This window comes from Impatiens glandulifera, chromosome 5, assembly GCF_907164915.1.
Source record: "Impatiens glandulifera chromosome 5, dImpGla2.1, whole genome shotgun sequence".
Taxonomy (NCBI): Eukaryota; Viridiplantae; Streptophyta; class Magnoliopsida; order Ericales; family Balsaminaceae; genus Impatiens; species Impatiens glandulifera.
Window position 1 is genome coordinate 41,213,680 of NC_061866.1, and position 72,089 is coordinate 41,285,768.

The 72,089-nt window shown below is 30.1% G+C and overlaps 8 protein-coding genes across 10 annotated transcripts in view; 2 read left to right on the plus strand and 6 right to left on the minus strand.

The window, feature by feature from the left end:
* Positions 1-6,439: 6,439 nt before the first annotated feature.
* On the minus strand, positions 6,440-8,453 carry LOC124938240 (GATA transcription factor 1-like). The gene is made up of 2 exons (XM_047478649.1): positions 8,182-8,453; positions 6,440-7,421 (listed from the first exon to the last, which is right to left on the minus strand). Exons 1-2 carry the CDS (start codon positions 8,335-8,337, stop codon positions 6,837-6,839), a joined length of 741 nt encoding a protein of 246 aa, XP_047334605.1. The 5' UTR covers positions 8,338-8,453; the 3' UTR covers positions 6,440-6,836.
* Positions 8,454-16,450: 7,997 nt separating this feature from the next.
* On the plus strand, positions 16,451-17,702 carry LOC124938239 (hydroxyethylthiazole kinase). The gene is made up of 2 exons (XM_047478648.1): positions 16,451-16,960; positions 17,284-17,702. Exons 1-2 carry the CDS (start codon positions 16,466-16,468, stop codon positions 17,674-17,676), a joined length of 888 nt encoding a protein of 295 aa, XP_047334604.1. The 5' UTR covers positions 16,451-16,465; the 3' UTR covers positions 17,677-17,702.
* Positions 17,703-19,027: 1,325 nt separating this feature from the next.
* Positions 19,028-23,759, minus strand: LOC124938131 (chaperonin CPN60-2, mitochondrial). Its single transcript, XM_047478507.1, has 17 exons — positions 23,553-23,759; positions 23,408-23,432; positions 23,163-23,294; positions 22,409-22,568; positions 22,127-22,302; positions 21,924-22,019; positions 21,476-21,580; positions 21,299-21,385; positions 21,108-21,197; positions 20,787-20,867; positions 20,631-20,699; positions 20,385-20,558; positions 20,209-20,308; positions 19,909-20,012; positions 19,683-19,788; positions 19,492-19,570; positions 19,028-19,384 (listed from the first exon to the last, which is right to left on the minus strand). Exons 1-17 carry the CDS (start codon positions 23,588-23,590, stop codon positions 19,279-19,281), a joined length of 1,728 nt encoding a protein of 575 aa, XP_047334463.1. The 5' UTR covers positions 23,591-23,759; the 3' UTR covers positions 19,028-19,278.
* An 8,193-nt stretch (positions 23,760-31,952) lies between these two features.
* Positions 31,953-33,698, plus strand: LOC124938373 (NADH dehydrogenase [ubiquinone] 1 alpha subcomplex subunit 13-B). The gene is made up of 3 exons (XM_047478797.1): positions 31,953-32,242; positions 33,108-33,179; positions 33,265-33,698. Exons 1-3 carry the CDS (start codon positions 32,028-32,030, stop codon positions 33,407-33,409), a joined length of 432 nt encoding a protein of 143 aa, XP_047334753.1. The 5' UTR covers positions 31,953-32,027; the 3' UTR covers positions 33,410-33,698.
* A 302-nt stretch (positions 33,699-34,000) lies between these two features.
* Positions 34,001-36,931, minus strand: LOC124937510. 2 transcript variants are annotated; one of them, XM_047477777.1, is made up of 3 exons: positions 36,691-36,928; positions 35,569-36,450; positions 34,001-34,765 (listed from the first exon to the last, which is right to left on the minus strand). In XM_047477777.1, the coding sequence occupies exons 2-3, from the start codon at positions 36,265-36,267 to the stop codon at positions 34,067-34,069; spliced, it is 1,398 nt and encodes a 465-aa protein (XP_047333733.1). In that variant the 5' UTR covers positions 36,268-36,450; positions 36,691-36,928; the 3' UTR covers positions 34,001-34,066. The 2 variants fall into 2 exon arrangements, with proteins under 2 accessions (XP_047333733.1, XP_047333732.1); XM_047477776.1 differs by having other exon boundaries at positions 35,569-36,931.
* A 5,717-nt stretch (positions 36,932-42,648) lies between these two features.
* LOC124939363 (probable indole-3-pyruvate monooxygenase YUCCA7) lies at positions 42,649-44,039 on the minus strand. Its single transcript, XM_047479843.1, has 3 exons — positions 43,371-44,039; positions 42,915-43,292; positions 42,649-42,840 (listed from the first exon to the last, which is right to left on the minus strand). The coding sequence occupies exons 1-3, from the start codon at positions 44,037-44,039 to the stop codon at positions 42,649-42,651; spliced, it is 1,239 nt and encodes a 412-aa protein (XP_047335799.1).
* An 11,815-nt stretch (positions 44,040-55,854) lies between these two features.
* On the minus strand, positions 55,855-57,410 carry LOC124939365 (probable indole-3-pyruvate monooxygenase YUCCA7). Its single transcript, XM_047479844.1, has 3 exons — positions 56,742-57,410; positions 56,285-56,662; positions 55,855-56,215 (listed from the first exon to the last, which is right to left on the minus strand). The coding sequence occupies exons 1-3, from the start codon at positions 57,408-57,410 to the stop codon at positions 56,003-56,005; spliced, it is 1,260 nt and encodes a 419-aa protein (XP_047335800.1). The 3' UTR covers positions 55,855-56,002.
* Positions 57,411-65,607: 8,197 nt separating this feature from the next.
* LOC124940659 overlaps positions 65,608-72,089 on the minus strand; it is a 13,990-nt gene continuing 7,508 nt past the window's right edge. Inside the window, exons 8-18 of one of the 2 annotated variants that reach the window (XM_047481190.1) lie at positions 70,179-71,171; positions 69,965-70,027; positions 69,821-69,867; positions 69,457-69,502; positions 69,282-69,361; positions 68,281-68,397; positions 67,446-67,527; positions 66,612-66,737; positions 66,370-66,450; positions 65,969-66,094; positions 65,608-65,865 (exon numbers count right to left, since the gene is read on the minus strand). In XM_047481190.1, the coding sequence (XP_047337146.1) occupies positions 65,791-65,865; positions 65,969-66,094; positions 66,370-66,450; positions 66,612-66,737; positions 67,446-67,527; positions 68,281-68,397; positions 69,282-69,361; positions 69,457-69,502; positions 69,821-69,867; positions 69,965-70,027; positions 70,179-71,171 (1,836 nt within the window). In that variant the 3' untranslated portion in view covers positions 65,608-65,790. Of the gene's footprint in view, positions 65,866-65,968; positions 66,095-66,369; positions 66,451-66,611; positions 66,738-67,445; positions 67,528-68,280; positions 68,398-69,281; positions 69,362-69,456; positions 69,503-69,820; positions 69,868-69,964; positions 70,032-70,178; positions 71,172-72,089 lie in introns of both variants that reach the window. The other variant, XM_047481191.1, reaches the window with a different exon arrangement.

A 72,089-nucleotide genomic window follows, 5' to 3' on the forward strand; every position in this document is an offset into this window, starting at 1 on the left:
TTAAAGAAAAGAGCCTGCGCCGCATTTCACGACATAAATGAACGTGTTCAATTAATCTATAAAACATTTTAGTCATGTCATATGAACACATGAAAACTCAAATCCATCTTCCTTTTAACGCATGCACAATTCACGAGTAATGAGTGAGTTTTCTTCATTTTTCTAATCAAAGTCACAATTTTATTGTTAGAAAAATATTCAAACTTCAGAAAAAAAATGTATTTGTTTAATATGTCATAATGTCATCTCTAACAATATTGGTACAATATTGAAATTAAGAAACCCAAAATGCACATAGTTTATCCATTAAAAACTAAGGATATAAGAAAAGTTTATATAAAATTATTTGGGTTTAAAAGAAGATAAAATAAAGTAGATCTAGCTATATGATGATGAGTTTTCATCTTGCTTAAGAAATGGTAGAAGATTAAGCAATTTCACATATATACAAGTTATATAACCAAACTTGAAATTTAAGAAAGGATTAGTGTTCTATTCCGTGCATGCCCTTGACAATTAATTATGTACTACCACATGCCCAATATTGCTTCACAAAAAATTAAAGTAAGAACAATTTTTTTTTTAATTTTTTTTAAATATGATCCAATATAAACTATCTAGTTTAAAGAAAGACAATAGGACATGCACAATGCATATTCACATTATTAATGGTAAAAAAAATCAAATTTTAGTTATCTAATCGTGGCACATCATCGTGTTAGCGTGGAAAAAATGGTATTATTTAACTGTATTTCAAAATCGGAACTCATCTGTATTATTCATGAGTTTTTTATATATATGATTCAATTATATAATGAAGTTGAGTTTATTTGAAAAAAGAAGCCGACCATGCATGTTCTAATATTGCCACCTCTATATCTCTCAGTCACTCAAAGTGCTCCCAATTAACTTTATGTTTCCATTCAAGAAAGTGGAAACACTTCATCATTTAATTTATTCTCTTCAAATGCAACCATTGGAAATGTTCTAACTGTCTTTTATAATTATTTTATATTAAAATAGCTAGAATAAATAACTGAATGATAGAAAGAAATATTTCTTTTTGATGAGCTTCACTGCAATTTAATTTTGGCCTAATTACTATTTGGGATTTGGATTCGGTTCGCTTTTATAATATATGAGTTCAAATTTTAAATTATATTAATTTTGTTCAAACATTAATATTTTGTAGTTATTTTTAACTTTTCTCATAAATGAACATCCAGTGTTAAGAAGAGAAAAAAAATAGATTAATAAAATATCCAGTATTAAATAACGACGTAACAAAAAAAATACCAAGTCGGAGTCTAGAGACCGATGCCCCATAGGGAAAAAAATCTTCAAACAATCGTAAAGGTTAAAGTTGAGTTTTACATATTGCGAGATTCGAAATTCAAACTCAATATAATAAACATTTTTTTCTTCTAAAACTGTTAAAATTCGAGTTTTAAATAATAATTGGATTGGTTAGGAAGAAAACTCAGAGACCAACTTAGACATAAACAATCAAGCTTAGAGAAATTAAATATATTTTGCTATTGTACTCAATATGTCAAAGGGTAGATGAAGAAAATAAAAGATCTATATCAACAAATATTTTCTTTTAAGGGAACACATACAATCTAATTTGCAATTAATTTATAATTTATATATGGCAAGAAATGGATGGATAATATGTAGAAGTAAGCCATGAAATAATTTGGGCCTCATAATTCGCTACAAGCCCAGTCTTAATTAAAATAATATGAAAATACCAGTCCAACCCAACATTAAGTAAACCATGAAAAAACTCGGGCCTCATAATTCGCTACAAGCCCAGTCTTAATTAAACAAAAATTAATTTTTACAATTTTAAATATACATTAATAAGATTTTACGAAAATATTATTTATTTAAATAAATGAATTAATATAACTAATTTGGTAAATATCATTTTTTATAATATCATTTACTTATAATTCTTTTTTAAATAGTTTTATACTTAATTATATATATATATATATATAATTAAGTATAAATTAAATAGTTTTTATAAAAATTCTTATTAATAATAATAATAATATATAACTAATATTATTATTATTATTTTAAGTAAATTCTTGATTTTAGAGTAACAATTTTAAATGAATTTTCGATTTTAAATTCTTTGGTTTAAGGACTATTATTATGATTACACTCGCTTAGATTAACTTCTGGTCCAATCTAACAAGTATAAAAGATTATTCAAACTAGGAGAATCTCCGTGCGATACACAGGTAAAAATATATTGTTACAACGTTCCGCGTTCATCAAATTTGAATTTAAAATATAAAATGTTATTAGCCTAGTTGGTTAAAGAGTTGTATTTGTTTTGTTAGGTTGCGAGTTCGAACCATACCTATAGCATTTTTAATTTTATTTTTAACCGTTTTAAGTTTATGGGTGGGTCAACCCACAATCCGACCCAAGTATCCATTTACTTTCACATAGTATCCAAATTAACCACAGCTCTCGACCCAGCAATCCGGACACTTTCAAAATTAAGCATCATTATATATATATAGATTTTCAAGAAGCATGCTCAATTTCAAGATGAATCAGAGGCTATATTGCAACGCAAATTGCATGATTTAAAACTAAATAAGGAATGCATATGGATCTATAAACAAATAGATGACCTAAAGGCAGCTTAGTGACTAAAGATATCATTGAAAAACAAATTTTGGGATTAACTTTCACGATAATTTTTCGTATGTTACTAAGACTGTTACGATTTAAGGTATTAATTTCACTCATTGTAGCAATGTAGCAAGTACAGCATGTTATGTAAAAAAACATTCTTACATGACAATTTAGATGATAATTTTACATGAATCCACTGCAGTAATGCAATGAGACTTCTAAAGTTTATGAATTCAAGCAAGAATGACATACATATATAATAGTGTTTTCAAAACAAAATTCTTTTTGGATAAAAGAAAACTTTATTAAAAAAACCTAAAAAAAGTACATCTTAGAATTGATATAGACAGAACTGGTCCCGAGGTTTTGGCTGCCCTAATCTCGGTAGAAAAAAGTTCGATATACTTTTTGCTGCCTTAAGTCTAGTTTTAAAATTTGATAAAAAAAAAAAATCGTTTTTAGTGAGATTTGAACTCATAACCACAATAAAATTTTAAATGCATATCTTGAACCACCAAGTTACAACCATTTATTTTTACAATTACAATAAATATAACTAAATATTTTAATATTTGTAACAAATGGGTTGCCCTGGGAAGTGGGTTGCCCTGGGAAGTGGGTTGCCCTAGCCCGAGGGATTGTCGGGCTTACTCCAGGCCCGGACCTGGATATAAATAAAAGTACGATAGATGTCAATCCAATAAAATACAAGTGGAACATTAGTATTGAGAAAAAAAAATCGACAAATCTACAAATTAGATAGATTCATAAACTTGTATAGTGACGTAACTATAATTGTCTACAAATCAGAGAAATTCATAAACTTTTATAGTGACGTTAACTATAATTGTTGTAGGTAAAAGTCAAAACATGCAAATGAAGCTACTAAGAAAGTAACTAAGGTTCATGTTGACTTCATTTCTTTGGAGTTCTGAGGCACATTCTTTGACTCCTTTTGATTCTTTTTCTTAGGTCTCTTTCAATAAGGCGAGTTAAGAGTATTTTTTGGATTTTTTTTAGTTTTGTTTATTGTCGTATTAATGGGAGGTCTCTCCACATCTTTTCTTTCATTAAGTTGTAACATTTTGCTAATACATCCACATACTTTTTTCATTAAGTGACACCATTATACATCCACCTTTTCAAAACATTCATAAAGAATTTGGCCTAATTTCGCTAATTAACAACAAATTTTGAAAGACAAAATTTTACTAATTTAGAAAGCTAGCAGATGAATTAAGCCTTTTAAGGAAAAATTGAACTCGTGTTATTTTACATAATTTCAAAATCTACTACAAAAGATTAATATGAAAAACTTGTATCTCAAATAATAGTTGTTTAATGACCTAATTCATTATTAACATGTTTTGGTATGAGTCCGATACTTTTCTTCAATTAACTATAGATACCTAATAACATGAGAAATTTAACATTGTCCAAAGAAAATTAATACCATTAGTCATTAAAAATAAATCTATATTTGGTACTTAATATCCTAATTAACAACAAATTTTCAAAGACTAAATTTTACTAATTTAGAAAGCTAGCAAATGACTATCACTTCAAATTAGGCGTTTTAAAGGAGAATTGAACCCGACGTATCATTTTGCATAATTTCAAAATATACTTCAAAATATTGATATGAAAACCGTGTATCTCAAATAACAAATGTTCAATGACCTAATTCATTATTAACATTATTTTGGTATTAATCCGTTACTTTTCTTCAATTAACTATACATATTAACACGAAAATTTTAACATTGTCAAAGGAAAATTAATAGCATTAGTCAATGAAATAAATCTATATTTGTTTACAATTATTTTACAAATTTGAGGTTCAACTTGGAATGAATAAGATATAATGAGGTTGATTTCTTCCACAATTGACCTAGTTTCTCTTTCTTTATAAGCTAAGTCAAATATTACAAAAATAACCTAATCAATTCTTAATTTGAATTTCTAATTAAGAACATGATTAAGATTGCATACTAATCACTTTTATTAGTGATCAGTCCACGACATTGCAGGCTGTTCATTATTAATAATATCATTCAAACTAATCTCATTTAAATAAATATTTCAAAGCAAATCTCATTTAAATAAATAGGGTTAGAGAAAGACAAATCTCATGAGGTGCACATGGCAGGCTCCAATTGTCAAATACAAGTTGAAAAAATTAGTATTTTAATTTTGAAATAATAATTAAATAATAGTATATTTTGGATCATAATAATTTTAATATGGTTAACAATTGTCTATCTTTATATTCAGGGCTTTATATTAAATACCAGATCTGAGAATTCGGGTTGGGTGGGCTTAAAAAAAGTTTAGGTTTGACTTAAAAAAAATAACGAAAAAATTATAAATAGAACGAATGGATAAGTTTTACCCATTTTTTATGATTAGATAGAAAAATAGTAAATTAAATTGAAAAAAATTATGAGTTATTTCACATTTTTACCGTAAAAATTATTTCTAGGTGGACTTCAGCCCGTGACCAAAGATTCGTCGTGTTTATATTAGTAACGCTTTAAACAAAGTATGGGGTTAATTAAATAATAAAGTATTTTTAAAATAATTATGGGAATCATATAATATGAGACAACTAAAAGAATCACAAGAATCTTAACCTTTTCTACTACCTAACATTGATCTCTATCTTCACATGTTACCCTTGATCTTTATCTTTATATTTTAGAGGTCCAAAAATGCAACATTCAATGTTTTATATAACTATTTTAATAATGCATAAATATTATGATAAAATATTAAAAAGTTAAAATTAAAACAATTTTTGTTTATCAATATTTACAAAATCCTATTCTTTTGTTGAATATGGTAAATTTTAATGCAATCTTATCCTAAGAATCTTAACTAAATTGTGTATATCTAACTTAAATATTTTAAATACTTTAACATATATTTGATTTTAATTAAAAATATAAACAATTAATTATATCCATCAATATTTCAAAATTGACTTTGTATTTGTTAATTTTTTTTTTCACACATATAGTAATGATAAACAAGATTTGTTAACATAATTATAATATAATATAATAAAAATGAAGGAAACTAGAAATATTTATAAAACATAACTTAATTTAATGAGTATAAATAATCAATTGTACTTACAATTTATTTATTTTAAATAGTATTAAAAATAATACTAATAAAATAAATCGAATTAATGTAAAATAAAAATCATTATTATTTATAGTTTTCAAACATTAAGGTTAATTCAATAGTTGAAAAACTTAAATATTAAGAATTATTATACGTTTTAGCTCGAGGTGCAACTAAATTATGTCTTCTTTTATATTTTAACCATGATTAGTCAATCGGCTTAGCGGATTCGACAGCCATTAAACCGATCAACAAAATAGTTTGTTTTAAAATCCGTTTGTCGATTATCTTACATCCTTAATGTATACAACTTAGGAGCAATTTGATGTCAACATGATCTATAATAATAATAATACTGTCCATCCATTTGTACAGTCCAAAATGCCCTTCAATTTGTAACTTCCTTACAAATTGAAATAGATGTCAAAATTGGAGTATTATACTCCCAAAATCTGAAACAATTCTCCTAGCACAAACTTAGAATATGAGAATGAAATTCCTTCCAAAATGCTACACAAAAAGATCGAAAAGCAAGCACCAAAGAAACCGAGTTGTGCCCGGTTAATAAGACATATTTTCGATGGCCCTAATCAAATTTCAAAAGCCTACTAATACCAGCCAACCATCAACAACTTTGCAACTCAAAACATACAAAACAATTGTTCATAAGTCATTCATTATATAACAAGATTCAATACTACAACCAAACTGACCAAAGTTAGATTTAAACATCAACAAGACAAGACAAGTCAAATGAAACAATTAGCACCTCAAAGGTTCCAACTAAGACATGGTTTTCTATCCATTACCATAAAATTAACCAAGAACACAACACTAAACTCAAAATTTTTGTCCTTTTTAGTTTTTTTGTTTTTGGATTCAGAAAAGAAATAAGGTTCACTAACACCTATCTAAGCAAAGATACAAGAAACCCCTTCATTCCCTAGTCTCTGAAGACATAACTAAAAAAAATAAACTTAAAAAAAAGGAGAAATTTGTTTTTAAAAAAAATATATATGAAAAAAAAAAGAAAAAAATACCTAATCCTACATTCCTATATCCACAACCACCTGCTTCTGCCTTCTCATTTCCACTATCTTCCTATGAGAATTCGAGTGCAACGACGCCGAATAACTCGGGCTGCTAGCTGGCCTATACTCGGGCACCAACCTACCTGACTTGAACCTAACCCCACAAGCATTGCACAGAGTTTTCGGACCCATCGGACCTGCTCTCCATTGAGGGGTTTTCTCCGCACCACAATGCTGGCAACTCCGACCAATGCCCGAAGAACCCGACCTGGGCTGCTGAACCAGTTTCTCCACCTTAATAGGAGCCGCAATTTTGGTGCCAAAACAATACTGGGATGGTATTTCTGGAAATCCACGTCTATGTCTCCTACGCCTCTTACTACGAGCCTTAACTGGATACTGGACAGGAACAAACACAAACGGGCTCACATAACAACCCCCGCCACTTTGACTTTGGCTATGGCTAACAACCGTATTGCTGCTGTTCTCGAGTACCGAAATCGGGCTTTCGTGATTGTTGGAAGTGAAGTTGAAAAACGTATCAACCGAAGGAAAGGCATCCTTATTCGATATCCATTCAAGTTCTTCCTCCACACATTCCTGATCAACAACAAAATTTTAAATCTAAGTGTTTGAATATTTAATAATGAATTAATTCAAATTAATTCAAATTAATCAAATTAATATAACAAATTAAACCCCACCCACCACTATAAGATATTTGCTTAATTATTTTAAAATAACAAGATTGGATTCTAAATTTGAATAATGGAGACATTATGTCAACATTTTTCTATATACAAATGTGGGCAACTAAGTAATGCAATTACTTATATATCCTTCCATGATTGCAATATTCCAAATTACAATAGGGGTAAATAGGTAAATTCATTATGGATAGGGACCCATTCACCCACCCACCCATGCGTAGAGATTAATCAACAAACAAAAAAAAATAAAAAAATAATTAAAAAATAATTAAAAAACCGTCCCCCACAACATTTATTAATATTTTTCGAACCCAATAATTCAAAAATAGGAAAGTAAGCCAGCCAGCCACCAAAGTAGGAAAAAGGAAAAGTCAAAAGTACCCCCGAGCATATTCGGCCAACTTACATTAAAAAAAAATGAAAGGGTCCAAGGCCCATGGGCCAGGGGTAAAATGGTCATTTCAATCTTTTTCATTTTGTGAAAATGTCGAAACGCTTAGATAATGTCGCCAACCGAGACAAACCCATTTTGGTATCTGAGTCAACAAAACTCGTTTAAACTCGCGGAGGTTTTAGGTCAGGGGAGACCGAGTCAGGCATAAACTCGGGCGAGTTAAGGGAAAAAGCAACGGAAATAGGTAAAAACATACCGGAAAAGAGAGGCTTCGGTCGTCGGAAGGCTCGGAAGAAGAAGCGGAAAAGGGTTTCTGGGTCTTGTCTTCATCGATTTCATCGTCGACCTCGCCGGCGTCCAAAGTGAAGTCGAGAAGATCGTCTACCATAAAACGGGCGGCACCATCATCCATGGTAAAGAAGAGAGAGTGAAAGGTCAAAGGGTTTTTGAGAAGTGAGAGAAAATTTATCAGTTTTTGTTTTTAGAGAGAAGATGGAGGCTGTTTCCTCCCACTTTCTTTTTGGCTGCCTATAATATCGTCAACATTCTCAAAGGGTTTTTTTTGGGTGGCGAAGAAGGCATGTCTGATATTTCCATTTTTTTATCTTTCACATTTAGTCCCTTTTTTTTACATTTCTTCATTATTAGTCCCTATTTTTTATTTTCTATTTCATACCCACCACACAAAAAAAATAAAAATAAAAACTTCATCCTTAAGCATCAACAATTATACACCATGATTGGTGGGAAATAGGTGGGAAAACATTGGACATAATATTTGATTTTTATTTTTATATTGTATTTATAAGAAAATTCATTACAACTATCGTATAAATCATTCTGAAGAATAAAAAAGTTATATAATTGGCAATCATATACGTCATGTGTATGAATAAATCAAATATTAACACGTATAGAAGGTTAGAATACATCGAATCGGTTGCTATTTGAGATAAGACCGACCCACTAATGAATAATAGTATTTATTTTAATTATTCATAATATTTGACGTCTATAACTCATGTCATAGTATGTTATTAATTTTATTTTTATTTTAACAATGTTATCAATTTGGTTTTAACTTCCATTTTTTGGATCCATGTCCAATCAATAACTTAACTTGACCCGATTCGTTCATAGTTTTAGACAAGTTTCCTTTGTTGTCTCGTTTATACTTGTAATATGTTATAAGATAGTCTAATTGTTCAAAGACTTCTAACTAAAGATAGACATTTAGTATGTTTTGATCTTACTTTTCTCACGAAGGTATTTTAAGCAAGAGATTATAGTATTTATGAACAAGTGTGAAATGTAGTGATTTTGATCATCAAAATTGGAGATATGAGGAGGTTGTCTGAATTAGTCACTGTTAGTGAATGTTATTCATCACATATTCATTGATCCCATCAATCATCTTGACTTTGTTCAACCTAGTTTAAGGATGAAAATATGTCAACTATGTAGTAGGGTTTCTTCCTACTTTGATAAAAATATGTGTATCGAGACTTATTTTGTCAACGTGTTCTTCGATTAGCTCTCGGAGGTGGTTTTCGAATAAGCATTGTCTATAATTTTAAATAATTTTTTTTAATGAAATTTTACTTTTACATGTTTGATTTCTCTTAACTTCAAAAGGATGTTATTTTAAAAAAATAGTAATAATAAAAGCTATCTTCCACTCATCTACCATGAGTCATGAACAAGGGCAAGGTGCAACAATCACTTATTTTCCTTTGTGGGCCTACTACCATGTGCAAGCAAGCAATGCCAATACAATTTTAATAATTCTATTTTATTATTAAAATATAATTTTAAAATATACATTCATTCTTCAATAACAAATTTGAAAATTTTCCTTAAATTTGAATATTCACAAAAATAGTATATATTAAAGATCATCATTAATTTTAATATACTAAGATTTGATTAAGAAAATTATTTTGTGCATTTAAATTTAAATTACTATAATAAACTATTTGATTTTTTTCTAAATTGTAAAAATTTCCTTGTAATTTGTGGAGGACATAGTACATATATTATTTGCTAAGAATGAGAAAAGGGTATGACCGTAAATAAGAAGAAATATAGGGGCATTTTTGTACACAGGGGAAACGGACGGGATCTACCCGGTTCTTACAAAGCACTAATTGACACGTCATTGAACCAATTGGATAGTGACACGCTAGCAGCCCTTGTCGTTTTGCTTTTTATTTTTTTCTTACTGTATTTACTATTTACTACAAAGCTTTTTACTTTCTTACCACATTTGTTTTAGGATAAGCAGTGATTTTTTTACTTTTTTTTTTAATTTTTTTTAAATTTTTTTTTTTTTAAATTTATAGATTTACAAAATCTTAAGAAAAATAATCTTTCCCAACCAGCTTTTATTCTACACTAATCCTTGGAGTTACCTTGCAATTTAAAATAAGTTTAAGAAATTAAATTTGAGATTAATTTTAATTAGGGATTTTTGACATTTTTTTTCTTTGTTATAGTTAAGGCTAAAAAAGTGATTTACATTCCCAAACAATTTTTTTTTTAATCAAATTAAATATTTTTTTAAAAAATATAATTTAAAACTTTCTCTAAGATTTATTCACTTTTTACTTAAAAAAAAAAAAGTCATTTAATGCAATTACACATTTTATACAAAATGCAAATAAAAATAACTTTCACTTTTACTTTTTGCTTTAATAATTATAAAAAATAATTATAATATTGATAAAATACTCATTTTTAAAAAGTTTGATATTCATTATCTACCAATTGAAATATTAAATTTTATTTTGATAAAAATTTCACTTTTTTTTTAAATGTGTAAGTCAAAGTAACATTGAAGTTCAATGAATGTAACCAACTATCTAACTATAATGTATATACCCATTTTTAAAATAAATATTATAATTGAGATATTAAAATTAAAATCTCATAAATATTCAAACCAATTTAAACATAATCTAGAAAAATATTTTATAAAAAAAAAAAACATTAAAATAAACTACTAGATTGGTGTCTCATTCTTACATTGTTTATTTCAAAACTAAGTAGGAATGAATAAACAATTATTTTCTTAAAAATAATTACTTTAACCATTAAGTTACTATATTAATAAATTATGACTTGCTAATATTATATTTAAATGTTACAACTTTATAACATTATTTTGCCAATAGATATTTAAGGGTTCTTTCTTTACTCCATATTTTTTTTTATTGTTAACATCTAGAAATTTATTTTCTCCAATTTGCCATGAAATTATGAATATCTTTTGATTTATAATTTTCCATAATTTGAATTATGCTTATCTAATAGGATAATTACAATTTTCTTTTTGGGATGTGTTTAATTTTTTTTTTGAAACGTTTCTTGTTTGACCATCCTATCTTTTGTTGTAGATATGTTAAAAATAAATAAAATGAGATGTTATGAATAAATAAGGTTTGTTGAGCAATTAATTTTTCTGCAACTGCAAATATGCCAAATAATTAATAATAGTTTGTTTTTCTTTGCCTTTAAATGTGATATAATTAATATTCATGGTATTAAACAATTTGTTTGATCATAGTTTATTTGGAGTGACTAATATTATTTATTTAAACAATACGATTTGAACTTTAAACGATAAATTTTTACCATTTAAATTACCTAACTTGATTATATTTTGCTTTTATATATTTTTAAGGTCGAGAAGATACTTATAAATAACCGATAAAAAATTTGTATAATCATTCTAATTATAATTACTTTTAAAAATTATTAAATAAAAATCATTATTTTTTGACATTTTTTATAAAAATAAATCTAATTAAAATAGATTAAATTTATTTTATATTAACTTTTAGCAAAAATATTTTTTTATCAAATTTTGTTTTGATCATTTTGCATTGCATATTTTTATTTTTTATTTGATTGTATCAATACAAATTAATAACAAATTATTATTATTATTTAAAGTAATTGTAAATATGTAACAATGAAAGTTTAATAAATAAAATTATCAAACCAAGTTTCAGATAAATTAGAAAGATAATATCATTGGATCAAAATCAATTAACATGAGTTATTAATAGCTCTGTTGACATTGTAGCATTCACATTTTAGTTTTAAATCATATATATTAAAGATATCATTTGATTATATTATTGTATTTGATTTCTTTTTTAAATTTATCGTTATCATAGATGGTTAAATATATTATTCTCTTTTTTTATCCATCAAATTTATTCTTACTAAATTGTGTAGATTTAATAACGCAGTCGCTATTTTTTTAAATTGAACATTCATAACATCACCACTTAAATGTTTTTCGCTTGTTTTTCTATATTCCAAAATCTGCTCGATACAGTTCTTAGAAAATAATGTGTCTTGTTAAATGTTTTATCGTGAATTAATCTTAGAACTTTCCTAAATTATATAAGTATAAATAGTTAATTTTCATATTTACTTATTTTGAGTTAACTTATTATAATATAACTTTTTTAAAATTCAAAATTTATTATTTTAAAAAAATATTAGTACCATTTTTACAATTAGGATCCTCTACATACATTCAAAGCAAATAATATTAATCAACAAACATTTAAATATATTTTATAAATTAATAATTTTAATAAAATTATAAGTTCAAAAATAAAAATAATAAATTAGAGGGATTGAGAGGTTAATTAGGGAAGTGAGTATTTTGAACATTGATTTTTTTTTTATTTTTTTTCATTTAGTCTTATAAATACTTGGTTGAGGAGAATTAAAAAATGTGATATTTTTTTTTTTGTATGAAAACATTTGGTCAAATATAATTTATTTTTTTAATAATCTATCAAATATCTTAAATTCAAATAAGGAGTTATATATAGAAAATTATATTGCAAAATAAAATCAATAAAATAAAATAACTAAATAAAAAAATCTAGATGTTAAATAATATGACAAGTTTACTATAATTAAAATTTTAATGAAGAAACTTCAACAATTTTATAATTTTTTAAGGTGACTTCAATGAACTGTAATGATGAGTGATGAAATAAAGCAAGTCGAACAAAAAAAAATAGTGTCGAAAAAAATCTCTACCAAATATTTTGAACGACAGTGAAAATTGTCATGTTGGTAAACATATCTCCGACTATGGAAAAAAATATTACAAAATCAGTAAATTTATCCTAATTTGCTATTAAGAAAATGACATATACAAATTCAAGATTGGTGTATATTTGATCAACAAACCATCCTAAACACTTACAATATTATTGAGATTATAAAAATTAAGAATAATACGACTAAGGCTAAAACAAATAGCGAAAAAAAAAATATAATACCAACTCAAATCTAAATTGTAAAAATAAAATAGTTAAAAACAATAAATATAGAAAAAAAAAAAACTGTTCAACTTTTTCATAATTATTTATATATATATATATTATTATTATTATTATTATTTTTTTTTTTTTGTAAGAAAAAGAAAACTTAATCTCATTTTTCATTTCATATATATTTTAATGTATTTTATTTTATGTTATAATCATGCTTTGTTATTGCATTTAAATTATTTTTATTATTTTTGAATAGAGATAGACCATTTTAAAATAAATAAAAATATTATTCTTAATTTCTGTATAATTATATTATGTGTACAAAAGTATGAATTTCTGTAATTATACAAATTATTGACAACGATGTCATAATAAAAAAACAGACCATTAGTAAAATATACATCATCTCAATACATAAATCCTACAATGGATCTTTACCGTCGCTAAAAAATGTATACAGTGCCTTGTTATTAACTACGGTTGATGAATTCGTCGCTAAAATTATACACGGGACCTTTAACAATTTCTCATGATAAGACTGTTTATTCTATAAAAAAAATCAGTAATCGACATAGTTTTAATAGTAAAAAATGGTATTTCCTATATTTATCATTTTTTTTATTATCGTTAGTTTGGAAAGTAAATATTAAGTTTATCATTTATTTTAATAAAATCTCATTTTGTACACGTGAACAAATTCATACCCTCTTAAAGTTAAAATTTAGTTTGAACGGATTTAAAATCAATTTTAAAGTTCGAGCCCATCCTAAATGAATTAGTCAATTGTATTGTTAAGAAATTCTTAGACGTTTTTAATAAATAAATAAAAAAGAGACAATCAGATTGATCTTACGTTGCAAATTCTCATTTTATTATGTTACGAAAATAATCGAGATAAATATGACTATTTTCTTGAATTCTTTTATTTTAAATGATTCAAATATGAAGACTCAAACCCATGATAAAAACAAAAAATTATATGTTCCTACTAAACCCTAAACCGATTTTAGCACATATATAAAAGTTTTTCCCAACATTTTAATAAACTTTTGATGTCCCTTAAAAAAGACATTTGCGACACATTCTAATGTTTGATCGAGTTATATAACTTTAAAGTTGCAATTTTAAATTACAAAAAAAAAATGATGTTACAACTCAAATAAATATACTAGTTGCCAAACAAATATCAATTATAAACATTTGTAATCTCACAACTTTATCAAATTTCGTCACACATTAGTAATATTGTCAGCACTAATATCTTATGTTCACTACACTCTTAAACATGTATCATATTGTTTTTTTATTAACTTATGATATTTAGTGTCTATTTAATTGAACCTCTTTTGGATGTTTCTCTTTGTTCATTAGTAGGCTAATAAAAATGTTTCTCTTTTAAAAAAAATAAATTATCTATCACAATGTATCTGTTTTCCAGAACTCATATATGACCGTTGTAATTGTTAAATAGGATGTCAAAACTATTTATCAAAACAAAAAAAAAATTAATAATAAAAATCTAACCATACAAATTCCAGCACAAAAAATTAAAGAAAAATTATTTTTAAAAAAATGAAATATTCAAATTACAGTAACATTTCAAGTCTATTACCAACAAATTTCATCACTTTCTTATAACTTCTCATTTTATTTTATTTTTCTCATAATATAATTTCTCATTCACCAGAAAATTATATTACTAAAATTATACAAAATGAACTGAACCCAACACAAAGTTTAAGAAACAAACGAAGATTTTATAGAAGTTGAGGGAGTAATATGATAATTTTTTTATGTTGTGGAGCAATTAAGGATGACAAGGGACCGGTTTCGGGTGGGTTCAATTTATTTATATATATATATTTTATTTTTTTTATAGTATAAATGTGATATATCCTAATTTTTTACTAATTTTAATTTAATATTTTTTTCTAATTAAAAAAAAAAAAAGGATAAAATTACATTTATCTTTTATTTATAATTTTCTCGTTATTTTTTCAAGTTTACCTCAAACTTTTTTCAAGCCCACCCCAACTCGTATTCCTAAATGAGACGGATCGGGGCGGAATGTTTTTACCATCTCGCCCCATTCTACTTTGTGAATCTTTTTTACTGTTATTCCCGCTCCCTTCAGTTTCGGGTAATTCTTGTGTGACGCTGTTATACAATATTATCTAAAAAAAAACTTTCATAAAATTATATAAACGGATATTTGAAAATTATATATATTAAAAATTTATATTATTATAAAAAAATTAATTTTTTTATAACATCTGAAAAATAAATAAATATATTAATTATTTTTATAATTGTTCGAATCGATATGAAATCGAGACAAGGGCATTGTTTTAAAATACGCGGTCGAACCGGTCCGATCGCGAATCGGTTAGATGAACGATTCGATTTCTAACTTTAATACCATTACCTTACGAATCGATCAAAATCCGGTTTGATCAGACTGTTCGATTCAAAATCTGAACCGAAATTTTTCGGTTCAAAAGGTTATCTCCGACATATACGTTTCTCTTTCTCTCCTCGATAATTGACCGTTTGTCGCTCCGATTGGTTCCAAACAAGGAAATTATTCTCCCCCATGCTCGTTTGCAACGCCGATCCAATTATTCCAAATAGTCGGCCATTCTTCTTGATGAGTGTGACCTTTTACGGCGCTGGTTCGAATGGTTCCAAACAGGCGGCTGTTCTTCCTGAAGAGTGTGACCGTTTATAGTTCCAATCGACGATCTTGGATTATATTAGTATAGATAATGAGAGAAAAGAAGTGAAATATATAAATAAGAAAAATATTAAAGATTTTGAAATAAAAAAATATTAATTATAAATAATAATAATAATAACTGTCAATATGTAAATATGCTAAGGAGAAAATGTATTTAGTGTATTGTCAATTGACAATAACTTTCTTTTATTCATGATTTTTTCTAATTTAAGTAATTAATTACTTAATACATATAAAATAAAAAATTACATTTTCTTTTTTAATTGGTTGAACTGGTGAAACCGGAATACCCAAAATTTTGAGTTATAACTGGAACGATTTTCAAAACATTATCAAAATACCATCCCACCCATGACCCATTTCATTCGATTTTGGAGAAAAATTGTAGTAACGGGCAGTTCGGGTAAAAATCCGCTATATCCGACCCGTTTGCGATGTCTACTACGGATCCCTATCCAGGTTCCTATTGGATGATTACTCTCGTCTAGGACTTTGTAATGTCAGTCCAAGAAGAGGGAGAGAAACGGTGGGAAGAGATGTCCAACGACAACAATAATGGCGGCGCCGGCCACCCAATCGACTGGGCTGCGACAGCTTGGACCCATCTATCCACACTCCGGCAAAGAGCCCCCCTTATCCAATGCATCACCAATTTCGTCTCCATGGACCTCATGGCCAACACCCTTCTCGCTGCTGGCGCATCGCCGGCGATGATTCATTCACTGGAAGAGATCCCCGATTTCACCCCATGCACTGATGCCCTCTGTATCAATATCGGAACCCTAACACCCAGCTGGCTTCCTGCAATGAAAGCCGCGGCGGAGGCGGCGAATCGATCACAACGCCCATGGGTTCTCGACCCAGTAGCAATCGGAGCTTCCGGTTTTCGAATGAGGGCCTGTCTTGATCTTTTAGGACTCCGTCCTACTGTGATTAGGGGTAACGCGTCCGAGATTATTGCCCTTTCTGGGTATTCTATTGGACCCACAAAGGTATTTGCTTTCATTTCATTTCTCTAGCTTCCATTGAAGAAGAATTAGTTGTTTGTAGTCTTGTAGATAGTCCACCTTGTTTAGACTAAGGGACTGGCTTATCACTTGAGATTATATGATCATGACTCTCATTGAGAGGATGGAAAAGGGTTTGTTTATGATTTGTGTCTAAGTTTGATGATTGGTATTGAAAGCAATTAGATTGAATCTAGAATAATTAGAATTTCATTCTGATCAACACCCAGATAAGATTGAACTTAATGATAGTGATATGGGTATCTTTGTAACAAGTGAGAGCTTAATATATGTTTAATTTCCAAAAGGGTGCAGATAGTGTTCACAAGTCTACTGATGCAGTAGAGGCAGCTCAGTCATTGGCTCGAGCAAGTGGTTCTATAATTGCGGTTTCTGGAGCTGTTGATATCATAACAGATGGAAAGCGTGTTGTTGGTGCGGGAAATGGGGTTCCTTTGATGCAGAAAATCACAGCCACGGGTTGCTCGGTCACTGCTCTTGTGGCTGCATTCGTTGCGGTTGATCCTGAACATGCATTTGAAGCTACAGCTTCTGCATTATCGATATTTGGAGTTTCTGGAGAGATTGGTATGGATGTGGCCAAAGGTCCAGCTTCGTTGAGGACGAATTTGATAGATACACTACATGGGCTTGATCAAGAAACTGTTCTTAAACGAGTTAATATTTATAACTTCCCCTAATGCATGGTATGTGATTTTGTTATTAACTTTGTGCTAACCGTCTTCTAAATTATTAAGGTGTGCTTAGTAAAAGTTAAACTAGTTAAAGAATCAATACATTTTTTGTCATTTTTTTTACAAGTCTTCTAAATTATTAAGGTGTGCTTAGTAAAAGTTAAACTAGTTAAAGAATCAATACATTTTTTGTCATTTTTTTTACAAGTCTTCTAAATTATTAAGGTGTGCTTAGTAAAAGTTAAACTAGTTAAAGAATCAATACATTTTTTGTCATTTTTTTTACAAGGAGAGACTGATATTAGGGATGACAATGTGCGGATAATCCAGCTCCATTACTTCGAGAATTTTTAATATCATCCCTGATCTGTTCCAAAAAATACCCCCTTACACCGTTCTATCATATTTTCTTGAAAAATATTTATATATATTTTTAAAATTTGATAAAGTTTTATAAATGAATTTTTTTAATGTTATATATTGAAAATTTATATTATTATAAAAAAATAATTTAAAAATCTTATAAAGAATAAATAAATATATTAATAATGTTATATATTTAAATGTATTTATTAGTGTTTCAGATAATTCGAAATTAGAGATAGAAATTGGACACGAACTTTTGCTCTATCGAGTTCAACTTTGCACTACTATTTTGAACTTTTGGTCTATCAAGTCCAACATTGCACTACTATTTTGAACTTTGGTCTATCGAGTGAAACTTTGCTCTATGAAAAGCACATGTTGATGACACTTTTATTTATGTCTATTTATGTCTTTTATGAAAGAATGAAAGAAAAATAGGATTTACATAAAAAACATAAATAAAAGTATTTGTAAAAATTAATGATCATTAACATTAAATAGTTATAATTATTATTATTATTATATATATTAAATAGTTATAATAATAATTATTATTATATATATATATATATATATATATATATATATATATATATATATATATATATATATATATATATATATATGAGACATTAACCTTTTAATATGATTAGATATTATACTTTTTCTTTTAAAAAAAATAAGATTAATATAAAATTTGAACAAAATTAATATATATATATAGAAAATGATAAAATTAATGTAAAATTTGAAAAAATTATTATTATACATAGAGAGAATTCTTATGTATCCATAACTACATCTTCAATTTAACTACCAGTCAAACTAGAAAAAAATCATCTTTCGGAAGAAAAACAGAGTCAGACAAGGAAATCTAATCAACATTCATCCTTAAGGGCATCAAAAGCAATAACCATTAACCTTGGACTGATACTGAAATTCAAGATGGCCTAGCCACCAATAATGCAAATCCAATGCAACAAGAAGCAAATTAAAACAAAACTATAGCCTCCATCGGTTAAAATATAACTCAGCAGAAATGTTTCTGCCTATGAAAAATCGAATCCCAAAACAACAATGAAAGAGACATGCTGCTTGCGGGTTGGTTCTATAATAATATCCTACACATGCTATCTGAACTTAATAACTCACAATGATTACAAATTCGGAGATTGATTTATTGATTTCGATACCAAAATTATTGTCGAGAGATGAGTCAGAACCACGAAAAACTATATATTATCAGTAGTCCATGCCCATACCACCACCACCCATTGGTGAACCTTCCTTGTCATCCTTTGGAAGTTCAACCACTATTGCTTCTGTGGTTGTCATTAGCGATGTCACACTGCAAATCATTCAAGTTGGCAAACTTTATTATTATCAAATCATAAAAGAAATATAGAAACTATTCCATTTCATTTAAGAGTGATAGATCTTCTTCAGCTAACTTACCTAGCAGCATCAACCAAAGCTGTTCTGATAACCTTCAATGGATCTATGATTCCAGCTTTAACCATATCAACATATTCACCTAGTAGTAGTTAATTGACAATTAAATCAGATAACAAGTTTTAAAAGATTCAATGGTGTAGTTTTAAGGTAAATGAAGTCAACACAAAAAAAGGAGAATTTTTTTTACTGACCTTTGGCTGCATCATAACCAAGATCAGGGTTGTCTTGTTCTAGTAGTTTACCAACAATGACAGCACCCTCAACTCCAGCATTACAAGCTATTGTGTAAACTGGTGTCTGCGTATTTTTCCAGTTCAAACATCATTATGAGTATGTGTTGCAACTTTGCAAATTAGGCAAAACACTAGCATGTGAAATCAAATGTATTTTGGTTGTTAATTTTAAGCACCAACCTACCTTTAAAGCATTCTGAATAATTTGAACACCAATCTTCTGATCAAAGTTTGCTGTTGGCAGTTTGTCCAATTCTTTCGATGCATATAGAAGAGCAACACCACCACCTGAATATTAAAAAGTTGATCATTCTCCTCTTCTGTTTATTTTTTTTCTAACTTTTGAATTTCTTCTCAAAGAATAATCATAAAAACATCTGAAACCATGGCCTCTTTGTATGACTTAGGCGATATCTCGTCTAGATCCAGATTCATATAAAGAATCTGACAAAAAGCAATAAAATGTTTACAAAATGGGCCCTACCTGGCACAATTCCTTCTTCTACGGCTGCCTTTGTAGCATTAAGAGCATCTGTGACTCTATCTTTCTTTTCACCAACTTCAGCTTCACTAGCACCACCGATCTGCATGACAATAAGCAAGTTTTATAATACATATTATAAGGAGGCACACATGATTATGAGAGTGAGCCAGACCGACCTTCAGTACAGCAACCCCTCCAGAAAGCTTTGCTAATCGCTCTTGCAATTTCTCTTTGTCGTAATCAGATGTGCTTAATTCAATTGCCGATCTTATCTGTTCAGATCTTTCTTCTATGGCTTTCTTGTCACCAGCACCATCAAGAATAATTGTATCATCCTTAGATACAGTGATCTGAAAAAACAATCTAAAATTTTAATAAAATTTTCTCAAAGAAACACAATGGTGATTTAGAAACACTCTTACCTTTTTGCATGCACCAAGTGAAGTCAACTCCACATTCTCCAGGTTCATACCAAGTTCTTCAGTTATTACCTAGAACCGCAAACATAAGATGAATTAGCAAACTATTCTATTACTCTTAACGTCAAATGTAACAACACAATAAGTGAATGAACCTACTTCACCCCCTGTGAGAGTGGCAAGATCTTGCAGGCAAGACTTTCTGTTCTCCCCAAAGCCAGGGGCCTTGATGGCACAAACCTACAAAATGAAAACTTAGCATGAGAAAAATTTACAACTTTCAAACAAGGACTTACTTCATCAATCAAAAATCATCAACTAAAATATCCTTACTTTATTTTTATAATATCCAATTAAGTCATTTAACCCAAAAAATCCAATTTTCATCAAACAAAGCTTTTTCGCAGAAAAAAATATTTTTTTTCTTTTCAAAAATTTCATTAGACAAGCTCTAGAGTGACTATATTTAATAACACAAACCTTAATCCCAGCGCGTAATTTATTCAAAATAAGAGTTGCCAAGGCTTCACTCTCAACATCTTCCGCGATAATCAGCAATGGCCTTTGTCTCTGAGGAAACAAAACAATTGACTTGTCAGCAACACAACCCTTGGGAAAGTAATAATATATAGCTATAACAAGCATTAGATTGTAAGGAGAGATCAACAAACCTTCAAAGCTAACTCAAGAACTTTGACAACAGCATTCAAATTTGATATTTTCTTCTCATGGATAAGAATCAAAGGATCTTCTAATTCCTGTCAAAAGAAATTAAGCGTGAGATTTGAGGCAAAAGAAAAGACATTTTCATCTCAAATTTCTCAGGGGCAGCAGAAGAATATCCTTACACATTTCTGATTCTTCTGGTTTGTGATGAAATATGGGGATATGTAACCTCTATCAAGTTTCATCCCCTCGACAACTTCCAATTCATTAAACAATGTTTTTCCATCCTACAAGATTAAAACAGAAACATAAAATTAGTAATTTGGCTAAATTGTCAAGAAGAATGTAAATAAGAGCATAGAGGTGCTGAACACAATCTTTGTATCATTATCAGATTATTTTTTGGATAATAGTGTGATTTTAATTGCTTCATTTGCTATACAAATCAATTTTTATATCATGAACCAAATTGTACTGTAATTTTTTGCTTCAGTTGGTATAGAGATTTTTGCATTACTTTTTAGATCAATGATTTTTTACGAACACAACATATGTAGATTTTTTCTGAATTTGATCATGAAAAAAATTTATACCAAAACAGACCATTCACAAGTTGAAAACAAGACATGCCTGAATGGTGATCACACCCTCCTTGCCAACTTTCTCCATAGCCTTAGCTATCAGCTCACCAATTTCCCTTTCACCATTAGCAGATATGGTTCCAACCTATAGAGGTCAATCAAAGATGAATAATTTCTTACAAACACATTATTACTAGATATTTCCATCTCATTCTTCGACATTAGTTCATGTTATAGATATTTTCAACAGACCTGTGCTATTTCTTCAGAAGTAGCAATCATCCTTGCTCTGCTCTTCAAGTTTGTTACAACAGAATCAACAGCCATGGAAATACCCCGTCTTAGGTCCATGGCGTTCATACCAGCTGCAACAGATTTGCAGCCTTCTGCGAATATCGCGCGGGTAAGTACTGTAGCACAAGTGGTTCCTGCAAGGATATTGAGAATTATCATATATGGGTTAACACAGGCAAGTGAAGGGGGAAATGGCCATAAAGAATTACATCCACATCATTCAAAGTGAAAGAGTCTTACCATCACCAGCGGCATCATTTGTCGCATTGGCAACCTGTTTCACTAAACTTGCACCAATATTCATGACTTTGTCGCTGAACTCAATACTCTTTGCAACCGTTACACCATCTTTTGTCACTTTGGGAGCACCATAACTCTGCTCAATCACCACGTTGCGACCCTGCAATTTAACAAAAGCAAACAAATATGCTCAAAGACCTTATCGAGGAACACCCAAGCCTTGTTTGATGTGGATTATTAGAAACTATTTTTTTTTAAAAACACTATCCAATCAACCACACTTCTACAGTCTCAAATCATCAACCAAAATACTCTCCATTTTATAAACTCTATTTATTACTCGTTACTTGTTTGGTCATCATAAAAGTAAAGGTAGAATGGTGTCATTTAACTTAAAACACAGATTGATGCATCAAACGGTATTATTTGTATGTAACATAGATCATTCAAACAATCCATTACTAAACAAGACCCCCAGACTCCACCATAATCCTGCCCTAAAAAATTAAAACAATTCCTTTACCTCTACATCTAAGCAGCTACATACTCAACAATGATAAGAAGGCAATAGGATTCTTTTCAACAGGAAAATGGACAACTGCTGGTAAATATAAGTTATGTGTGTTTGACATTCATACAGTAGAATAAGTAACATACTCAATATAACAAATTCATCATCAAACACGTAAAAGTGCATCTCAACTTAATACAATCCCTGAAACAAACAACTAAAACAAAAACATTTAAGAATTACCTTTGGTCCCATGGTAACTTGAACGGCATTAGCAAGCTCCTCAACACCTTTTAACATCAAAGCACGAGCTTCAACTCCAAACTTAATTTCTTTTGCTGCATAGTTTCTGCTGCAATTCAATCTCCCACTGATCTGCATTTCCCAACAAGAAGACACCATATATACTTATAACGACGGAAAGAGGAGTAAATTAAGCTTGAAAATACAATACATCAAAAAGGAAGAAAGGGTCTAGAGATATTCACCTGCTGATTGAAGTTCCTGGCGATCCTGTATTTGGAACCCAAAAGAAAAAACTGCTTGTTAGAAATATGAAGGCGGAAGATTAACAACTAGAGCAAGAAATGATGATAGTTTCACCATTGTAAGATACAGATTGTTGAAACTTACCGGGCCTTGGAGGCAAGGTTTGAGGCAAAGCGGTACATGATGTTAGAAAACTAAAAGAAAGAAAGAAAGACTGTTTCTTGGAGGAAGAGAGAGAACAAAATGGAGAAGAAACTGGTCTGAGAGAAATGGGTTATAAGAAGTAGAGAGAAGGGTCTAGAAGAAGAAGAAAGCTCTAGGGTTTTAACCAAGAGTGGGTTTAACGGCTGGGTTTTGTCAAAGCCGCCCTATTTCTCTCTAGGGTTTTAGATCCATTAACCCATTTTCTTCAACCCCTCCATAATCCCTATTCATTTATTTTCATGCAATCATGCAAATGAATGTGAAAAAATAAATTGTATCTCAAATGATTTAAAAGTTATTTTATTTTATTTAGTAATGGAATTTAAATTGATATTGTGTTTTTTCTTCTGTTTAATTGGATCAACAATTTTATAATACTAATAACATTAGAAATTATTGGTGGGTCGTTTATCGTTTATTTTTATAATTTATACAATTCGATTGTCTGGTCGATTTTCGACGATAGACCCACTCATGAGGACAAAAGGGAAATCCTTTTTTGAAAGAAAAAAATAGAGCTCGAACAGTACAAAAATCCACTAACCCGCGGGAAAGTGGAGGAAAAACCCATCCAATTGGATGGGGACGCCTCGGTCATTCGGACAGTTAAGGCCCCCTTCGATTGGATCTGCTTTCTGGTTTAGTCTAGTGCTTTAGTTCCTTAATGTAGCGGGAGGGCTTATTGGCTTTACATAGTCCAAAAAGTGCGTGCTAAAAATATAGAAATTAATTATACTATCGTCGGGACAAAACAAGAAGTGAGGTGAGGCAAGACTTTTTAAGTAGACTAATTGAATGTCCGGAAACCTTTAAGAAGATAAAGATAAGATAACTAGTCAAATTACACTAAGACCTTACAACTATTATATCTTTTCTTGTCTTTGATTCTTTCTAGATTGTTTATTCTTATTCATTATACGCCACGAGAAAGCCAAAACGAATCCGTGTTTACACCATCCTTAACAGCAAACTAGATATGTTTAACATATCTGAAATTGTTTTTTAATTTTCTAATATAATGAGTCACTAAAATAGATATTTGAAATTAGGGAATGAGACCTTCTTATATGTATATCTTAATATTTTGTGAGTTTCTTAAATTTGTATTATATATATATATATATATATATATATATATATATATATATATATATTATCTATTAGTCAAACACTTTACACCTATTAAGTCTTGTGACGAGCTTTTATAAAATTTTGACAAAATTTTTAATTAATAAGCTAAAAGTTGTTTTGTCAGAACTCATTTCTCCTAACTAGATGACGTTCGTACAAGATAGACAGATTACCGACGTTTCTCTCATTGTAAATGAGTGCATTGACTCTATTATTAGAAAAAGAGGACGAGATGTTTTTGTAAACTTGATATCGAAAAAGCATTTGATCACGTTAGTTGAAATCTTCTATTTTCTCTCATTGAGAAGATGAGTTTTGGAGTGAAATGAAGGAGGTGGATTAAAACTTGTGTTATTGAATCTAAGTTCTCAATTCTTATCAATGATACGGTATGTGAGTTTTTTCAAAAACTTGAGAGGGCTTAGACAAAGGGATCATTTATCACCTCATTTTAATTGTAGTTATGGATAGTTTTACAAACTATTCGAGAGCGCCATCTACGCTAGTTTTTTCATGGGAATTAATATAGGAAAGACGAGAAGACTCAACTACATATTTCACTTACTTTTTGCTGATTACACTATTTGTCTTACTAAACCTACAACATAAAACTTTCATTCTCTTCGAAAAATTCTTATTATTTTTTAGACATGCTCGGAGTTGAAGATTAATAAAGAAAAGCCTGAACTTTTTTTCATCGGTAACGTTCATAACATCAGTCATTGGCCAAAATTATGGAGTTTAGAATTGGTTATCTCCCATAAAAATATCTCGACTTCCCTCTCAGCGTCAAATTCAGTTGCAATAATATTTGGAATTCTATCATCGAGAAAATGGGAAACAGGTTGACTCTTTGGAAGAGCAAACTTCTCTATAAAGGCAACATGTTGGTCTTCATTAAGAACTCCCTCGCCACAATCCTAACATTCACTATGTCACTCTTCTCTAGGGATGTTCATCTGTTCAGTTTTTAGGTTATTCGAGTTCCTCGGTTCATTTTATTTTTGGAATAAATGAGAATTAGAATAACTCAAAATTCAGTTGCAATAATATTTGGAATTCTATCATCGAAAAAATGAGAAACAAGTTGACTCTTTGGAAGAGCAAACTTCTCTATAAAGGTAACATGTTGGTCTTCATTAAGAACTCCCTCGCCACAATCATAACATTCACTATGTCACTCTTCTTTAGGGATGTTCATCTGTTCAGTTTTCGGGTTATTCGAGTTCCTCGAAACATTTTATTTTTGGAATAAATGAGAATTAGAATAACTCAAAATAAATTGCACTAGTTGGGAATTGAACCCGAGTCTGTACCGTGGCAAGGTACTATTCTACAACTAAACCACTTGTGCTTTTCTTTCTTTTTTCTTTTATTATTAAATCTTGAATTCAAAATATTCTAATTTGATTATTTTGAACTTTTTCTTAAGCTAAGTTTAGAAGAATAAATAACAAAAAATGAATTCGGTTTTCAGTTTGGTTTTCGAGTTGAAATCCAAACTCGAAACCAATTCGAAAACCGTATTTGAATTCGAATTGGTTTGAAATTTAATTCGAAAACCGAAAATGAAATTCGAATTCGGTTTATTCGAATTCGGCGAATTCAATTTTGGTCGGATATTCGGTTCAGACCAAATATTGAACACCCCTACTCTTCTCTATCTCTGCATCGATGGCTAGTAGAATGTACACAATCATTAAGAATTTCTTTTGGGGCAAATCCAACTCATCTAAAATTACTCAAATGGTGAGATAGAACACAACGAAGCTTAACGTTGTTGATGGCAGACTCGAAATTAAGGACTTCACCCTTTTCAACACTTCGCTCCTTTATAAATGGTGGTAAAGATTTCTCAATGAAAATAATCATCGTCAAGTATGGACTTCGAGATAACAAATGGATGCCTCTTTTTGGAGAAAGTTTATGGGTAAAAGCATACGGGGTTGTATTGATGGAAATTCACTACAACGGTAAATAACAACATGCGAAATTTAACCTTCGTTTGACAATACTTTCCCAAACTGTTTAAACCTGCGAGGAAGCTAACAAATAGGTATGCACAAATGCAATCAACACAACCCTTAAAACAGTGAGTAACTCACCAAGCAAACACACACACAAACAACACAACATTTTTAGCGTGGAAAATCCCTCAATATGTCAAAAACCATGGGACACCTAGTGCCACTTAAAATCCACTACCACCGGTAAGAGAGCAGAAATACAAAGCTTTTTCTAGACAATACTAGAGGAATACAAATTCATCATACCCTTAGAAACATGCACATCAATAAATATGGAAATAATCAAAGAACAAGAAAGGAATAATATCACCAAAATAATTACTACTGTTCCGGCAATGAAACCCCGACCTTCAGGACTTCATAATTCGATCTCCACTGTCCAGAATGTTGGCTCAGAAGTTGTGAAACTACTGTCCAAAAATTAGAAAGATCCAACGGTGCAAACTCCAGCCATCATCAAAACACTAAGACTGGTTCGAAATGAACAGTACCTCCAAACCTTGAAAATTTTCTTTCTTTTCTTTCTTGCTTTTCTCTCTCTTTCTCTTGCTAAAATTTTTGAACACTCTACTCACATATTGCTCCCAAATTATAAGAAGGGTCCAAGATGGGCCTATTTCCTGGGCTTTTCCTCATGGGCTAAGGAAAAAAACTCAACAAATCTTCCCCTTTTTCTGACTATGAGGATGAGTTCGCCATCTCAGCGATCGAACAACACACCTTCAACTTTTCTCTTCCCAATGCCTTTGTCAATATATGTTTCGTTCTCTTATGAAACATGAAATTCTTAGCAAGGTGTATTGCACTTTGATTATCACAAAGAACCACATAGCGTTGTTTCTTGAAGCCAAGCTTCTTCATAAATCTTTTCAACCACAATAGTTCTTTGCAAGCTTTCGTTGTTGTCATATACTCAGCCTCTGTTGTCGATAAGGCCACACACTTTTGTAATCTTGATTGCCTTGAGCTAAATCCGGCCTTGTACACATCATAACATACATCAAGCTACCAACCACTGAGGCATATGGAACTTTATCCATATCTTCAATGTCCTCTTTTGAAGTAGGACAAACTTTATCTGTTAGCTTAAAGTTGGTAGTAAGAGGAAAACTAATCACTTTAGCTTTGTCCATGTTGAACCTACAAAGCACCTTCTCAATATATCGCTCCTGTGATATGTGCAACTTCTTGGCAGCTCTATCTCGAGTGATCTGTACCCCAAGAATCTATTTCGTTGGCCTCAAATCTTTCATTGCAAAAAACTTGCTCAACTGTTGTTTCAACTTAGTAATTCTTCTTGCATTCTTGCCAACAATAAGTATGTCATCAACATAAAGAAATAAGATGATGAGATCATCATCACTAAACCTCTAAAAGAAAACACAATTATCTAAAGTAGTCTTTCGGTAGCCTTGCTCCCCCATAACACACTCAAACTTCTTATACCACTGTCTCGGTGCCTGCTTCAGCCCATATAGACTTTTCTGAAGTCTACACACATAGTCTTCTTTACCTTTCATCTGAAACCCTTCAAACTTCTCCATGTAGATTTCCTTATCCAATTCACCGTGATGGAAAGCAATCTTGACATCCATTTGCTCAACCTCAAGATCAAGACTGACCGCTAAACCAAGAACCACCCGAATAGAACCCATCTTCACGACTAGAGAGAAAATTTCATCGAAATCAATACCCTTTTATGGCTGAATCCTTTGACCACCAATCTAACTTTGTTATCTAGGCTGTGAGGTGAACTCATCGGTCTTCACCTTATAACCCCACTTGTTCTTCAATGCTCTCTTGCCTTTAGGAAATTTTACCAACTCGTAAATATTATTCTTATACAAGGAATCCATCTCATCTTGCATAGCTTCAGCCCATTTTTTCTTGTGCTCATCTTCTATAACTTCTGCATAACACTCAGGCTCCCCCTCATCAGTGAGAAAAATATACTCATTTGTAGAATAGCATACAGAAGGATGACGATCTCTTGTAGTCCGTCTGAGTGGAACACACGGTGGCATGTCTGGAACTGGTAACTCTAAATGAACAACTTCATCTACATCTTGCTCTTGAGCATCAACATCATCAGCACCATGATCATCAATAGGAACATCATCTCCAACCTGTGTGTTAACATGTTGTAGAGGAAATAGATCCAGATCAATAAGATCATCACTATGTTGAGGAATTGTCTTTGTATTCTCAACATCCTTCAAAATCTGATCTTGAATAAAAACAACATCCCGACTTCGAATAAACTTCTTCTAAACTGGATCATAAAGCCTATACCCAAACTCATCATCGCCATAACCGAGGAACGCACAAAGCTTAGACTTCACATCAAGTTTTGACCTTTCATCTTTGGAAATATGCACAAATGTCTTGCATCCAAAGACTCGCAAGTGAATGTAATAAACATCTTTGTCGCTCCAAACCCTGTTAGGAACATCAAACTACAAAGGAACACAATGGGTTAGATTAATAACATGTACCGTCGTGTTCAATGCTTCACCCCAAAAGGAACGCGACAACCCTGCATGTGAAAGTAAACATCTTACTCTTTCAACCAATGTTCTGTTCATCCGCTCTACTAATCCATTCAACTGCGATGTCTTTGGAGGAGTCTTTTGATGTCAAATACCATGCTCTCTACAGTAAGCATCAAATGGCCCAATGTATTCACCTCCATTATCTACCCGAATACACTTGTACTTTTTCCAGTCTCTCTCTCATCTGGGGCATGAAACTGCTTAAACATATCTAAAACTTGATCTTTAGACTTCAAAGTATATAAAACCATACCTTCCGGGAGTGATCATCAATGAATGTGACAAAATATGAGCAACCACAAAGTGTTTTTGTCATCATAGGACCATAAACATCGGAATGAACAAAATCAAGTATGTTCTCTCTTCTATAGGGAGGATGAATCTTGAAGGAAACTCTGTTTTGTTTACTTGCAAGACAATGAGAACACCTCTTCAACTGGACATTATTTACACCTGATAACACTTCCTTCTTTGACAACAAAACTATGCATTTTCCACTCATATGGCCAAGTCTCTTATGTCATATCTCAGTCATGTCAGCATTCTCCACATCATTAACAATGCTATTGGAGATCTTTGGTTGTGCCTCATACAACTTTAAGCACCTTTTATCTCTTGCCACGATCAATGAACCACGAGTGAGTTTCCACAAACCATTACCAAAGTAGCTGTTGTACCCATCATCATCAAGTAAACTTATAGAAATCAAATTTAATATAATATCCGGGACATGTTTTACATTTTATAAAACCAACTCCATCCCAGTATCAAATTTCAAACAAACTTCTCCAATACCAACAACCTTTGATAGCCCACTATTACCCATCTTGACATCCCCAAAATTACCTAGAGTGTAAGATGAATAAAAATATCTTTGTGATGTAACATGACACAAAGCTCCACTGTCAATAACCCAACTCGCCATATCATGTGAAAAGTTCACCAAATCATCATCACAACAAACTAAGAAATCATTAGTGATAGTATTCACTTCAACCTTGTCACCGCTACCATCATCTTTCCTTTGATTTTTGTTTTGGTTGTTGTAGTTTTTCTTATTTTTTCTTTCTTTGTCTGTAGAACTTTTGTGTGTGTCCTTTTTCACCACAATTGTAACACTCAACATTAGCATACTTCCCTTTACCAGAGTTGCTAGTACCACGCTGATTTCTTCTATTATCCAGACCTCTACTTTGACTTCACTCCCGCCTTTCAAAGACCAAGACATCTAATTGTGAAGAGAAACCCTGTGACTTTCTTTTCATCTCTTCATTCATAACACTTCCTTTAGCCAATTCCATGGTGATAATACCATCCGGTGTAGAGTTGGACAAGGATGCCCTAAAAGTTTCCCAAGAGTCTGGTAATGTACCAAGTAGCCATAGACCTTGAATTTCATCATCAAACTTGATACCCATTCCTGAAAGCTGATTCACAATGCTCTGAAATGCATTTAAGTGATTTGTAACAGGAGTGTCATCTCTGTACTGTAACTTGATTAATTTCTTAATCAAGAACAACTTATTGTTCACAGTCTTCCGAGCATACAACTGTTCAAGCTTGTTCCACAAAGTAAGAGCATGTGTCTCCCCAACAATATGATTCAGCACATTATCCTCCACCCATTTCCGAATATATCCACAAACATGTCTATGCAAAATAGTCCATTCTGCATCAGTTTTATTCTCATGTTTATCAGTAGCAAAAATAGGTAAGTAATAATCTTTCACATATAGGATAATCTTCTATTTTTGCCTTCCAAACATGATAATTAGAACCATTCAAATTAATCATTCTACTTGTATTATTAGTTTCTATCGTTCAAAAAAATCAATTCACAAATAAGCAACCAAGACTCTGATACCACTTTGAAGGAAATTCACCACAATGGTATACAATGAAATGCAGAAAAAAAATTCACCTTGATTATTATTTTTAGATCTTATTTACGTTTAAAATTCTTATTATTTTCTTATTTATTATTTTTTTTTTTTTTTTTTTTTCCTTTTGTAACGTTTGAACATATGCATGAATGACAATTATGAATATCTAAAATCTCACCCTAAAGAAATTATAAAATTGTTGGATCTTTATCACTATAATTTCATTTATGATAAATTTATCTTGTTATTTAATACCTAAATTTTCATTTAATTGTTTTGATTTTATCAATATTATTTTGTAATTTTTTTTTATAATGTACCTCATTATTTATTTAAATGAATGATAATTAATTATTTTTGAATTTTGATTTAAGTGTAGAAATTTTTATATAATAATTTTAAGTGCAAACTCGTCACATTTGTGAAAATTTTACTTCATTTATAGTTTATAAAAATATGAATATACCTATCATATTAGTTTAATTACAAAATTTATTTTATTTAATAAAATTACTAAAAAATAATTTTATATAATTACAAACCAATACAAAAATAAATAAATTAAAATATTATCTTATAAAACTTGTAACCAGTTATTTAAATTTGCAGCTTTTATTTGAAATAATAATTTAGAAAATATGACCTTAATAGTATAAGAGTTTAAGGTAATATTTACTATAAAACATAGGTTAATACAAGAGCAATAAACTAAAATAACAGTCCTGTGACCTAGAAAAGCGTGACGGCATCTCTTTGATCCAACCTCGCTAAAACTGATTCATCAGAAAGGCGGAAGAGAGAGATTGATCGAGGAGAGAGAAGATGACGGAAGCCGCGATAAGGAAGAAGCCTGGTATGGTGAGCGTCAAGGATATGCCGCTCCTTCAGGACGGACCGCCGCCGGGAGGTTTTGCTCCTGTGCGATTCGCTCGCCGGATCCCTAACAAGGGACCGAGCGCCGTCGCCATGTTTCTAGCTGTCGCCGGTAGTTTTTCGTGGGGAATGTATCAGGTTGGACAGGGAAATGCTATCCGAAGGTCATCATCTCATCAAATTAACATTTCTGAATGCGTTTTGTTGATTAAATGTGTGTATTGAATGTATTCGTGTTTAGATTGACCTAAATTGACTTTGTTTTTTATAGATTAGGATAATTTATAGTTATTGATCTTTAGATGTTCATTATATGATTGATTAGGGTTTGAAGTGATTGTACTTAAGGCGAGATCTAATTGGTTGATTCTGTTCTAAACCTGGTCCTGATTGTTGTTACTGTTAACAAGTATGATATGTATGTGATATCATTCTTCTTACATTTTCTACACAAACTTAAACCTTAACCAATACTATCAAGCTTCTTAGGATTTATGCAGCTCAGTCAAGGGATGTCATATCATTTGAATGGCACAAACGTGCTAAAATGTAATCAAAATGAATCTGGAAGTATTGAGTGTATGACATGAAGATAATGCTGATTCCTTCGGTTCATTCTATTGATGTGTTGCAAATAGGCATTGTTATTCTGAGCTATGTGCCGATAAATTTGCAGTGAGGATCAAGAGGGATTTACTAGTGTAGCGAAAGGTTTGTAATTTCATTTCCATATGGTTGATCCTGTGATCTGCTGCAAACTGCCTTGAGTGCCATTGTAGAGAGATTCAAGATAATGCTACTGTTTTAACTGTTTTGTGCTTCCTAGTTTTTGTTGGAGATGTAGATTTGTTAATTTTACGTTTTGCTGCTATACCCTTGTATGCAATTTTAACATATAAAGAAAAGATTGAACTAGGATGCCAGATCTGAATCTTCATCTAAAATCTGAATGAGATCTGTACTGTAATAATCATGTTTCCGTGTGTGATCATTGTTGTTATGACATGCTAATATTGTGAGATTATGTAGGGGACTTAAAGAAGAGAAGTATAATGCTCGAAAAGCTATAATTCCTATGCTTCAGGCCGAAGAGGACGAAAGGTAATAAGTTGTCTTTATATATACCAACTGGACAGAAAAAGAAAAGTGGTAAAAGGTGGGTTTTTTTGTTTATTGAAACTTGCAGATATGTGAAGGAGTGGAAGAGCTATTTGGAATATGAGGCTAGAATAATGAAAGATGTGCCTGGCTGGAAAGTGGGTGAGAATGTTTATAACTCTGGACGATGGATGCCTCCAGCAACTGGGGAACTCCGACCTGATGTCTGGTAAAGAATCGGGCCTCAAAAGAAAAGTGGTGTAGTTGTTGGCAGCTTGCTTGCTTGATGCATTTTTTCTGGGATTATTATCGATAGTCTTTTTACGTTTTTGTGGGAACTTGTTCAAGGCAAATAAAATTACATTTAAAAAGGAATGTGGATGTGCATTTGCTTCATAAGTTTGGAAACTGTCTTCTTATATTGCCAATGACTCTGTTCACTTTGTGTAAGTGTTTATGGATATATTTTTATTTATGAGCACAAATATATCTCATCTTTAATGAAATTTGTGTTCAGTTTGATTGATAATGAGCTTATTTTGTAAATTGGTATTGTCGGGTTATGATTGTTAAAGTTAAAAAACTCGATTTGCACTTTCATTAAACAAAATTAAAGTTCAACATATAAGCGATTTGCACTTTCATTAAACAAAATTAAAGTTCAACATATAAGATAGAACAAGCACGAAGAAAATATCAGATTTCTAAAGTGGCTGAAAAGATGCACGTTCAAACTTTTGATGTTTGGATTTTCTAAATCTCGAACAACTAAACGATTTCATTCTGTTTGACCGATTTTTGGTCGTAGCAAATGAAACATTTCATTAGAAGTAACTAATGCTACAATGTTTAGGGTTAAAAGGTATTAAGAAATACAACTACAAATGTTGTCAAAGTTCATCATCTTCATCTTCTTCCCTATCTAAACCATCATCAATATTATCATCATCGTCTTCATCATCGAAGTCCAATTTCTTCATTTCCATAACCACATCCTGCACACCCAAAACCAAAGCATCTTTCGCGGTTTTCACAGCATCCATCACTTGAACAATAACTCCGCTCTCCTCTTTCCTCTTGAAACATGATTTTTTCGAAAACTTATCAGCCGCTCTTCTCTTAGCTTCCCTTTGATGTAACTTATCAATATACTTCTCATGCAATGCCTTATTCTTAACCTGCTTAAGAACCGGAGGACTCACAAGACTTGCTGCTGAATCTCCTCCCAAAGGCGAAACATATTCATCAAAAGCAAGTGTTTGAGGAATCAGCTCATCAACGCAATCCTGCTTTAGAGATTTAGCGACGGCTGAGCCTTCAAGGACAGAGAATAAGTCCGTCTCATTCTTTTGATCCTCAAGGCGATGCTGCTGTAGTAGTTTTCTAACCTCTTTCTGTGCGTTATTTTTCTTTATTATACTCTTTCTTGGCTTTTTTCCTACTGGGCTCAGAAAACTTGAAGTCGTAATTGGGAGAGACGGCGTTTTGGCTGGGTTTATTATTCTCAACTGCCTCTTGGGACGGGGAAGGGGAGTAAAATGGTCAGCCTGGACTTTGTCAAAACAGTCTTGAGCGGACTTACCAACCACCTGCAACATTCGGAATATTGTTTAGAGATCGAATTCAAAATAAATCCCTTTGAAAGTTGTATGATTTAAGCAATTAAGTTCACACATTTAGTTTTCCATGAACCGGAAATTGGATTGCGAGAGCAACTAATATTCATAACTCATTTGGGATTGTCTGGAAATACTTTTTGTTTATGTATCTAGATCTACACAGAAAACTGCCAATAATTGTTACTTAATATCAATTAATTATTTAAATTCTGTTCAAATTGAGCTAAAAAAAATATTAAGGGCTTGTTCCACTTGGGTTATATGAATTTATTCTCAAATAAACCACTATCTTATCATCAGTTATATTGTTCAAATCATTAAAAAGAATACACTTTAAACTGGTTATTTGAATTGGGATGTGGACCGGGTTATTTAAAAAAATCCTATTTGGAAGAACAAGCCCTTAGCTATAAAATCTGGCTTAATTAGGTAAGCCATGAATAACTTAACACATCTAATAAGAGCATCCAAAAGACATCTGTAACCCTAAAATTAATCAACTTATGTCGTTACAAGGGTAAAATAACCTTTAAGCATATTCACGACATTAGTTCTACATTTAATCAAATCAATTTACATACTAAGTACTTAAAATGTACATATTTATTCATCCTTTACTTCCCAAATACCTTTAACTCGTTCGGTACATACAATGTAAGAATCTATTCATCATTTACTTTTAACTCAATCAACTCAATCAGTAGTTAAAATTCAGTATTCAATGCTTTATTTCAATTTATCAAACAAAAAAGGCGCAAAGAAGAGAAAATTACCAGCTTAGCAACCTTCTTCCAGAAATGCGGTGTAGGCTTCATAGCAAAATAAGCTTTCTGCAATGCCTGCTCCTGATCATCGGTCCAAGACTCAATCACCCCATGACTTTCCTTCACTTCATTCCTTTTCCTTTTAACCCCAATTGTTTTTCTTACTTCAATATTAGTATCCTTATCCATCATTTGACCTGTCTCGACATCTGCCAAAGAGACTGGACATTTCCCCTTTCTCTTATTTTCTTCACCAGGACCCTTCTTCCTCTCGTCTATGCATTTGTCTGCTGAAGAAGCCAGAGAAGTCCCCTCAGAATCATCACCCTTTTTCTTACATGAGCCACGTATCAATCTCTTCTCTAGTTTGTATGAACAGTTGTTCTCACCAGCCTTGATTATACTGCCCTTTCTTCTGTCACCAAGAGATTGATTGTCCAAAGGAGTGTTTAATTCAGCATTGCAAACACTGGTTGGATCCTTGATGGAAAACCTAGGGGACCGCCGCAGACAAAGTCCTGTATGAGATTTCGGGGGAGCAGTTGCCTTCATTTCAGATTCTTTACATGACTGTGAAGATCTTTGTGCACAACGTTTAAGGGTTTTCTTCATAGCATCCTTTTCTACAACAAGGAGTGGAGTGGAAAACCTAGGGGACCGCCGCAGACAATGTCCTGTATGTGATTTTGGGGAAGCAGTTGCAAGCATTTCAGATATTTTACATGATTGTGAAGATCTTCTTGCACATTGCTTAAGAAGTGGAGTTTTTGGATGAACCTCATTAGGTATTGAGATCTGTTGATCTTTGGCTGCTTTGTTAAGAAGTCTCGGAGATCTTCGAGGAAGTACAACGGATTCCTCTTCACAATTGAAATTAATTCTTTGATGAATCTTCATGAACAGTTTGAGAGGTTTAATAATCACGATTCACCAATTTCTTTATTTCTTAACGAAAGAAACTATAAAAGTACAAATACTTCTGCTGAAGTAAGGAAATGCTTGAACACATCAATCACGCAATTCATCTTTTCACGTATAAATGTTGAACTTAACTCGAATTTGAAGGAATTCAATCATATAGGTATAGAATCATCAACAAGTCAAAAGTTCATTGCTGAAAGTAAGGCCAACCTGCAAGTATCATAGTGTTGTACAGGGGATGTTATGGCCGACGTCCGGTAGTGGTCGATAAGATTGTTCGTCGGAGAAGAATACTGAAGGTGCTGAGACTGTGATGTTGCCGGTGAGGTCGTCGGGGATCCGCCGGCCGGTTGTTGACGGATCTCGGCGCGGGAGGTTGCCGACTAGATGGTTTTAGGGTTCAAGCGGAAATGTATTTTTTTCATTTCTTTTTTTCTTTTGCTAGGAGCTATTTGATTTTTGAGAAAGAAAATATAAAATGGTCTATAAACTTTGTAAGTGTATTCAATTTTAACCTTGTGTTTTTTCTTTAAAAAACATATAAGATAAACTTAAAAGAAAATGAGTGCTTATTCGAGTTATCATCGATTTTTTATAATTTTTATTTATTTTTAAATAAATTTAAAAACTGAATAAAATATTGAAATTCGAATTTTGTGAATTTATATTCGGTCGAATATTCGATTTAGACCATATATTAAACACACCTACACAATTCACAATTATACTATTTATTATAATAATTATACTGGTATCTTTTTTACATTCAATATTAACAAATTTTAGGGATTATAGTTTTATAAACTTGAAAGGGCTAACGATTTACCTCATTTTAATCTATAATAAAATATATAATTATTTAATTATATCTAATAAAATATATAATATATAATTAAAATAAATAATAAAAAAATAAATTCGGTTTAATTTCGAATTAAACCCAACCAAAAATCAAACTGAAAATCGTATTTGAATTTGTAACGTCTAAAAACGCTCGACATTTTAAAGCGTTAATTCGACTAATAATTTTGTCTCATAATTTACATTCCTCTCGAATCCCAAGTGGGATGAAGAACCAAAATGATAGACTAAACTAGAGTCTAACTTAATGTCGATTTCATTAAATCTCATAACTTACATTCCTCTCGAACCTCGTAAAACGAAATGAGAGTACAACTTCTTCGGAAGTCATTTCGTATAAAATGAGGTGAGAAACCTAAGATTTAATGATATCTGTAAGCACTAAAAATCTACCTACTCAATTTATAAATTTTAAAAATAATTAATTTTGATTATTTGAATAAATAAAATCAAAACAATTAACCCCAATGCCAAAGCCTAATTAATTAAGGAAAATTGACAAAGAAAATAAATAAAATTATTTGGGATAAATGTTAGTACTCATTTTATCTCAAATTAATTTTAGAAAAATTAAAGTGATTAAAATAAATAATTTAGAATAAAATATGGTACCCATTTTATTCCCAAAAATTATTTATTTAAATCAAAAATATATATAAAAAAAATTGACAAAATATTTGTCATATGTATTTTAAATATTTTGAGTCCTTAAGGTTTTAAAATAAAAATTAAATCTACAATCGAGTGTAACCGAAATTCGGGAGAATGACTACAGCTGAAACTACAGATATCAGATGAGCGCTGGATTGTCATCCAACGCCCAAGAGTTGTCCGTGTGGCCCACTACAAAGGAATGAACGCGCGCCGACGCCACACAGGATAGTTAACGCCCCATTAGCTAAAATGCAACGGAGCGCTCGATCATGGACGAAACACAACATAACGCTAACAGAACGCTCCGTGTTTGCCAAATACACCCAAAACAACGTAGTTTTGCCTACGGCCGTTGTCTTCGTCGTGGTCACCGAAAGGATAACAATAAACATCTTTGATTTTTCAAAGATGGAACTCTACGTGATCATCCTACCACGATGATCATTTCCCCTACGTCTGTAGTCATCATTGATGCCTATTCCGACAACTGACTAGAAAAAAGACAAAATGCCATTAATGACTTTTGACTAATTCAAGCCACTTGGCTACCTCAACCAAATTCGGGAGGCTATGAATAGCATCCCTTGATGATTCCGAAGCCAAGAGAAATGATCTCCAGCTCTCAATTGAGATTTACAAGAAATCTGCCATTAAAGCTCAAATTTTCGGCTTTTATGAAATTTTCGTATAAGACCTTAAAACTTGGATTCAGTCATCCAGAAAGCTTCCTTAAGGTCTAAGAAGTGTTCTTCAATACTTGGTAAGCTTATAATCACTCTTTAATTCATCCAATTTAAAATTCAAATTTTTATATTTCAATTTTCATAATCTTGTATGTTGTCTAGTTGTTGGATTTTATGATTGGAAATCGATCTAAGGATCAATTACAATCTTTCTAGGATCGATCAATCGATATAAAACGGAAAAATCCAAATTTAAATTTTGAAAAAATTAAAAAATGAGTTTTTTTTCTTTGGCTAATCCTCAGAACAACCGTTTACAAAGCTTCTTAACGATTTTCTAATGATGTTAGAAAACTATATGGATCATGTTGATCCATCCCGATCATTTTTTATCAAAACAAAAAATTTCAACGTAATTGAAAATTTCCAGTTCTTGAATTGGTCCAAATGAACAACTAGTGTTCATTTTTTGGTACCAATCAATCATATGAAGCATAAAGAAGCTATTTGCAAACTCATTTTATTTCATTACAATCTAAAACCAAAAAACCCGATTTTAGTCCCTAAACTATTTTGATAAAATTGAACATCATCCAGGTTGAATAGAACATTGAGATGATGTTCATAATGTTCTTGAGAGCTTTGTGAAGCTACTCAAACCCTTCGATAAAAGAATCCAGCCTCCATCAAAATTACAAAACCTGCATTTTGATGTTCTTGAGGACCGACAGGTCCAACTAGGGCCGAGAGATCCGACCGAGGATCTTCAGCAAGGACCGAGAGGTCCGATCGATGTACTCATTCAGGACCGAGATGTCCAACCAATTTTCTTCATTTAAGACCGAGAGGTCCGACCGAAGATTTTTATATCCGACCGAGAAATTGAACATAGGACCGAGGAGTCTCGCACCCGACCGAGAACTCCCGAAGCCAGAATTGATGACCTCCACCAAGGATCGAAGCTTCCGACCGAGAAGTCAAACCTAGGATCGAGGAATCTCGCATCAGACCGAGAACTCCTAAACCTAAGATTGATGACCTCTACGTAGGACCGAAGCATCCAACCGAGAATTCTAGCACATGACTAAGAATTTTAACCAATGACCATGAGTAGCACCCCAACCAAAGATCATGAACCCGGACCGAGGGTTTATTGACCCAGGACCGAGGACTTTTTAGCCCCGACCAATGAAAATGAACCCATGACCGAAGACACCGGTCCTAAAGCCTGTTTGGTTCCGATTTTAAAATTCCAAAATTATTTTTGTAATTTTGAAACCTCAAACCATTTTCTAAAATCCCGAAAAATTAGAAAATGATTTCAAAATATTTTTGGAATATTTTCAAATTTTTTTTTTTGACAAAGGCTCATTTGAGATTTAGTTTTAAATTTTAATGCATTTTTTTAAACTGATGTTCTTCAGGTATATTCATTCTTAGTCATCATCAACCATATGTACCAACATTTAAATAATTGTTGTTATAATTTTTTAAATTACGCAAAAACATATGCATATTTAGGACCAGAAGAATAATCGGTTAAAATAAATCGTTATACAACTGATTTTCATAAGCCAATTATATAAGTAGAGACCGTTTTTAAAATGAGTACGGAGGATGAAGCAAGAAAGCCTTTTCTCGAGTATCACCAAACTACGAATTTAAAGAAACTCTGGTGAAAAATACGTTTGTACACGTACACCTTTTATTGATTTTAAAAATTCAATTGGTGACTCTGTTTTCAAATAATTAATCTTTTAAATTAATTATTTTTAATTAATTTAAACATAGATTTTCAAAAAATCAAAATTTATTTCGAGTATAACAAATCTGAAGATTGTTTAAATTTGAACCCAAATTAATTATTTTTATAATTAATTTCAAAGGTATCAAGATCTATTTAAAATCTTTTAAAATAATGTTTTATTTTAAACAGATTCTTGACATGCAAACCGATGTTAAAATTCTCGAACCTCGAGCTTTTCCAGAACCAAGGGTTTACTGAGGATTACAATATCGATTAGACTAGCTTTACTTTTTAGAGTCCGCGGGGAAACAAAATATTGTGCGTTCTCGAACGCGAATAAAAGAGATTCCGATCAAAGTTCGGGGCTTGGTTACACGTGAGAAAGGACGGTAGCGTTATGTCTTTTGTGCTCATCAAATGATGACCTCTTTTATAAACTCTTGGACATTTTATACAAAATATTTTTTTACAATTCGTTTATTTAATCTACTCTAGTATGTACGTCTAAGGTTAAATCCAAACTTAATCATGCAACTAAATGTTTGTATCAATCTGTTCACAAGACATGCGTCTAGGTTATTGTCATGATACAAGAAATAAATAAATAAATAGATAAAAATTGAAATAAATACCCATAGATGAAGGTGAGATGTCAACCATACCTAAAATAAAATGAGAAAAAAGAGTGTTAGTAAAAAAAATAAAATTTACAAACAAGACTTAATCAAACTGAATACCAATTACAACTAATTGGTCCTTCCAACTAAACAAAAAAAACCATTCAACTCTTCATTATCACCTTAGAAACTTATTTCAACCATTCAAATAACATGACAACAACATTATATCAACAACATATCAAGAATTCAATGAACTCGAGTTCTAAAGAAGGTTGTAAATTGTTTTAGTGATCGAAACAAACATCAACAACATACCAACCTCTTCTAGCATATCCATGAGATATTTAGTAATAGCAAAAGCTTTCGTTTTTAAAATATTTCAGTCATATGTTTTTGTTCCAATCAAATACATGGTCTTCCTAATTTCTTTGTTTAATTAGGCATTTCTTTTGTCCGCCTACACTTTCCTTGGGGTTTTACACATGATAACCCTCTTTTCTTTTAATTAAATGTGAAGTCCAACTTGCCTTTTAAAATTTCATCTAGCTCTCCCTTTATCTTCCTTCCTTAGGCCTGGTTTGACTTCAACTTCATAACTTAATTGACTAAGTCCTTGGCCTGTTTAATTAGATACTTTATTATTATTATTTTTTATTTTCGCAAAATAAATAAACTAACATTTATATCAAAAATATATATTTTTCTAATTTTATTTTATTTTATTTATTTAATTTGTCTAACTATTTATATCTCTTCTATATTTTATTTAAATAGTACATAATTTAATTATTTTAGATCCCATACAATGGACCCTTATAAAATTTAGAAAAAAATAATTTCAATGGTTCAGGATTATTTTAAATTATAAATCAGGAATAAAAAATGAGTGTCTACAGAATTCATTCGATTCGAAAACCGAAAATAAAATTCGAATTCGATAGAATATCCGATTCAATCAAATATTAAACACCCACAAACACAATTATCATCGTACACTTATAAACAACCAAACAAAACCTAGAAACAATTCATACCATTATTATTAACAAACAAAAAAAAATAAAAAAAAATCTGATATGTACATGCTTATAATTAAAATATAACAAATTACATTTTTTTTTAAATACTTTTATTTTTTTTCCTAAATGATTTAGGCATGAGACATTCCTTTTTTATTCTACATGAATTTCTATCGTCAAAACATCTTCCAAAATTAGGGGTAAAACACTAATATAAAAATGGCCCACTTTTATTTGTTTTTTCAAATTTTGAGTAATCAAATTGAAGAGAATAGATAAAAGCCATTACAATCATTTTTTAAGTTTTGATAACAACTATTAGATCTTGTTTGTTTTTCATTTTAATTAGTTGTTATCAAAACTTAATTTGTAATTTTCTTTTATTATTAAACTAAATCTAAAAGGACTCCACACAAATTATAACACATCATTTCAATTTAAGATTCTCTTAATAACAAATTAAATCTTAACACAACAACCCAATTAAGTATTCATTTTTTTTAGAACAACACACTCAAAAACAATGAAATTCTCAATATATATATAAAAAAAAAGAGTGAAAAAGCCTCCCATTCCATGTTGGGCTAGGGTGAATTTGATTTCATTATTTTATTTTTCCAGATTTTTGCAATATCATCAGCAACTTTTATGGCATCTATTGAAACACCAGACAACCCTTCTTTTGTGAAACCAACTGCATATAATCCATCTTTTCCTTTCCATCCTTCATCTGGAAAATCCCATTTGCATCCATCTTTCGAGAACAAATCATTTTCCTGAACAAACAAACAAAAAAAGTTAAAATTCCAACACAAAAAATCTAACCAAACAGACCATATTTCCAATTTACCTGTAACCAAAAAGGGACATTACTAGAATACCCAGTTGCAAAAATGACAGAGTGAAGCTGTTCAACAACTTCACCATTAACGAGCTCAACTCTGTCACTTCCAAACCTATCAATCTCACCTGGAACTATCCTCATCATCCCAGATTTTATCTTCTTTAAACTACCAATATCGAAAACCGGATTCTTCCCTTTACTTTCTTTAATCTCTAAAGGACCCATTTCTGGTCTTTTCAATCCATACATCTCTGTATTTCCAAGAATCAATTTTGCTGCAAACATCATTATTTTATCAACAGTCTTCAATGACAGCCATTTCATCAACATCACTGCCCAACTGTAAGTCGACTTCCCAAGGATTTCTCTCGGCAATACATGAAACTGTTCACAAAAATTTCAAATCCAACTTTAAGATCGATCTTTCATCTTAGTTTTAAGCAAAGACTATATTTTTCTTACCGAATTTCGAACCACCATAAATGGAATCGCATTGTAGTGGCAAAGATCGAGCGAGACTTCCATGCCGGAGTTTCCACATCCAACAACTAAAACACGTTTATGACTATACGCCTCGCCGGACTTATATTCAGAAGAATGCATACTTTGGCCGGTAAAGTCCTTCAGGCCGTAGAATTCCGGGATAAACGGAGTCGCGTTCTCGCCCGTCGCCACCACCAACCACTGACTGATATATTCAAACTCGTCGACCTCATTCCCCAAGAGTCCCTTGACCTTCCACATCCCGCAGTTCTGATAGAAACGAGCCGATTTCACGGTCTGATCGAACCGCGGCTCGATTTGGAACTTATTCGCGTAGGCTTCGAGGTAATCGATGAATTGATATTTTGTTGGGTAATTAGGGATGTTATGTGGGTATGAGAAGTGGGGAAGTTTACAGAATTGTTTAGGAAGGTGGAGTTTGAGGCGGTTGTAAGTTCGGTTTTGCCAAAGTGAAGCAATGCACGGGGCTTTGTCGAGAATGGTGAAGGGGACATTTTGAAGCTTGAGGCCGGCAGCCACGGCTAGACCGGAAGGACCGGCACCGATGATGAGAGGGCCGTTTACGAAAATAGGCCTACTAGAGAAGGTGAGGGTTTCTTGATCATGATTATCAACTGGTTGAGACATGATAATTTTGTATAGTGAGGAAGAAATTATGTGTGGAGGATTGATGATGGGATTGGGACGGTTTAAATAAAGAAGATGAATATGGGTTTAGTGTGGAATTAGGACAAAAGATGACTAACTTAATGGACAAGTTTTTTTTCTTTTAAGGAGCAATAACAAAAATAAAATATTTTTGTTTCTTACTTGTAGGTTTTTTAAGTTAAATTTGAGGGTATGACTATGCTGAGTGGTCAAGTCTACAATTGTAATACACTTTATAAAAGTTAATTATATTTATTGAGTTTGTGTTTATGTTTAATCATGGATAAAGAGTTATTTAAATTTTATTATTTTAATGTTTACCCATAAATATGTTGATGTTAAGAGTTGTATAAGGTAAGACACTAATTTTAAAGACATAAATAGTATGAGATCTTACGGCTGAAGTGCATATAACTCTTTTGAGTGTAATATTACAAATTTGTGTTTTTTTTTTTTTGCGTTTTAAAAATCGTTTCAAACTGGTTAAATTCGACACCCGAATCTTAACAATTGCTTCAGATTCATACTCGAAGCGAGGTCATGATCATAAACGGAAAGCTAATTCCAGGAGTTGAATAGCCCTAACTCTAGTTTTCACTCGTCTTTCTCAGTCCCTGAAAGTCCTTTTGGTGGCCTAGCCCTATTTCAAAACTCGAGTCTTAAGTGACTTGAATCGTTGACAAACACCTGCGTCGCGCTAATAAGACAAAGAAATTGGGAATGCCTAAACTTTCTCGATATGATTGATTCACATCACAATTAGAGGTGAAGGAGACAAGTTTAAGGCACCAAACATGGTCGGTCCCCAACCTCCACCTGTCATTAGTAATCTCAATTCGCTTTTTCTATTAACTAGTACAGCTAGTCTTGTACTTGCAGGAAACACTAGTAAATCATGCGATCTCTACTCTACCAAGTTATACCATGCCTTAGGACTAGCTACCGTTTTTAGAAACTGCATCATACTAAAGGCGAGCTAGTTCCTAGCGAACAGTTTGATAATCTCTTTCATGTATGAAGACTTAAGCTCACATTATGTCGGTCAGGTGCTACTAACTCGTCTTTCACTCTTCTACGATGGTATAAAGTCTTTATGGGCGACTAGATCTGTCTTCAACCATCACTACTGTGTTGCGTTCGGGTCATTCGCCTAAATCAAGGCCTACGGGTGACCCCTAAACGGACTTCCCGACGGTTTTGATTTAGGGCAGTTGTGAACCCTTGGATCTGGACAATACATCCCCTATAGTTTTCGTTACCGAGATATATTTTTTATGTTTTTCATTATTTTCAGAGATTTTTTGGGTAATCCGCTTCCATGCTTCAAACAATAAATTTTAAACGGTCCACTCGCACGAGCAAGAGGCACACTAGCAACGTGTGTTGCGTGATTATACTTGATTTTTTTCACTTAATTAGGTGAACAGTTGACCGGAAGATAACTTTGATACACATGGAAGAACGAGTGTCTCTTCTAGACGAGTAGTTGTCACACGGAAGATAAAGCGGCGCTTTCGTGTTATAGCTTTTAAGCCTTATGTTTGAATTGCTTTGTTGGTTCTCCTTCTTTTGGGGGTGGTTTTGATTTGTTTTTCAACCATTATAAGTGTTACATTTTTTTATTTTTTTTAGAAAAAGTGTTACATTTATTGTAATAGTGTGACACTCCAACCACGTTATTTTATCTTATTCTTTCTTATAATCTTGATTTGAAATTTGTAATGTTATTGTTTTTACATCATTTTGATTGTGTGAATATTAGTGTATTTAATATTATATTAAGAGAGATTGGGACAGTCATGTTAACTACCCATTACCATAGTTTTCTTTTCAGTATATATTAAATGTAATTTGTATTATTTGAGTTTATGAGAAAAACATTTGTTTTCCAATTTATCTCTATTCACTCACATATGTTTTTTTTTTTATTATGTTTGTTTATTTTGATTAACTCATGTCAAATTGTAAGACTAATGTAAAGCCCGATTTGATCAATGTAATATTCTAGATCAATCTCTTTTAGATTTATTTGTTTTCTATGGAAGATAAAAATTTGAATATTGTATTATACAAATCTAATATTGATAAATGTAGAAAAACTGAAAGAAAAACAAACAAACGTTGTAATATAAGTTTTGTATGGTTGGGTTTACAAAAAAAATTAAATTTTAATTTATTTAATTTAGTATTATTATTTATCAATCTCATCACTTAATTTATTAACTAAAATACTAAAATTATAAATCTTGAAATTATAAATTAACTCTTCTATATTTTTTTTTAAAGAACGAACCATTGACCACTGGGAGTGAGCATAATTTGGGTTTACCTAAACCCAACCCTAACCCAAAATATTAATTTGTGTTGTGTATAGGTTGGGTTTAATTTGGGTTGGGTTAAGGTTATCCAAATTACCAAAATTATATAAATTTAATTTAATTCTCTATTATTAATCTAATATAAAGTAATCATCTTCCAACTTTAAATCGAACATATTTTTGACATATTTAACACATTTTTCATACGTTTAACACGTTTTTGGCACGTTTAACACGTTTTTTACATGTTTAACACGTTTTCACACTTATAACATGTTTTTCACTTGTTTAATACGTTATTGACACGTTTAACACGTTGTCACACAAATAACACATTTTCACACATTTTTCACGTTTTTGTCACGTTTAAGACTAGGGATGGCAACGGGTACCCTACCCGCCGGGTAGTGAAGTACCCATCCCCGAACTCGAATTTCAAATTACTACCCGACCCCGACCCCGAACCCGACGGGTATCTCTATTTATATCCCCATCCCCGATTCATCGGGTACCCGATCCCCGACGGGTACCCCATTACCCGATATGAAATATTAAAAAATTATATTTAATTAATTAAAATTATATAAATTAAATATAATAGGTTACTACAAAATATAATTAACCTAAAACTATTAATAAATATTATATCCTTAAACAATAGACAATAAAATCATCCACACATAATATAAATTCATCCATACTACAAAAATACTGAAAAAACTTAAAAGTGATAGAACATAAATCTTAATTAAACACAAAAACTTCAATAATCATCAAATTAGTTTTCTCACAAAAAGCATCCTTCTTGAATACATTTCTTCAACACATGTAAATTACAACCTACAAAATCAAAAGAAAAACAATCAACATTAACATATACAAAAAATAGATATTAATATATTGAACTATTATTCCCTAAATATAGTTAAACATAATATTTAAAAAACTCTTTTATTTTTTAACTAATATATTGAACTAAATATAAGGAACTTTTAATATTCCTTAAAAAAAACTCTTTAACCCTTTATTTTTGCCTTTACAAAAAATAATTTTATTTATTGTATTACTTTATTAAATTATATATTATTTCATAAAAAGTATTTAATAATATTAATATTCTATTATAATTTACCAACCTAGTTTGTGAAACCCTAATTTGTGAGTTGTGAAAATCCATCTACATTACATGATTTGGATAAATTTTTATAATGTTTAATGTGGTTTATTTAATCTGAGTCAAATAACTTATAGGCATATTACATATATAATGAAACTATGAAAGTATGTCTAAATCTATTCTCGCATATATATAAGTTATTCCACTTATTAAGCATATATATATATATATAATCTGAAAATATCTATTAATTCTACATATTAAACAAAAAAATTTATAAATCAACATATTAAACAAAAAAATCTATAAATAATAGAAGTATTACTTACCTACTATGTGTTGTATTCGTGTAGAACTTATAGAAAAAATCAACTTTGTTGCTGTTAAAACGGAAGAAGAAGCTACAAAATAAAGATTGAAGATTAAGTTAATAAATAAATAAATATAAGATTGTAAGAGTTGAAGAACAAACATAACTTTATTAAATATAAAAATTACTTACTTGCATAAAACTAGAAGAAGGTGGAAGAAGATAGAAGTTGAAGACTTGAAGAAAGGTTGAATTGGGGATGGCAATGGGTACCCGTATACCCGATACCCGTGGGTACCCGATGATCGGGTTCGGGTATTTTAAATCGGGTTCGGGGTCGGGGTCGGGGATGGGGAGTAAAAAATGGTACCCGATCGGGGAATATATATATATATATATATATATATATATATATATATATATATTAATAAAATTTAAGTGACTTATCAAATTCCACCTTATAACTTGTAACTACTAACCATCATTAAATAAATATATTAATTATTTTATCATTACTAACATCACGCTTAACATCATTTCCTAGATCCATGTTTAACAAGTTAAATTTCATTCATTTGTAAATTGTAATAAGTGTTTCTCTCTCATAGTATGTTCGTTGTTCATTCTTGATTCAACCTTTCTTCAAGTCTTCAACTTCTATCTTCTTCCACCTTCTTCTAGTTTTATGCAAGTAAGTAATTTTTATATTTAATAAAGTTATGTTTGTTCTTCAACTCTTACAATCTTATATTTATTTATTTATTAACTTAATCTTCAATCTTTATTTTGTAGCTTCTTCTTCCGTTTTAACAGCAACAAAGTTGATTTTTTCTATAAGTTCTACACGAATACAACACATAGTAGGTAAGTAATACTTCTATTATTTATAGATTTTTTTGTTTAATATGTTGATTTATAAATTTTTTTGTTTAATATGTAGAATTAATAGATATTTTCAGATTATATATATATATATATGCTTAATAAGTGGAATAACTTATATATATGCGAGAATAGATTTAGACATACTTTCATAGTTTCATTATATATGTAATATGCCTATAAGTTATTTGACTCAGATTAAATAAACCACATTAAACATTATAAAAATTTATCCAAATCATGTAATGTAGATGGATTTTCACAACTCACAAATTAGGGTTTCACAAACTAGGTTGGTAAATTATAATAGAATATTAATATTATTAAATACTTTTTATGAAATAATATATAATTTAATAAAGTAATACAATAAATAAAATTATTTTTTGTAAAGGCAAAAATAAAGGGTTAAAGAGTTTTTTTTAAGGAATATTAAAAGTTCCTTATATTTAGTTCAATATATTAGTTAAAAAATAAAAGAGTTTTTTAAATATTATGTTTAACTATATTTAGGGAATAATAGTTCAATATATTAATATCTATTTTTTTATATGTTAATGTTGATTGTTTTTCTTTTGATGTTGTAGGTTGTAATTTACATGTGTTGAAGAAATGTATTCAAGAAGGATGCTTTTTGTGAGAAAACTAATTTGATGATTATTGAAGTTTTTGTGTTTAATTAAGATTTATGTTCTATCACTTTTAAGTTTTTTCAGTATTTTTGTAGTATGGATGAATTTATATTATGTGTGGATGATTTTATTGTCTATTGTTTAAGGATATAATATTTATTAATAGTTTTAGGTTAATTATATTTTGTAGTAACCTATTATATTTAATTTATATAATTTTAATTAATTAAATATAATTTTTTAATATTTCATATCGGGTAATGGGGTACCCGTCGGGGATCGGGTACCCGATGAATCGGGGATGGGGATATAAATAGAGATACCCGTCGGGTTCGGGGTCGGGGTCGGGTAGTAATTTGAAATTCGAGTTCGGGGATGGGTACTTCACTACCCGGCGGGTAGGGTACCCGTTGCCATCCCTAGGTTGAATCAAGAATGAACAACGAACATACTATGAGAGAGAAACACTTATTACAATTTACAAATGAATGAAATTTAACTTGTTAAACATGAATCTAGGAAATGATGTTAAGCGTGATGTTAGTAATGATAAAATAATTAATATATTTATTTAATGATGGTTAGTAGTTACAAGTTATAAGGTGGAATTTGATAAGTCACTTAAATTTTATTAATATATATATATATATATATATTAATATTAATATATTCGGGTATCGGGTTTGGGTTTCCAACACTCCCCATCCCCGACCCCGAACCCGATCGGGTACCATTTTTTACTCCCCATCCCCGACCCCGACCCCGAACCCGATTTAAAATACCCGAACCCGATCATCGGGTACCCACGGGTATCGGGTATACGGGTACCCATTGCCATCCCCATTTAAGACGTTTTTGACAGGTTTAATACGTTTAACACGTTTTTGACAAGTTTAATACGTTTTTTACGTTTTGACATGTTTAACACGTTGAACACGTTTCTGACAAGTTTAACACAGTTTTCACGTTTTTGGCACGTTTAATACGTTTTTGATATTTTAACACGTTTAACACGTTTTTGATATGTTTAAAACGTTTAGCACGTTTAACATGTTTTTTACACATTTAACATGTTTTCATGTTTTTGGCATGTTTAACACTTTTTTGATATGTTTAACACGTATTTCATACGTTTTTCACATTTTTTGCACGTTTAACACGTTTTTGACATTTTGAACACGTTTAATATGTTTTTGGCTCATTTAACACATTTTTAGCACATTTAACACATTTTGGTACGTTTTTCACGTTTTGGCACATTTTTCACATTTTTGGCACGTTTAACACATTTTTACACATTTAACATATTTTTAACATGTTTAACATGGTTTTTGTACGTTAACACGATTTGACACGTTTTTGACATATTTAACACATTTTTCACATTTATGGCACGTTTGACATGTTTTCCCAAAAAAAACACGTTTTTTACGTTTTGGCACGTTTAATGTGTAAAAAACGTATTAAATATGTCAAAAATGCGAGAAACGTGTTAAATGTGTCAAAACATTCCAAAAACATGAAAAATGTGGATAACATGTTAAACATGTCAAAAACGTGTTAAACGTGTCAAAATGTGTTAAACGTGCCAAAAACTTGAAAAATGTGTTAAACATGCCAAAAACGTGAAAAACATGTTAAACATGTCAAAACGTGAAAAACATATTAAACATGTCAAAACGTGAAAAATATGCCAAAATGTGTTAAATGTGTTGTAATAATGGAAAACGTGTCAAATATGTCAAAAACAAGTTAAATGTGTTAAACATATCAAAAACATGAAAAACGTGTTCAACGTGTAAAAAACATGTGAAACGTGCCAAAAACATTTTAAACGTGCCAAAAACGTGAAAACGTGTTAAACATGTGAAAATGTATTAAACGTGTCAAAAACGTGAGAAACGTGTTAAACGTGTCAAAAACGTGAGAAACGTGTCAAAACGTGAAAAACGTGTTAAACATGTTAAAACATGTTAAAAATATTAAAATGTGTTAAACGGATAAAAATGTGTTTGATGAAAAAATAAAAATAATAATTTGGGTTACCCAACCCAACCCAACCCATGTTAGTAAATAATATGGATTGGGTTATGAGTTGGGTAAATTTAATTTGGGTTGAATATGGGTTTGGTTTACCTGTTTGCTCACCCCTAACAACCACAAAAAGAAAAAAAAAATGGACGCGGTACTATTTAAAGTGTAACACGATGTTTTGAATTAATTATATGCCATGCAACACAAAAAAGACAATCACGCGGTATTGAAAGTGTAATACATTGTTTAATAGTATAACCTTGTATTATTAATTAATTATATGATATGTGATTCACGTGTGAGCCAAGTAGACTAATGCGTTCCATTTCTTCTCAAGTCAAGAAAATTCACATTTGTTACTTTTCATAAAGTACATATGACTAGAAGTCTAGAAGGGTAAAGACCATAAAGAATAGTCCTCCATCTTAGTTACAACTTACAAGATTATACCTAACTATTTTATTTTCCAATTTAACCTTCATTATTATAAAAAAAATATTAATTTAAAATTTTATATTTAAAACATTTTAAAAATAATGATAATATAATTAATTATTATTTATATATTATATGATAGATGATATGGGAGAAAAATTAGAAAGAATGATAAAGAAATAAAATCTTTATAATGTCACGTTATTTCATTTCTTTATCATTTTTCATGTTATATATTATGTTATTATTATATTTTAATTTAAATAGTAATAACACATTTTTTTTTCATTATAATATTATTGTTATTTATTATATTATTTTTTATACAATTAATATTAATTATTAGTAGTAATTAAGCATAATAATTAAGAAAATTATAAATAATAAAATAATATTTTTTATTGAAAATTAAATAAAAATACAAAAAAAAAAATTAATTTCACAATTAAAAAAATTAAAGAAATTATATAATGATATACAAAAATAATGTGATATATAATAATAACATTTTTTTTAATAAATAATAGTAAAAGAATTTAAATAACAATACAGATATTTATAAAGAAATAATAATAATTTTTTTATAAACCTTAAGTCCTGGGTTCGAACCCGTTAGGCGACAAATTTTACTTATGGTTAAATGGTTAAGTATGTTTGGAACTACATGCTTAATTCTTAATTCGTTGTCCAATTTTTAATTTAAAAAAAAATAATAATAATTTTTTATTTATTTTCTTTATATCATCACTTGAAAAGAAGGAAATTTTTTATTTTTCTAATTTTGTATTACTTTTTTTAATAACTATTATTTAGCAACACAAAATTAAAAAATATTTACAATTTATACCTTACATTTTACTTTCAACCAAATAAAAATAATATAGACAAGTTATACATTTTATACCCGTACAACTTATATCTCTACAACTTATATCTCTGTCTAATTAAGGGTGATCATATTTTGGTTGGATACAATCCCAACTCGAAACCAAAATATAAATTTAAGTAAAATAATTTTGTTTGTTAAATTTAAGAAGTAAAATCATGGTTATTTTTATCTGCTAACCTGTTGAATTTGTGACTTGTGTCAAGGACTTGTAAGAAGTCAATGCTCTCCATTTTATGTTTACTTTGGGAAAGTAGTCAAGACTTGATGACACACAAATTCTATACTATCAAATAACTAATTAATATATTATATATAGTTTATATTTTCAAGATAATAATTTTTGTACAAAATATAGCATCTTACTGATACAAATCAAACAATCATTTAAGATAAGATATGTCTACAGAAAAGTTAATTTAAGTATAGAAAACATAACACAAATACTAATATGATAAACAATATGTATTTCATAGCATAACAAATTGATCTATTATATAGAAAAATTGTAGTAATTATATAGAACAATTTGTACAATTTTCTTTGTCTCCTAAAAAAAGAGAAACAGAAGATAAAAGATTTTTCAACCTTTTTTTTTACCTATATCCTCTTTCTGTTATCTTATTTTATTTTTGGAATCTTAGATTCAGTTAGAAACATTTTCACCATTAATATCATACTGATAATTAGTAAAAGAAAAGGAATAAGCATATATAACCTTAGGCATATAATTAAGGTATTTGTTGTTGGGATCACTCATCCATATATAACAACAGTTGGCAATTTGGCTTATAGTGTTTTGAATATAACAACAGGATCACTCATCATATATAGATTTTGAATAGACTTATAGTGTTGTCAAATAAAGAACTGATTGAATGAAAAAAAATATGAAAGGAAGATGGCTTCCATTTGTTGATACTTGTTTTTAGTAAATAATCTGGAAACTAACCTGGTTGAATCAACATACAACCATTTATAAGTCCTTCTAGGCATTGTATCATATAAATAATAATCTATATTATGTAAATTATTATTATTCTCGCTAATATAAATTCTCTTTAGTTTTTGACATATGTTATGAGTTAATTGTCGCATCGGTATATCTAGGTTAGACAAACAAGGTGATTCAAACTGTGAACATTCTACTTTGCTCATGAAAATATATGATGTTATTTCCTATGTGGTTGTGTGATATGTAGAAATCTGGTTAAAGAAATTGTATCTTGTTTACAAGCGATTGGCCATAAGGTAAGTCCGTAAGCCCACGGTCAGTCCATTTATTAAATAAAAATAAAAATTTTATTTAAATTTATTATTTTAAAATAAAAATAAAAAAGTGTTATTTAAAAAAAATTAAGTTATGAATTTAAATCTTATTAAAATCTTATTTTAATAATTTTAAAAAAATTTTCTTAAGCTTTTCTACGTGTGGACTGAGACAGCCCAATTTTCGGGGCGACATTATTTACAAGAAATCTAGTTATGTAGAAACAAATTGTACCATTATTATTAACAAAAATATATGAACATGCTTATAAATAAAAAAAGGAAATTTTTTAATCATATATATATATATATTTTTATAAATAGTTTAAATGTGAAAACTAAAATCATAGTACATAAATCTTTGTACTAAGTTATGAGTCTATAATCATAGTACATAAGAGAATAGTGATGTTGGGCATAGAATGGACAAAGGGTCCACCAAATTGATTGGGTCCCAAGCTAAGGAGACATGAGATATAGCCCATTACCCGCATTTTTTAATTTAAAATCTTGTTTGTTTTTCATTTTAATTAATTGTTATCGTAACTTAATTTGTATTTTTCTTTTATTATTAAATTAAGTTTATTCTTTTGAAAAAAAAATCTAATCACTCCATTTAAGACTTTCTTATTAACAAATTAAATTTAAAAACAAATATTTATTATAACAGAAAATGCGAAAGATGTAAACAGTAACAAAAAGAATAAATATATAGTGTGATTCAACAATATAAAATTTTGTTGCGTTCATCCATGAGAGAATATATATATATATATATATATATATATATATATATATATATATATATTTATTGAAAATAAATAGAATTAACATAATCCTTTATAATCATGATCTTCTACCTTCATTCAAAACACTTATAGAAGAAAGAATATTATATCGAGTTTATATATAATACTAGGTCCTAAAATCCTTGAAGATATAGAATCATAATATATAATATATATATATATATATATATATGACCAACCTATTAAAAATGTCTAAATATTAGGTCTACTCAATACCTTTTGTTATCCTATTAATTTAAGTGAGTTAAATGATTTGTAAAATGGAGTCTTATTATCAGTTTCATTTATATACATATAAGATTTAATTAAAAACATGCAATTCTATCACTTTCAATTAATTTATTATTCACATTCTTCTACATTTGATCTCTTTACACAAAAAAAAACTAATGAGTAAAATTATTCTCTTCATGATCCCTTCGATGACGTTTCTAGTATTGGAGGGTGCTTATTTTCTCTTTACATAATTTAGATTTGAATTGAAATTTGTGTTTGTTATGTACGGTATTCTATTTAACTGGATCAAATTTATCGTCTCAAATTTGTGTAATATGAATAATATTTTCAATATTTGGTGAGTCGTCTACTCTTATACACTTTTCAATTGTGTTGGTGACCATTTCTCGAGTCTGTGTTTATTACATCAAATGAAATAGTGTTATCAAATATGTAATCATTTTTTTTTTCGAATATAGAGTTTTTAGAATTCATCTTTCATCTAGAACCTCTTTTACATGTATGTATTCTCTAATAATTTTGATGAGTTTCTCGTTATTTTGACAATATTTGTAGACGACCAATTATTATTTGACATAACTTTTATCGACGTTGTATACCAACTCATAGACAAAAACAAATTTTATCGTCGCTCTAGATTTTGGGTAGAACTTCCTCCTACCCCCACTTAATTAATAATTTATACGGTTTCACCATTCATTGTCTATGAACTCACCTTAAAAAGTTAAAAATTTCATGATTGAGGTATGATTTTTTTATAATTTAAGTTTTTTTTATCAATTTTTGTAACTCCTTATTTTATTTATTTATAATATATATAATTTATTCATAAAACAACACTCATAAATAATCAAGAACTCAATACATAAAAGAGTATAAAAGAAAATGGAAAAGCCTCATCTTCCATGTGAGGGAGGGCTAGCAAAATAAAATTTACAATAATAGAAATTAAGAAATCATATCTCTTAACATCTTATATTCAGACCATTTATAAAATAATAATAATAAATTGGTCAAGAATATAATAGTGAGGAAGGTTTATTGAATTTCCTTGTTTCTTCTATCCAAATTTTTGCAATATCATCAGCAACTCTTATAGCATCCATTGAAACACCAGACAATCCTTCCTTTGTGAACCCAACTCCATATAATCCATCTTTTCCTTTCCATCCTTCATCTGGAAATCTCCATTTTGGGTATCCATTTTCAGAGAACAAATCATTTTCCTGATAAAACAAAAAGGTTATTTTCTAACCCAAAAAATCCAACCAAAAAAACCCATTTTTCCAATTTACCTTTAACCAAGAAGGGACATTGCTGCAATACCCAGTTGCAAAAATAACAGAGTGAAGCTTATCAACAACTTCACCATTAACAAGCTCAACTTTACCTCTTCCAAACCTCTTAATCTCACCATTAACTATCTTCATCTTCCCAGATTCAATCTTCTTTAAACTTCCAATATCTAAAACTGGACTCTTCCCTTTCCTTTCTTTAATCTCTAAAGGACCCATTTCAGGTCTTCTCAATCCATACCTCTCTGTATCACCAAGAATCAATCTTGCAGCAACCACCATTATCTTATCAACAACCTTCAATGGCAGCCATTTCATCATCATCATTGCCCAACCATAAGTCGATTTCCCAAGGATTTCTCTCGGCAATACATGAACCTGTTCATCAAATGATTCAAATCCAACTTTAACATCAATCTTTCATCTTAATTTTAAACAAAGACTAAATTTTTCTTACCGAACTTCGAACCACCATCAATGGAATCGCATTGAAATGGCAAAGATCAAGCGAGACTTCCATACCCGAGTTTCCACATCCAACAACTAAAACACGTTTATCCCTATACCCCTCGCCGGACTTATATTCAGACGAATGCATAACCTCGCCGCCAAACTCCTCCACGCCGTCGAATTCCGGGATAATCGGAGCCGCGTTCTCCCCCGTCGCCACCACCAACCACCGACAGATATATTCAACCTCGTCAACCCCATTTCCCAAGATTCCTTTGACTCTCCACAGCCCGCATTTCTGGTCGAAACGAGCTGATTTCACTGTCTGATTGAACCGTGGCTCGATTTGGAACTTATTTGCGTAGGTTTCGAGGTAATTGATGAACTGATACTTTGTTGGGTATTGAGGGAAGTTATTTGGGTATGGGAAGTGGGGAAGTTGACAGAATTGTTTAGGAAGGTGGAGTTTTAGGCGGTTGTAAGTTCGGTTTTGCCAAAGGGATGCAATGCAGGAGGCTTTGTCGAGAATGATGAAGGGGACATTTTGAAGATTGAGGCCGGCAGCCACGGCTAGACCGGAAGGACCGGCACCGATGATGAGAGGGCCGTTTACGAAAATAGACCTGCCGGAGAAGATGATGGTTTCTTGATCATGATTATCAATTGGTTGAGACATGATGATTATGTTAAGTGAGGAAGATATTATGTGTGGAGGAATTGATGATGGGGGATTGGGAGGTTTAAATAGGGAAGTTAGAATTCAACTAGTTCTTTTTAATATATATTTTAGTTTTGTTATTTAATTTATAAAGAAGAATATTGGGTTTTGTGTGTTTATGTGGAATTATCCATTATGACACAATTACGATTCTCCCGTTGTAAAATTTCTGTTTTCTCGTAGAGGGGTAAAATAGTCATATTTATTTTATTTTATTGTTTTGCTACTATTTATGAGGGAAAAATGATTTCGTAACAGAGATCCTATTTGTAAACTTCACTGGCAAATTTTTGTTTGTGTTTAGTAGTGAAGAAAGTATTACAACTCTTATTCAAGTATGATGAAAATTTATTAAGAAAATATTTCGTTTCATGGGTATTACAAAAAAATAAAATAAGAATCTCACAATCAAACAAATATCACTAGTCGTAATAGGTAATAAAAACCCGATGAATTGTAAGTTTATAACAGAATTTAAGGAGATTTTATTTTATCTTATTGTATCTACATGTTAGTTTATGGAATGAGTTACCTTTCAAACATAGGTAGAAGATAGGAATGCTCAAATATTTAATTTCTCATTTACATCGTTAGAATGAAATGCAATCGTTATATCTCTAAGGGTAGATGAACGAATATCGAAATCATTTGGGTGAGTGAAGGCTAAGATAGACAATTAAGGAACAATTTAAGGCTTTCTAGGTAGCTTTTGAGCCTTATTGTTTAAATTGGTTCTCCCCTTTATTGGGATGTTTTGATACTCGACTCGAGCCAATTCATTTTATTTTACTTCTTTCTAAAAATCTTGATTAAAAATTGGTCATGATTTTGGGTTTTCTTTACTTTGATTAACTCATGTCAAATTATAAACTAAAGTTTAGGCCAGATTTGATTGTTTTTCATAGACTATGTTCTTAGATAATTAGGTATTCCCAAAAGATGCTGTACAATGATTATGTATCAATGCAAATATTCTTATTTTTCAATAAAAAAAATGTATAGTAAGATTGAAAACACTCTAAAGTCCAACATTACAATATTACAACATCTAAAAGCTTCACAATAAATAAATATAAACCAATCAATTAGCAAACAAATATACCACAAAGATCCTCAATACTTTCTCCAAAAGAAACTTGTCATGCATACTGAAATCAACATCCAAAAAATAAAACATCTTTGTCATTTTCATGAATACATATATTTTCAAATAACAATTAATTGAGTATGTAGATTTTCAAGCTCTATCCGTTTGACTTATTTATTTATTTCTTTAGTTTATCTTTTTTTATTTGTCTATGTCATGTTTTCTATTTGTCTATGTCACGGTTCCATTGAAATTATAATATTTTAATTTCTATCATTTGTTCCATTCCTTCCTCTTTTCCAAACATTGCAACACATTATTTATGTTTTGCAAATTTACCTGTAAACATTTGACACCCATTCTTTTTAACTAGTCATCAACTAGATTTCGAATATATGTAACCGATCAATTTCTTGTTGACTTATAAGAAACAATAAGTTATCGACATATAAAATCTCTAAAAGACAGTAAAGACAATATTCAAACAACAAAACAAAACATATATTTGAAAATCTTGAAGAGTCGTTAATCCTCTTATATATAAGAAATCTTGAAACAATTGTAATTGTATTATATAAATCTAATTTTGATAAATAAATGGTAGAGCACATAAAACACATATTCTGATAATGAGTTAGAGTCTTTACCCTAACTATATATTATAAAATAAAATAAATATTGATAAATACAGAAAAAGTGAAAGAAAAATTTTAAACGATAATAAATAAACTAATTAAAATGTAATATTTAATCCCTCTACCTAAATAAGAAGTGAATGTGCATGAACAAAATCTTGTTAGATTTAGTCTCTTCTTTTTAGGAAAAAAATATGACTTTTTTTTTATTAATATCGTATCTTAAATTCGTAATAGCCTAGGAATGAGTACGTACATCCTGCCTAAACTTAGGCCATGTTTGGTTTAATTTTTAAAAATCATAATTATAAATAAACATCATTTTATTCTTTTTTCGTAATCACGTTATTTTATTCATTAACTAAAATATTAAAATATTATCTATTTAATAATTTATTTTAAAAAAATTCTCAATTCCATAGATTATTAGAAAAAGGTCATATGCTTAATTTGGTGAAATTTGTGATAATTAGAATTACAAACTCTTGGGATCTGGTTTATATGAGTGATGGATTTTTATAAATACTTATATATATAACAAATTAATTTTTAATAAATTCATTTGACAATTATAATAAATTAATTAGTAATAATACAAATAATTAATGATTTAGATATCAAATTGTACGATCAATTTATAATAATAAAAATTTCAAAAAAAAAGATTCAACAATCATACAATTGGTTGAGAGTCACTCCGAAAACGAACTTGTTTGAATTAATAAATGAATAGAGTTAGAAGTAGAATAAGATAAATGAACCAATGAAACGATGTCGGAAGAAATTTTAATAAATATTCAGAACGACATTTAAAATTATCTTAACCGATGATGGGTAAGTAATGCTGAAAAAAGTTATACCACATGATAATGGATTATCTTATATAGGACTGCGAAAAATTCATACAAATCAAGAGATTATACATGCAATAAAAAAAGTTTTCATATAAAAGACCAATTACAATCGCTCTTTATAAAAAAAATGAAATATAACTTTAGATCCGATAATTTCGTCTCATTTGCTGCTAAGATAAAATTTGAACACAGACTCGAGAAAGAATCACCAACCCATCGAAATATATGAACAATAAACGACCTAACAAAGGTTGTGAATACTATTCGTATTAAAAAAATTAAGACAAAAAATCCTATCTGATTCAAGCAAATGTCAAACCGAACAAGAGCAACACCAACTATTGCAACTCAAATCTTAACGATAAAATTATAAACAAAATAAAAATAAAAAAATAAATAAATGTTGAAGGATATTAGGTATGTCTTTCTACTCAAATTAAGCAAGCAATTCCCGCTCATTTTAATATATTATTATTATTATTATTATTATTATTATTATTATTATTATTATTATTATTATTATTATTATGTGGACAGAATTTGTACCTGAGTACACTAATGAGATGGGTACAAATTTGGAAAGAGAAAGATGAGTAGCAAAGTTTTGATACCGGTACAAATGAGAAAAAACTAAAAAAAGTGGTCCCCACTTCACTTTTTTATGCAAAAAAATAAACATTTAAAATTTTTAAAAAATAAACATTTAAACATTTAAAAAATTAAATATTTAAAAATAAATATGACCGTTTTTTCTAAAAAGTTAACAGGTGCATTTCCTAAATTATTTTTAAAAATTATTGATTTTTTTTAATTTTTTAATATAATTTATAAATATTAGTTTTATTAATTTAAACAAATTAATATAATTAAAAATAAAATAAGATTATTTGAATTATTGAATTAAAAAATATTATATGAATTAGATGATGTGGATGGTGGGACCACAATTATACTTGAGATGGTTGAGGAATAGAGATATAAATTGAGAGGTATAATTTATTTGTGATGTGACTGCTGATGTGGCACATATTTGTACATATGTATGAGTACAAGGATGGGGATGCATGCTCTTAGAGCTTGTTTGATGTACGGTTATTTGGGTTTTTTATTGATGAGTTTATTTTTAAAAAATATTAATGAAAAAATAAATATTTTAGATTTTAATTAGTTAAATTATTATAGTATTTTTATATTTACATTTTATAAAAAAATAATGTAAAATTATTGTTATTAAATAGTTAAAAAATCAATTTTTTATAGTAAAAACACAATATCAAACCAGCTCTTAGAGGTGCTTAAAAGAGGAAGTTTACCGTCACTTATATAGTGACGCTTAGCATTAATTAGCACGAATTTAGCAGCTGGTTGTTTTAGGATACTTTTAGCCTATGGTTTATGTATTGTGTTTTAGCGGCCGGTTTTAATAATTAGCAAATTATTAAGCATCTTAATTTGATATTTATATTTTATATTTCAATTATTAATAATATATATATTTTTTTATCAAGTAGGGACAAAAATAAAGAAACGATAACAATCGATTCAATAAATTTTATTTTTATTTTTATTTTTGTTTAAATATAGAAAGTTATAATTCCTCGTAATAATAAATAATAACTTTCATTCCATTTAAAACAATCTAAAGGAGAATTAAACACCTTTATTCTTTCATGAACCATTCTTATTACTTTAGTTATCTTAATTATTATCATGTTATTGTTAATAAGAGTGTAACTCTCTAAATTTTTAAAACTATTTGTCTTGATTTTGTTTTTGTATTTGGAGGAAATAATTTATTTACCTATCTTATTCATTTGTAAATAGAAAGAACTATTTTATTAGTTGGTTACCAATAGTGACTTGCTAAATTTCAATACCAACAACAATTAGACTGTCTAAGCATTGATTTTCGTCAATTAGACTGTCTAAGCATTGATTTTCGTCGATATTATTATTATTTTTTTAACAAACATTCATTTCAATTTTAAAACGTTCTAAGTGTCGAGATCTCTTATGAACTCATCTTAACACTTGAACTACCTTATTGATTTACGTTTTTATTTGATATATAAAAATAAAAATTCTAAAATATGATTTTTAAAAAAAATAAAAACTAACAAATTCAAAATCTATTACAATTTGGTAGAATAAAAAATCAAATATGAGAGGGAGAAACATCACATGGAAACATAATGAATCGATGCAACATGTCTTTTGGACCATCCAATTGAGTCTTTGACTATGATAATCTATTATGCTTTCAATACTTAATTAAGCAATAATTAATTTACAGTTGATGATTATGTGTTTAATTAGTTATTTTACCAAATAGATGATACTCTTTTTCAATTAATATTTTATATGCTATATATATCATTAATCTTCCCTAATCCAATATATAATATCATATTCTCCCATTCTATAAATCAATTTATAATATTGATGATCAGTTAGGTTTATATTCTCTTACGAAATAATTGAAATTTTATACCAATTAATTCAGACCACGATATCCTACATTCTAATAAAACACAATCGACTTGTCCAAACCGAGATAGCCTTAATGTTGCGACGAATGATATTTACGTAAATGTTATAGGGCAAATAGAAACAAAAGTAAATACCGTTTTTCAATATTATAGGTTTAAAAAAAAATATTATAAAATTTGGCACAGGCTCCAAAGAGGCAAGAAGATTCAGTTAATGAGGTCGGTACCAGATTTGTTTGAATGAATGGAGACAGTTTCCAATTAATCATCCAAATGCCATGCTCTGATTAAGTCTTAATTGCAGGTGTATGTGTTTAATTAATAACTTATTATTGTATTCACTTTTATTTATTAATATATTTAGCCTTTGGTTTTAAATTTTTATTTGAAGAAAAATTAAGGTTAATTTTATGAAATGGAGTTAAGAAAATAACTTTATCAATTATTATCTAATTTTGTTTGACCCGCATATGTAATAAGGATTTTTATTGTCGTTTATTTAAAACTCAATTAATAAAGTGATATTAATTATTATAGTGTTTAAGTTATTGGGTTAAGTCGCTTATTTGTTGGTATGATATAATTTATAATATGTAGAAATTCAATACTTATTTTGTTATTTATGATGAACTAAAAGTATTTATGATGAACTAAAAGTAGAAAGAGACAATAATTGAAAGCGTTAGTTTCTCGTAATAGTCACATAAGTTTCCTCTTAATTAATTTATCTTGAATTATTGATATAAAGATTAAAATTTTATAGTTTCTTGTTCACCTCAATGAAACATTATGGGTTATAGATGTATCTATATACTAATATATATAAGGCGTATGACTCAATTCATCGTCACAAAACTCGTCTCGTGGATGAAACATTTCATCAACAATATGACTATGCGGAACTTTTAGTCACGTTGTTAAACACACACGATTTGCACAAGTGGCTTGTGGATGTATTAGTAATTAGTTTGATGCGAGATTAAACACTCTATTCAAATTACAACTTATATTTTAGTAGTTTATGGTGATCTTCTATCCTCTCCAATTTAAGCAATGCTATTTTGCTCAATTATTTATATATTAGTCTAAACTTAGCTATTTTTCCGAGGTTCTCGTCACTCGTACCATATATGAATTGTTTCTTTGTTAGTCTAAATATGTTGACGATTGATATTGTAATTGGATAATTCTATTACATCATGATGGTGAACTCTTTGTTGATTGATTTATATAAGGTGAGCAAACAGGTAAATCCAATCCATTTTATCGGATCCATATTAAATTCAAATTATATTAATCCAATCCATAATATTGATTAATTCGGATTGGATTGAGTATAGTTTGGATAATCCAATTTAACATTTTTATATTTAATAAAAAAAATATTTTAATTATTTTATTTTGTTAATTTTTTTTTAAATTACTAAAAAACTTATAATTATTTTTTTAAATATTATATTATAATATTTTATCTTATCCAATAAATACTGAATAAAATAAAATATATATATTATATATAATTGATTACTGTAGCAAAAAAAATTAATTAGCTAAATGCTGTGAAAATAAACTAAAAAATATTAATATATTGAGGTGAAACAAGTAAAATTAAGAAAAATATAGTTTATCTAGATATTTGGATAGACTTAATCCAAACCAATTAAATCCGAATTCAATCCAATCAAATTTAATCAAATCCAAATTCAATTCAATCTAATTCAATCCGAACTCAATCAAATTTGAAATAATCAATTTAAATTAGTATTTCGAATTCAAATCGAATTGAATTTCAGATTAATCCGTGTGTAGTGCTCACCCCTAACATATAGTTTGGAAGTAGATCTCACATGGGAGAAGAACTTTTTTTTCTTGATACATGATATATAAGATTTGCACTTAATTGTTTATTTGGATGTTATGGTCAATGCAATTTTGTGTTCACTATATTTCTAAATTATTAAATGAAGTTTCTATTTTTCTTGATTTTTTTTTTTAGTTCACAACTAATCTTGTTAGCACATTTTGCGGCATATGATATATGTTTGACCACTAACTATTGCCATTAGTCATTATTAATTTATTATTATTATATTAATTTAATATAAATAAACTATTTAGACTTAGATTGATTCAAATTAAGACTGATTAATCATTAGAGTTAATCAATAATCAAGTGATTTATAACCCCACCAAGATGGTCGTCACGGGTTCGATTCTCACTGAAAGTTGGTATATTAGTTTTTCTTAACTAAAAAATCCTTAATTACTTTTAAAATTTTGGACTAACTTGTAATATTCAAAGTGAAATCAAACTAAACCTTAAAGTAGCTTCCTAAAGTTTGATGTTGACTGGTGGTTGTGTGAAGCTCAACAAATATTCAAACTAATTAACTAACTTCTTACAACGGTAATAACTGAAACCCAATCAATGTTGAATATAAAATTCAGGTCAATGTTTTTCAATGATTTAGAAAACATGAGAAAATAATTCATGTGAGCACATGTCTATGAAAATTGGAAATTTTGATTTTTTTTCTTCAAAATTTTGTTCATTGATAAGTTGGATTTTGATTATGACCAGAATCTGCAAGAAAAAATAAAATACAATACAACAATTTAACTAATTAGTAATCCTGTAACTATAGATAAATTTAAATATGATTTGTAATATATAAAGATGAAAGATTGGATGTATCTTAGCTTCTGAGGTCAGTTTGATAATATTTTAGATAACCCATTTTATACATCAATTCATATTCTATTATAATAGGTTTATAAATTAAGTTGAATCATTTTCATTATTAATTTTTAATAAAACTAACTTAACAAATACAACCTAATAATAATTTCAAACAATTCTTCTAATTAAATAAAGACATAAATAATAATAAAAATTATGGATTGATTATTTGAATAGACCATATATCAAACTCTAATATATTAATATTTATTATATCAAAATTCTCTATCTCACCATATGGCTAGATAATTTTCGTTTCAAATTGATACTGTTATAACAGTTCAGATCAATTTAAATGCTCAACCCGATTCGAATTTAAAAATACTTTTATTTTCTCGAACAAGCCCATATAGTGGAATGAATCATTATTAAACACCAATTTGTCATTCTTCACAGCTTGCATATGTTTGTAAAAGTAATTATTATATGACAAACATAATATAAACCACAAGATGGAGGAAGAAGTATTTTCCTAAAATCCCATAATTACAATACTTAAATTTCTATATATATATATAATTAAAGGCAACTTTTCAACCAATGGACTGTCTTCTGCCTTCTGCATTGGTTTGTGACCTTGCCACAACTTGGTAGTTTGATCTCACATTCTAGAAACAAACCCATAAGAAAATTAAATAAATAAATAAAACAATTTTACAAAAAAACATGTTTATCCTACATAGTATTTAGATATAACACCTCTAGTGTTACCTCAAGTAGTGAAATATAATAAAAGTCCTCCATGTGCTGCATAAGCGCGCTCCCATCCCTGATTGATCGAAAAATATTTATCTCTGTATTCAATATCTTCTCGATAAGCTCTTTCTCGCCTTTCATCTGTCCAAGGTTTCAACACACAAAAAATAAAAAATAAAAATAAAAAGAATCTGAATGGTAGACTAACTGATTTCATTCTCAATGTATGATGAGGCTCATAGATGAATGTTAGTGGCAGTTTTCATTTTAAGTCTTATAACAGTTTAATAAAATCAATTCAATGATAATTACTTTTCATTTATACCATGTTGAATAGGAGGAATTTGTTGTAAATAGTAAATTTCTTCATATAAAAAAAGAGAAATAAATAAAATAATAAAGTGAGAGGAACATACAAATTCACTGACAAGAACATCGGGTGTGGCCTCCCCAATTACATCACCTTCATAGCCATCTCCAATGAGCTCCATATTTTCCTGCATTAGATTTGCATGGAAACCAACCTAACTCTCAAAATCGTTACGAAATGAAATTTGATCAACATCTAGATAAAACAGACCATTTTTTATGTAAGAGAAAAAAAAAGATACATCCAAGCAAAGCATGGGAAGCAGCTATATATATACAAAGTACTAACCATGGGAGTTTTGAGATCTCCTGTTGCAAGATATATGGGATGAGCCACATGGCAATAACCCATCAAGCGAGGAATTGTTGGGATTATGTCTCTATGGTTTACAACTCTCCAGCTATCTTTTACTTTCTGTAATTTAGAAACAAAACTCAACCAATGTCACATGAAATATGTAAAAATGAACAGTTCCATAGTTGCATAATCTAAGTTGATGATCTTCTAATGATATGACTAATCATTCCTAGAAACAGTAGATACATATTTTCCTGTAAGACATCAGTTTGACCATATCATACAAGAAAATCACCCACATTACCCAAACTATGTCAGTAAGGGGCTAAATGCAATTCAAGTGGACAAGTTATAAATTAATTAGGAGAAAAGAGATTTATTTTTTCTTTGGGGTCCATGTCATACAAGAAAATCACCCACATAGATGATAAAATATACATAACCAAGAACATGAATAGCTAAACAAGGATCCCAAATATTTGAATGAGCTAATTTATTTTGAAAAATGTCAATTTTTATTAAAAAGAACGCATGATGCTAATTTATGAGAGTTCTACTAATTAAATCGTCCATTTTTACAAATTACTACTTTGCGTATAGAAACAGTAATGAAGATTATAGTGTATAATTTTATAGTGAAGAGATTTTCTTGATTTGTTTTGATTAATATACTTATTACAATCAGAATACAATAGTTAGAGAATGATATTGTAATTATAAACATGATGCACAATATCACATAATATTTTCTAGGTAAGGATGTTGAAATAGAAAGAAGCAATAAAGTAGAGAATAAATGGAGGGATGATTTCTAATATGAAGTACCTCATTGTATAGTTCTGCAAAAATTTTGTTCCCCACTCTAGGAGAACCAAAGTTATACATAGTAACAGAAATTGCTCCAAGCCTGAAAAAAAAGACTTATTCTTCAATTTATTTGTACATATGAATAAAGACATCTCAAGATAAATACTTTCTACACCCACTTTTAAAAAAAAAACTTTCTAAACCCTGAAATGAACATGTTTCTAGATATTCCTAGCATCTTAATGAGAAAGTAGCACAAAATGCATCACATAAGATATCACATTTGTTTCATGATCAATAGTACCAAAAGGTACACAATGCTAGTTAGAAATATGTTAGGAAATAAGAGAAAAATTTCCAATGGACTATCTCAATTGGAGTATATACCAGTTGGACTAATTCTGTAATTTAAAAAGGCAATATTGTCCTTGACCTAATGCATTATAGAGAAAATTGATACTAAGAAAATTCTATTACTTTTTTAATCCAATTTTCCATCTAGCGTGTTGATATAAGATGTCAGGGTATTATCTACATGTTTGAATGATGGCATGAAAATGTTGTGCACAACAAAGCATTGGCCCTTGAAGACAAGGAAAGGGAGGGAGAAGAGAGAGAAACATATTATTTGGCTCAAACTGAAATAGTGCATAGGTAAGTTTGTTATTTTCTCCAATATGCAATTGGACAATAGACATGTAGAAAGTGATTTTATTTTATTTTCTCCAATTGTCATCAGCAGACCTGATAACTTGGTTAATGAGATTTATTCAGAAGTTTCTAAGCAGAAAACATGAAGCCAGAGTTTATTCCGTTGCTGAGGCCTGAGAGTGCAGGGGTAAAAAAAACTTACTTGGCTAATTGACTAGATGCCAGTTCAAGAGCTAAAAGTGTCGCCAAGGCACCGCCCAAACTATGCCCAGTGACGTAAACAGTCCATTTATGTATCTGCTCATCATTATCATCATCCCTGTGCAGTGTGATTCTTTAGATAAGCGAACATGTCATAGGAGTTGCAAAATCTTGTAAATAAGATACTATTTCTTTAACCAGATTTCTACATAACCACACAACCATAGAGGAATTAGCATCATACAATTTTCATGAACAAAATAGAATGCTCAATGATTGAATCCACCTTGATTGTCAATCTGGACGTCAATTAACTCATAACATGATGACAAAAACTAAAGAGAAGTTATATTAGTGAGAATAATAATAATTTACATAATTGAGATTATTATTAATGGGATGCAATGCCTAGAATTGAGTTGTTCAATAACACGTTAATGTAAAATGTTCAAGACTTGGTATATGAGATTGTTTGTATTATTATAAGTTGTCTTCCTGACAATTCTATTAATACAAACTTTAACATTTAGAAAGAAAATACATCATAACATAAGATTATAATATCTTAATGAAATATAGTATCCTCAATCATAACATGTAAAGTCCAGTGTCATAATATAATATTTCAGTATTTCCCTTAAATCCAAGTTAATAAGTTTTATGTGACCGGAATCTGCACCATAGTTAGGATTTAATAGTACTAACGTCTTCATTTCCCTTTCCCGCTCTTGTGCCTTGTTTCCAGCTCTTTAGGTTTCGTCTTCAACTTATTTTACCACTAATCATCTTAATAGGTGGAGATAGAATTTTATTCAATCACTTCTTTATTTGTGAACACTATAATTCTATTCAAAATCTATGATTGAGTTTGGATGTAGACCAATAATTTTATGTAAAAATCTAAACTAAACATGACAAAAATGCCAGGAGTCCAAAATAGGATAACGACACAAATCTCATCTCCAGTTAACTCGGTCAGAATGTTGTTATAGAAGCACTTACTTGAACCCCACAGCCATTTTAATGAGAGATAGAATCCTCATCCTGACAGAATCATAGGCACTTAGAAAACCACTATGAACCTGACAAGTTATCGTACAAGTTATTTGGTTAATAAGACAAGCTCATAATCAGTAAACATCATCAAACTTGGTATTGAATAAGTAGATACTGGTACCTGAACCTCTTGCTTAAAATCACCACCTATTCTCTCTGGATTCAGCCTACAAGGCATATATGCAATTAATAGTAAGTGGAAAAGGGTAATCCATTATGTATTTAGATATTTATCAGTTTAAAAGTCAATAATCTATTGTTATCAAGTAATAGACAGTGGTTAACCTTTCTTTTCTAATGATATAACATATCTAGCATGGCAAAGAGGTTACTTCAATAAAACAATCAAATGAAGTATCTTCCCTTTCTGGTTTCCTACTGATGCAATATAAAAGGGATCCAATGTAGAACTGGAGCTTAATGGATCAACAAAACGAGAGGAAAAAGCTGTATGCAATAATAGCCTTATAGGAAATAGACATTACCCTGTAGGCATGACCATCAAATCTGTTCGCAAATCCTTCCACCTAGACTGGGAAGGTAAACAACTCAGTGAAGTCAAGCTGAACCATTTTACAGAACTAAATAAGCAGATAAAATAGCATTTTTTCACCTGGAAAAGAACCTACTTGCTCAGTTCCCCTGAAAGCAATTACCAATCTTTTACGTGTACGATCACGCCAAATTGCCACCTGTTGAAATATATGGATGAGTGATCCCAATAACAAATAGCTTAAAGGCCTAAGGTTATATATGCTTACAGAAATGTTTCCTATCCTTCCTTTTATTTTCTTTTATTAATGCCTGAATTTGAGCTTCTAATTTCTTGCCTTTAAACTTTACCTCGGTATCAGTAGATGGGTTATCTAGGAAAGATATCTTCTCAAATTCAGATTTAATGAAACTTGGATGACCTAACGAAGTAGCCAGCATTGCCCAAGCCTCCATAGCACTTTCTGCTGATGAAAAGAGTACCCTCATCTCCTCTGCTTTCTTCTCATCCAATTCAGATGTCAAGGGCAGATCAGTAATTCCACTCTTTGTAATTCCAGAAGCATCATTATTCATTTCAGTAGGGGTATTTTCTTCACCTTCGCTTTTTCCAAAGAGACGGGCTTCTTTGTTTAATTTTGCAACAGCGGCATTTAAAACCATTAGGGCTCCAAGAACAGAGTCGGTCTGCCGCAATACATCTTGGGTAACCTTCTTAATATCCGGAAGAGAAGTCTGAATGTTGTTAAGGCTCAGTTTCCCAGCTGTTATATCATTATCAGCAGTATTCTGACCTTCAGAAGTTGCAAGCCCAGATTCAATATAGACTGCTTCTGCAATCTTCTGGGACTGTATACCAATTCTGTTCAACAATTCAAAGCCATCCCATTTTACTTTCTCAGGAGCAGGGAGACCAAGCCTCTGAACAACATTATGGTTGATAAGGTCAGAAAAACTCTTCCAAAAATGGCCATCTGACAGCAAGGCATTACTAGCTTGAGTGTTTGAACCATTTTCTACCATGCTTGTATCATTTATATAGCTCTCTGGTCCATCCTTGAAAGAAGGCGCTACTTCTGTCTCAGCACTGGTTGATTTCTCAGCAATTTCATTAGTATCTGACTTGCCAAGTTTAGCAAACCAATCATTCTGAAGATACGACTCATTAAGCGACTTAATTTGCCCAAATGCATATTCTACAAATTCACGTGCTTGGATTGTCTCTGAACCAACCAGCATATTTAAAGCAGAATCAAAACCATTCTTCTTCAGAAATTCTGTAATAATAGGGATATTCCACCACTTCTTCTCTTCTTCTATTTCGTCAAAGCTCTTGTATCTGATCTGAGATCACACAATAAGAATAAGTACTCAATGGTGAAAATGTTTCTAACTGAATTTAAGATTCCAAAAATAAAATAATAACAGAAAAAACATATAGGTAAAAAAAAAGTTGAAAATCTTGTATCTTGTTGCAAAGTTAGTGGCTGTAAACTGTTAACAAGGAACAATTGGTTCAAGGGCCATGTTATGAAAATATCTAGCATAAGTTATATTTGTAAACTGGTTCAAGGACAATATCAGTGATTGTTCTATGTTAGTGTAAAGAAAAGGTTGAAAGATTGTATAATTGCTTACTCTAGGACTGCAATAATAAGATTCATCTTAACTTTAAGGAACAGTAGAGCTGAAAGAGAAGCTGAGGAGTTCTATGATACTTGAAAATGAAGTGAGGAACTGTTTAAGTGCTTTCAGAAATAAAGAAGAGCTTAAACGATTTTTTTTAGATTGTGGGTTTCCGCAACTCTTTCGGAGTTCAACTAGTCCCAACGAGTTAAGCATATAGCCAAACACACTTGTAGATCTGTATAGTACGTACGGGGGAGAAAGAGCTAACCTGCTCTTTCCCCAAAGAGAAAATTGAAATTATTCAGATGTTAAGTTGTGGTTTACATGACAAATTCATATATTTAAAGGATATTTAGTGTAATAAAAAGAACCGACAACAAACAACATGTTGAGTGTAAACAAAGTTGCACAAATTCTAAGGAATATGGAGAGATAATTCAACACACCCCCTCAAGTTGGGTAATGTATTTCCTCGAAATCGATTTAGGAAGAACTTTGATGAGAAGTAGGGGGACATGGTTGTGGGGGTAATACTAGTTCTCCTTAATTAAAAAAAAAAAACTTTGATGGAAATGTTCACCATCTAAGAGGAAGAGCCTTGGCAACTATGAGAGCGGAGGGGATGCTGACGTG

Excerpts from the sequence above, each read along its gene's own strand:
- LOC124939365 (XM_047479844.1), bottom strand. The coding sequence starts at position 57,410 with ATGTCTCAACCAATTGATAATCATGATCAAGAAACCATCATCTTCTCC. Across the intron at positions 56,663-56,741 it reads TGATGGTGGTTCGAAGTTCG|GTTCATGTATTGCCGAGAGA; the intron begins GTAAGAAAAATT and ends TTTGATGAACAG. Across the intron at positions 56,216-56,284 it reads ATGTCCCTTCTTGGTTAAAG|GAAAATGATTTGTTCTCTGA; the intron begins GTAAATTGGAAA and ends TTGTTTTATCAG.
- LOC124938239 (XM_047478648.1), top strand. The coding sequence starts at position 16,466 with ATGTCAGTCCAAGAAGAGGGAGAGAAACGGTGGGAAGAGATGTCCAAC. Across the intron at positions 16,961-17,283 it reads ATTCTATTGGACCCACAAAG|GGTGCAGATAGTGTTCACAA; the intron begins GTATTTGCTTTC and ends AATTTCCAAAAG.
- LOC124938240 (XM_047478649.1), bottom strand. The coding sequence starts at position 8,337 with ATGGATGATGGTGCCGCCCGTTTTATGGTAGACGATCTTCTCGACTTC. Across the intron at positions 7,422-8,181 it reads ACCGAAGCCTCTCTTTTCCG|GAATGTGTGGAGGAAGAACT; the intron begins GTATGTTTTTAC and ends GTTGTTGATCAG.
- LOC124939363 (XM_047479843.1), bottom strand. The coding sequence starts at position 44,039 with ATGTCTCAACCAGTTGATAATCATGATCAAGAAACCCTCACCTTCTCT. Across the intron at positions 43,293-43,370 it reads TTATGGTGGTTCGAAATTCG|TTTCATGTATTGCCGAGAGA; the intron begins GTAAGAAAAATA and ends TTTTGTGAACAG. Across the intron at positions 42,841-42,914 it reads ATGTCCCTTTTTGGTTACAG|GAAAATGATTTGTTCTCGAA; the intron begins GTAAATTGGAAA and ends TTGTTTGTTCAG.
- LOC124938373 (XM_047478797.1), top strand. The coding sequence starts at position 32,028 with ATGACGGAAGCCGCGATAAGGAAGAAGCCTGGTATGGTGAGCGTCAAG. Across the intron at positions 32,243-33,107 it reads CAGGGAAATGCTATCCGAAG|GGGACTTAAAGAAGAGAAGT; the intron begins GTCATCATCTCA and ends GAGATTATGTAG. Across the intron at positions 33,180-33,264 it reads CAGGCCGAAGAGGACGAAAG|ATATGTGAAGGAGTGGAAGA; the intron begins GTAATAAGTTGT and ends TGAAACTTGCAG.
- LOC124937510 (XM_047477776.1), bottom strand. The coding sequence starts at position 36,456 with ATGAAGATTCATCAAAGAATTAATTTCAATTGTGAAGAGGAATCCGTT. Across the intron at positions 34,766-35,568 it reads GGAAGAAGGTTGCTAAGCTG|GTGGTTGGTAAGTCCGCTCA; the intron begins GTAATTTTCTCT and ends CGAATGTTGCAG.
- LOC124938131 (XM_047478507.1), bottom strand. The coding sequence starts at position 23,590 with ATGTACCGCTTTGCCTCAAACCTTGCCTCCAAGGCCCG. Across the intron at positions 23,295-23,407 it reads CCAGGAACTTCAATCAGCAG|ATCAGTGGGAGATTGAATTG; the intron begins GTGAATATCTCT and ends TGGGAAATGCAG. Across the intron at positions 20,013-20,208 it reads AGAAGAAGGAATTGTGCCAG|GTGGTGGTGTTGCTCTTCTA; the intron begins GTAGGGCCCATT and ends TTTAATATTCAG.